This window comes from Monodon monoceros, unplaced genomic scaffold (assembly GCF_005190385.1).
Source record: "Monodon monoceros isolate NGI ecotype Baffin Bay Population unplaced genomic scaffold, NGI_Narwhal_1 Super_Scaffold_2, whole genome shotgun sequence".
NCBI classification, from domain to species: Eukaryota; Metazoa; Chordata; class Mammalia; order Artiodactyla; family Monodontidae; genus Monodon; species Monodon monoceros.
The window spans coordinates 79,592,530-79,664,618 of NW_021703776.1; positions in this window are offsets into that span (position 1 = coordinate 79,592,530).

The window sequence follows — 72,089 nt, forward strand, 5'->3', positions numbered from 1 at the left end:
GTAAAATAACTTATTAACATTTTATGTTAATTACATGGCAAAATTATACTTTGGATATATTGGCTTAAGTGAAATATGTTATTTAATTTTACTAATCCCTTTTACTTCTATATTGTGGTAATGGAAAGTTTACATTTACACACATGGCTAACATTTGTGGCTCCAGTTATATTTGTATTGGACGTTCTTGGCATTGTGACTAAGATCATCATATACATAAGTGAGATCCATACTCCAAATCTTTCCTGATAAAATTCAGTCCCTTTTTATAGACCTTATCACATAATTATAGACATATGTACATTCATCTGTCAGGGGCAAGGAGAATTCCTTTTTCAAACCAATTAAAATTTTAACAGCTGAATTTATATACCTTCTCAGAGTGAAGAAAGCACCATTAATCAGTTGGGATAGTAGGGGACAAAAGAAAGATACAGACCTTCCAGTCATGAAGTGTATATTTTAGAGGAGGAGAAAGAAATCAACATTACATAAATCAGCTGAGTTGAGTGCTATGCTACAGAGAAGTGCAGGGTTTTATGTTCTAGATATGGGGGGAACCTAACCTAGTCAGTATGTCTCTCCTGTTATCAAGTAAATCACTGTGAATACAAAACATACTACGTTTTTTAATGGCAGTAATATCATCAGAAAAGTATGTATGTTTAGCCAGTGAGTTACATTTTTAATTTAACATATCAGGTTTCATGAATTTAAAAAGCATATGAGGGATAATAAAGCAAATACATCAGACTAGTTAGTACATTTTAATTATTTTTAAAATATTTGTATAGTATGCTTATTTGGGAGAGATCTCCAGCAAGGATGTGATTTTGAGAGAACAAAATAATCTTCAGTAAGAAAGAACATTATGATTGTAAGCATTTGATTTTTAAAATAGACGCTCGATTAATATTAAATAAGTAACGTGCATCATTTGCGGCATTTGCTTTCACACAAAGTGTCTCATTTAATCATCTCAATAACTCTATACGTTATCTTTTTTCTCGCATTTTATAGATTTACGTGGAATATTTAACATATGTGATAAATATTTATTCAAAGACTGTGATTCAGTAAGATTAAGTATTTACCCGTAGTTATACAACCAGTAACTACCACCAGAGTTTACTGTGAGTGAGTCAGAAGGCTAACATGAGCAAGGAATTGGCTTTTGATAATGTTAACATCAAAAATAAGTATATGCTAAGGCAAATTATATCTCAAAGACCCGCAGACTACCAGACCTTTTGATGTTTTACTGACACCCTTCCATGGCATAATCTCAACGTATTGTCTGGGGAAAGTATCTCAGGTACAATCATTAAAACTCTAATGCTTGGGAACCTCAGCCATGCAACTAAGCTGTGCTATGTTCATGTAACAATGTGCAATTTTTAAGGCCGTACCTATATTTAGGCTATCTCTTATCTCAAGTTAAACCATAGTATCCAGTTAGTAAACAAGTTGATTCTTATTTTCACTACATGCACTTTTCTGCATCATCATTGTGATGCCCCTAAATGACTTCTTTGCATTGAGCAGATCCCCCAACTCTCAGCTGTCCCAAAGAGGCAGCCACTTATTGAAGTATGGATGCCAGAAATCAGAGTGAATTCAGCTCTTTCTCCCTGGACTCGCTTATTTTAGACCGCAGTGTGATGCGGAAAAAAGGCTGCCACTATAGTGCCTAATCGTCACACTAAAATTCTGTTTGTCCCCTGTCCCTTCAGTCTCAACCTTTGAAGTAGCACTCAGCATTGTCTACACTTCTCCTGGGTTCTTAAATAAGTGAAAACTCTTCTACTGCTCCAAGTTCTTCAGTTATATAGTGTGCCTCTTTTGCAGTATTCCTTTGGTGCTGTTGTGATTTCTCAGCGGCAAATTTTATTTTGTCGACAAGAGAAGAGTAAAATTATTTAGTGGCTTTGTCATGGTTGAAGTGTCTCGTATAGCATTTTAATACTTTGGTGCCTTTACACAATTAATGTTTTTGTTTTCTTTTTTTGAACATAATTTGGGATTAGTTAAGTAACATTATGGAGTAAAACATTATTTCAGAGAAAAATATTACGTATGCCTGATGATGTCATAAATGGTAATTCCAGTTTTACGTACCACAGCAGAACTTTTAATAGAATCTCAGCTTTATCTTGCTTGGCCTTGATTGTGAAAGTGTGAATATTTGTGGCAAGGCATTTAAACTCAAGAGATCTGATCGTAGATTGAGAGGGTTAACCCCCTAGTAATGCTGCCGTCACTCTTACCTGACTTTTACCAAGATCATCATTTCAGATTCTGAAGAGTTTTGAACTCCCTGCCTGACTGATTGCATTTGAATATAGTGACCCTGAAACTATTGTACACTAGTTAGAAACATGTTCTGTGGTTTAAATTGGCACATTGCTGTGTATTATTAACTGTCGCTCTGTTTATTATATAAATACTTCAGGTTGCTACCTTGTACAATGCTTAGATTTCTAAAGGAAGGAGTAATTTACTTTCAAGGCAGATGGCTGCCGCTATCCAAGTTAACTCCACATTCTATCTAAAAGTATCGATGTATCTTTACTTATTCCTTGAGTTCTTCTTTGACCTTGTCAGCACTTTCTTATGTAAGCATTTTGGTTAATTCTTATGTTAATTTGTATCTACAAAAGTACAGAATGTTATTCTCCCTGAAAAAAAAAATTGAAAGTGTACATGAAATTGGGAGTCCAAGGGAGGATATAAAAGGCTTGTTTCTTGGCCTCACTTCGCCCCAGCTTTGCCCTCCCACCGCATGTCATCAAGTCCATTCTCTATGTCTACCTCTTTATTCCTGCCCTGCAACTAGGTTCATCAGTTTGTTTGTTTTTTTTAGATTCCATATATATGCGTTAGCATACAGTATTTGTTTTTCTCTTTCTGACTTACTTCACTCCGTATGACAGAGTCTAGGTCCATCCACCTCACTACAAATACCTCAATTTCATTTCTTTCTATGGCTGAGTAGTATTCCATTGTATATATGTGCCACATCTTCTTTATCCATTCATCTGTCGATGGACATTTAGGTTGTTTCCATGCCCTGGCTATTGTAAATAGTGCTGCAGTGAACATTTTAGTGCACGTCTCTTTTTGAATTATGGTTCAAAACATTTCATATATGTTTTAACTTTTTGTTATAGCCTTTTCTCTTTTGCTTAAAAAAAAAACCCTTTAACATTTTTTGCAAGGCCAGTTTAATGGTGATGAACTCTTTCAGTTTTTGCTTGTCTGGGAAACTCTCTCTCTCCTCCAACTCTGAATGATAATCTGCTGGGTAGAGTATTCTAGATTGTAGTTATTTGTTTTTCTGTTTTTTTTTCCTTTCAGCACTTTAAATATATCATGCTGCTTCCTTCTAGTCTGAAACGTTTCTGCTGAAAAATCACTGAGAGCTTTATAGGGTTCCTTTGTATGTGACTCTGTTTTTCTCTTGTTGCCTTTAAAATTCTCTATCTTTAACTTTGCCATTTTAATTATGACATATCTTGGTGTGGGTTTTGGGGGGGTTTATCTTGTTTGGGACTCCCTGTGTTTCCAGGACATGGATATCTGTTTCATTCTTCAGCTTAGGGAAGGTTTCAACTGTAATTTCATCAAATACAATTTCTGCCTCTTTGTCTCTCTTCTCCTTTTGGAACCCCTATAATGTGAATGTCAGTACACTAGATATTGTCTCAGAAGTTTCTTAAACTGCCCTCATTTACCGAAAAACAAAAGAAACAGGGAAAATACTTCTGTGCTTTTCTGATGGGTGATTTCCACTCTTCTGTTTTCCAGATCACTTATGCATTCTTCAGTATCACCTAACCTGCTGTTAATTCTTTCTAGTATATTTTTCATTTCAGTTACTATGTTTTTCTGTTCTTATTGGTTCTTTTATATTTTCTAGTTCTTTGTTGAAGTTCTCACTGTGTTCCTCTATTCTTTTTCTGAGTTCAGTAAGCATTTTATTACTATTACTTTGAACTCTTTATCAGGTAAATTACTTATTTCCATTTCATTGGCCTTTATTCTGGCATTTTATCTTGTTCTTTTGCTTGGAATGTACTCCTCTGCCTTCTCATTTTGTTTAAAATTCGCTACCTTGGTGGAGCATAGGGCTAGAGTTAGAGGTGCTAGAGCCAGAGCCAGGTAGGAGTTGGGGCTTTTCCTGGGTTCATTGACAGTTGTGCCCTGATGGGGAGCCGGTCCAAGGCCCAAGGTGCTAGAGCAGGAGCCCTGAGGGACCTATGCTTCTCCCCAGGGTCATGGCAGTCTTCAGGTTGTTTGAGAGCAGGGCCAGGGCTTGAGGTGCTGGAGTGGCAAATCTGAGCTACCTCCATTTCTCCCCAGCACAGCTGTTGTCTCTGCTTTGGTCAGGGGTGTGGTTGCGTTGGGATGGGGCCAGAGGGGCTGGAAGCCACAGTTCTCATCTTCTCCCTGGCACGATAGTAGTCTCTTCCTCGGTTGGGGTTGGGCCTGGGGCTGGAGAGGCTCAGCTGCAAATCTGCTAGATGAGCTTCTCCCCAGTACACGCGATGGCAGTCTCCACCTTGGCTGGGAATGGTACGGAATCAAGAAGGACTGCAGCAGGAGCATGGTGCATACTGGGGCATACTGGGGTGGTCCTGGCAGGCTGGCCTGAGCACCAGAAAGTTTTCAATGTTCTGTACTGGGGCTGAGAGCAAGCACATCTGTCTTCCTGCTCTTCAAGAGCAGAGTCTTGGTTTTTAATAGCCCTCCAGTAAGCCTCACTGGTTTTCAAACCAGCAAAGGGGGCTCATTTCCTTGGTGCCAGACCCAAGGCTAGGGTGCCCCATATGGGGCTTGAGTTCCTCACTCCTTAGGGAGGATCCCCATGCTTGTGATATCTTCCTCCTCTTCTGGATCATCCATCAGCAGTGTGGGTCCTGACTAGATCACTTCTTCCCTCCTACCAGACTCTGTGTGGTTCTTTCTTTTTAAGCTTGGTTGTAGAAGAGCCATTCAGCTAGTCTTCAGTTCATTCTCAGGGAGAATTTCTCTATATGTAGTTCTAGTTTTGTGTGTTCTTGGGGGGAGGTGACCTCAGGGTCTTCCTAGGAGTGACCTCAGGGTCTTCCTACTCCACTCTCTTGACCTCACCTTCCCTGTGCATTTCTTTTATCAATAATTAATAAATACATTTGAATTTCTGAATACATAAGAGCTGTAACAATATAAAGATGTATACAAGCAATAGGAAAGTTTCACACTGCTTGGTCACTGTTTACTTATTGGATGGAATGTCAACAGAAATGAGAAATACGCCTTGAAAAATCTATTTTCTTATCTGATATGATACAAAAATATCACAGCATACTGAAATGTTTTTTTGAATCAAGCAATGATGAAGACAGTTTCTCTACTGACTTGTCCTTGAGACAAATATTCGTAAAATATTTCTCAACATATTTATTTACTTGTTTGAATAAAACATTATTTATTTATTTTATTTTTGGCTGTGTTGGGTCTTCATTGCTGCGTGCAGGCTTTCTCTAGTTGTGGTGAGCAAGGGCTACTCTTTGTTGAGGTGCACGGGCTGTCGGTGCATGGGCTTCAGTAGTTGTGGCACACAGGCTCAGTAGTTGTGGTGCACGGGCTCTAGAGCACAGGCTGTGGAGCTGTGGTGCACGGGCTTAGTTGCTCTATGGCATGTGGGATCTTCCTGGACCAGGGATCGAACCCATATCGCCTGCATTGGCAGGCAGATTCTTAACCACTGCGCCACCAGGGAAGTCATTGAATAAAACATTTTTAAAAGTAAATACATTTATACATATCAAATTTATAAGGTTAGTTAACCTTGTAAGTCAGTAAAGATTCTCTTCAGCTGGTAACTAGGAGGGTGTGGAAAATGAAATTCCACTGCTTAATAATTGCATAGCAGTGTGGTTTTCCCAACAGGGTGTCTCTTCTAAGTAGCACTCTACCATCTGCAACCCAGGCAATAAATTCTGAAGATAGATGTAACAGCAGCTTGAAAACAGGACTTTTCAAACTGAGAGATGTTATTATTCTTTTCAGTATTCTGGTATTTGTGTGGTAAAATAAGACTGTGTATTTATTATGCCTTAATACCCTGGGACTAATACCTTAGTCCTGATGCTTGAAATCATAATGAACTGAAAACCTGAGTTCCTGATAAAATTGCAGACCAAACTATTGTGCTAACAGGTAGCTCAGCGGTTTTAAACTTCGTCTGTTATAATAAGCTGGGGTTAAAAAACTATAGCCATGCCTGGGTTGCATCCCAGAATAATTTAATTGTAATCTTATGAAGTCATGCTAAGGCATCAGTAATTTTTAAAGCCTTACCAGTTGATTTTAATGTGCAGCCAGGCTGTAGAATCGCTGATAACAAATACTAAATGTTGACGCCTGGGCATATCATCAGAGGAAACAAGTGGGGGCAGACAGGTGGGCATGAAAGCTGAATTAGCACTAAGCCCTGCACACCTGGGAGCAATAATCAGCTGACAGCTATGGAAAAATATAGTGGTCTGTGATTTTATGTACAAAACTGTTTCATTAATGATTCTGCTTTTCTGCCCAAAGATTTAGAGCATGAAGAATGCCTAAAAGTAGTGGTTCTCATGTGCATAAGAATCACCTCTCATACAAATTATAAAAGGGGTCCCACCCTAGAGGTTCCTTGAAATTATTCTTTGGTAGGGCTCATAAATCTGCTTCTTAAAGCAGCTTATTCTGATGTAGGTGGACCACAGTTTACACTCATATAAACAGTGGTATACACAATGAAGATGCCCTAGCAGAATAAATTACATGATCTAAAAAGGAAGTGAAACAATATCAAGAAAATGAAAATGTGACACAGAGAAGACAGGAAATAAGAAACCCTGTCATTTGATCATGCCTAGTCTTTTTGTGGGGGGAAAAAAACCCAGAGTTGTCTTTACTACAGAAAAATAAAGAAGACTCAGAGGCAGTGTCAACTATAGTCAGTAAGAAGGTGAACAAGATTACATGCAACAAGAGCTACAGCACTAACATTACGTTTTGGTAATGTTTAGATGATGTGTAGGATTAGCCATATATTTAGGAAAAGTGTTTCCTGTTTGTTTATAGGTGAGGAACAATTGATTAATTCTGACTCCATGTAATTTTTAATTCAAGTCTTGCCTCAACTGAATATTTGTTCTGTCTGGTTTCTGTGTCGCTAGTGATCAAATGTGATTGCAGTTGGAATTACCTGGGGAAGTTTTGAAAAAAGACTGATACTTAGGTCTCATGTCTAGAGATATACAAGGTCAGAGCTTGGACATTGAGAAGTTTTTAGAGCCCTTCAGCTGATTATAAATATACAGCAAGTTTTGAGAATTCACTGCCATAGGTTAATACTGGCTTATTAACATTATTGTTCAACTAATTGAGAATTATATGTTAAGAATTGTTTTTAAGCATAGGAACTACTAAGTGAGTCTCAGCTTTATAATATTGTCAAAATCACTGTCATGTGGATAACCTGAATCTTTCCTAGGGAAAAAAAACTTGCTGGGATAATTTTAGATAATATGGAATTTTAGGCATACCTTGTTTTATTGTGCTTCACTTTATTCCGCTTCACAGATTTTTTTTTTTAATTGTGTCAACCCTGCATCCAGCAAGTCTATCAGTGCCATTTTTTTAAAATAAGCATTTGCTCACTTCATGTCTCTGTGTCACATTTTGGTAATTCTTTCAAACTTTTTCAGTATTTTTCTACTTGTTATGGTGATCTATGATTTGTTATCAGTGATCTTTGATGTTGCTGTTGTTATTATTTGGGGTGCCATGAACCTCACCCATATACACAGTGAACTTAATAAATGGTGTGTGTGTTCTGACTGCTCCAATTACCAGCCCTGTCTCTTTACATCTCCTCAGGCTACCCTATTCCCTAAGACATAACAATATTGAAATTAGGCCAATTAATAACCCTACAGTAGCTTCTAAGTTTCAAGTGAAAGGAAGAGTCTCACATTTCTGACTTCAGATCAAAAGCTAGAAATCACTAGTGAGGAAGGCAGTATAAAGCTGAGATAGGATGAAAGCTGGGCCTCTTGGACCAGTTAGCTTGTGAATACAAAGGAAAAGTTCTTAAAGGAAATTAAAAGTGCTACTGCAGTGAACACATGAGTGATAAGAAAGTGAAACAGCCTTATTGCTAACATAGAGAAAGTTTTAGTGGTCCAGGTAGAAGATGAAACCAGCTACAACTTTCCCTTTAGGCCACGGCAAGAGCAAGGCCCTAAGTCTCTTTAATTCTGTTAAGTCTGAGAGAGGTGCAGAGTTTGTAGAAGAAAAGTTTGAAGCCAGCAGAGCTTGGTTCATGAAGTTTAAGGAAAGATGCTAACTCCATAACATAAAAGTGCAAGGTGAGGCAGCAAGCGCTGATGCAGAAGCTGCAGCAAGTTGTCCAGAAGATCCAGCTAAGATAATCAATGAAGACGGCTACACCGAACAACAGATTTTTAGTGTAGATGAAACAGCCTTACATTGGAAGATGCCATCTCAGACTTTCATAGCTAGAGAGGAGAAGCCAATTGCTGATTTCAAAGCTCAGAGGACAGATTGACTCTCTTGTTAGGCGATAATGCAGCTGGTGCTTCAGAGTTGAAGCCACTGTTCATTTATCATTCTGAAAATCCTATGTCCCTTAAGAATTATGCTAAATCCACTCTCTATGCGATTTATAAATGGCACAACAAAGCCTGGGTGATGGCACATCTCTTTACAATATTGGTTATTGAATATTTTAAGCCCACTGTTGAAACCTACTGCTCAGAAAAAAGATATTTTTCAAATTATTACTGCTCATTGACAATGTACCTGGTCACCCAAGAGCTCTGTGAAGATGTATAATAAGATTGATGTTGCTTTCTTGCCTGTTAACACAATGTCCATTCTGCAGCCTATGGATCAAGTAGTAATTTTGACTTTCAAGTCTAATTATTTAAGAAATACATTTCATAAGGCTATAGCTGCAATAGATAGTAATCCCTCCGATGGATCTAGGCCAAGTCCATTGAAAACCTTCTGGAAATAATTCACTATTCTAGATGCCATTAAGAACATTTATGATTCATGGGAATAGGTCAAAATATCAACATTAATAAGAGCATGGAAGAAGTTAATTCCAACCCTTATGGATTGCTTGGAAGGACTCAAACCTTCAGTGGAAGAAGTAAACTGAAAATGTGATAGAAATAGCAAGAGCAGTGGAATTAGAAGTGGAGCCTGAAGGTGTGACTGAATTGCTGCAATCTCAGATAAAGCTTTAATGGATGAGGAGTTGCTTCTTATGGATGTGCTAAGAAAGTGATTTCTTGACATGGAATCTACTGCTGGTGAAGATGGCTATCAAGATTGTTGAAATGACAACAAAAGTTTTTTAATATCACATAAATTTACTTGATAAAGTAGTGGTAGGGTATGAGAGGATTACCCCAATTTTGAAAGAAGTTCTGTGGGTAATGCTATCAAACAGCATCGCATGCTGTAGAGAAATCATTTATGAAAGGAAGACTCAATCTGTGTGGCAGACTTCATTGTTGTCTTATTTTAAGAAATTTCCACAGCCACCCAACCTTCAGCAACCACCACCCTGGTCAGTCAGTAGCCGTGAACATCAAGGCAACACTCTCCACCAGCAAAAAGATTCTGACTTGCTGGAGGCTCAGAAGATGGTTAGCATTTTTAGCAATAAAGTACTTTTTAATTAGGGTATGTACATTGTTTTTTTAGACATAATGCTAGTGCACACTTAACAGACTACAGTGTAATGTAAACATAACCTCTGCACGCACTGGGAAACCAAAAAATCCGTGTGACGCTTTATTGAGATATTCGCTTCATTGTGATGGTCTGCAACCAAACCCACAGTATCTGTGAAATACGCCTGTATGGTTGGAATTTTGCACGTTTCACCTTGCTTCCCTGTTTTTCTCTGGTCAGCAAAATGAGTCTTTCTGAAGCCAATACGAGAGCATATGTTTGTTTCATTTTTCAAAAGAAATATTAATACTGGCCCACCTTGAACTTCTTTATAAGAAGTTTATAATAAAATCTTTGAAAGCCGTTTGCAGAACTAAAGTTATGTGTCAGTGATAAATAATAATCACCCTTTGTGTTTGACTCCCTCCTCATTGATCATACTGCAGGAGTATTAGGATCCTTTTACTCCAGTTCCTATTTACTTGCCAAATATTTAAATGAAAGGCATTTCTAAGGAAGGGTAACTGCACATAATTATGCTATTTCATTTTAGGGCTATGGCCATAAAAAATAATTTCGCTCCTGCAAAATGACAGAAATGATAGTCCTATTAATCTAAATAAAAAGGTAATATATTTTCTCTGGCTTTGTGATGTTTTAAAATAAAAACTAGAATGAATTTCTTTTAATCACTTTTATAAAGACTTTTAGTGTTACTTTGCACTCAACCTTTGATAGGACATGGATACTATATAATTTTAGGTTATATAGTATTTTGCCACATTTTAAAGATTGATATAATATTTTTAAAATAATGGTATGAGTTATTACAAATATCAAAAAAAATCAAAGTAAAATGCCAGTAAAATCCAACAAAAACCCAAAGTGCCTAACCTATTTATCCATTAGTAAATAAAAGCCCAGGAAAGGCAAAATTCTTAATGTGACCCTGTAAAGTAATTGACAGTTTTTAGTTATTAAAATTGTGGGTTTTGCATTTATATTCTTAATTAAAATATTTAAATGATATGCAACATGCATAAACAGTGCAAGTATGACGAGATAGTAAGCTACATTATAAACTTGTAACAAGGCAGGAGATAGCTTACTTTACCTGTGTGTCATAAGCAATAGGTTGATTATGATAGATACTTAGCATAAACCACCAAAATAACATAATAGCAACACTTCTTTCTACTCACTGAAAAAAAAAGTGTAGTAGTGTCAGAAAAAGTCTTTTAAGATACATACTTTAATAAGAAATACATTCAGTAAAGTATGATAATATTGAGAACCAAGGAATTTAAAAAGTCAAGTTTTTTTCCTTTCTTCCCTAAAATATTTCTACTAAGTTTTCAAAATTTGTTCACAGGAAACACTGCTTACAAACAGCACACATTTACTTTCTCCCTAATAAACATCTTTGATAAATATCTAGAACATCCAGGCAAAACACAGTAAAATATTGGTATTGTTAAAAAAAATCGTGTTTTTGAGTGTCCAAAGAAGCAAAATAAAATTAAAATATCACGGTACAAATCATAATTATGGCAAAGCAAATGTGTGTGTAACAGGGAAACAAAGAAGTAATACATTAAACCACAGCTAGGTTAATAGCATGTCCTACATAATTAATACACCATTTGAGAAAATAATTTAACTAAAATACAGAAAAGGAGTAAAATTATCCATTACTTTAACATATTCATTTTTAATGTCATTTAATATTTTGTAAAATGTTGCAAATATTACGCTTCTTTTTTTATGAGTCTGTGACAAATACAATTTTTGGATTACATACAGTTTATGTTTTTTCTCTCCTTTTGATCTTAGATATTTTCACTATAATACCGAGTTTTGAGTTTTGTTGCAGTCTCCACAATAAAGCTAAAAAGCTCTAAAAGGAATGTATAATACTGAGGCAGTGAGAGCGAGAGATGAGAAGAGAGAAAGGAGGAAGAGCAGTTCTGAATCTCATGAACCTCAGTGGCAAACTTCTAGGAGCTGTTTACTCTCCTTTTAAATGAATTTCTGGCTGTCTTGCACCTTGCTGGCATGGACACATCCTTACTTGTTGTCTTTTGTCAACTGTGAAAATGACTAAACTGAAAAAAACTTCTCCGGGAGACGTTATAGCGTCTGTTTCAAAGTGGACCACCCACTCCACTAGCCTCCGTTGTGCTCACAGCAGGAGTATTAGGAAGGTCCAGCAGGCTTTGATCATGGAGTTTCTAGAAGTGAAATAGCCTAGTAAATTCTTTATTTGATCTGTATAAGCAGAAAAGATTAGGTCAAGTGAACAAAAGTCTAACAGGAGTCATAAAAACAGGGTCAGAGTTGCTCAATTAGTTAAATCTGAGTCAGTTTATAGACCCAGAAGCCCTTGAGTAAAGGGAGGGCCAGATCTCCTTGAGGAAGGACTCTGTATACTGCCAGCAATTTGTACTGTTAACTTTTCTCCTTTCCTTCCCCAAAGGAACCTATAGCCTTTTACTAGGGTAACTGTGCATTGAGGAAAAGGAAATAAACAGACCTTATGGGAACTGCTGGACATTGGTTTTGAACTGACACTAATACTGGAGACCCAAGATGTCAGTGCGATATACCAGTCAGAGGAGAGGCTTCAGTCGGTCAATTAATCAGTGGAATTTTAGCTCAGGAGGTCCATCTCATCTTGGGTCCATTGTTCCTGAATGTATTGTGTCCTCAATTCCTAAATGCATAATTGGAAGAGACATATTGAGCAGCTGACAGAATTCCCACATTGGTTCCCTGAGCTGTGCTGTTTGGACTGTTATGGTGGAAAAGGCTAATCGGAAGCCCGTAGAACCATCTCTGTCTAGGAAAATAGTAAACCAAAAATAATACCATATTCCTGGAGGGCTTACAGAGATTAGTGCCATCAAAAAGGACTTGAAGGATAGAGGGGTGGTGATTTCTACCACATCCCCCTTCAGTTCACCTATTTGGTCTGTACAGAAGACAGATGGCTCTTGAAGAGTTACAGTGGATTGTCATAGACTGAACCAGGTGGTGACTTCAGTCCAGCGGCTGTAACAGATGTGTTGTAATTGAGCAAATTAACACACCCCTGATTACCTGGTATGTAGCTCTTAAGCAGGCCAATGCCCTTTTCTCCCTTCCTATCACTAAGGTCCAGCAGTTTGTTTTCAGCTGGCAAAGCCAACCATATAGCTTCACTGTCTTGTCTCGGGAGTATATCAGCTCTCCAGCTCTATGTCATAATTTAGTTTGTAGGGATCTTGATCACTTTTCCTTCCATCAGATATCATATTGGTCCATTCCACTGATGTTACTATGCTGATTGGATCTAGTGAGCAAGAAGTAGCAACTACTGCAGACTCATTGGTAAGACACTTGAAAGCTGGAGGATGGGAAATAAATCCAACAAAAATGTAAAGGGCGTTCTACCTCAGTGAAATTTCTAGGGGTCCAGTGGTATGGGGCATGCTGAGATATCTCTTCTAAGGTAAAGGATAAGTTGTTGCATCAGGCCTCTTCTACAACTGAAAAAAAGACGCAAAGCCTAGGCCTCTTTAGATTTTGGAGACAATATATATATATATATATTTTTTCCGGTATGTGGGCCTCTCACTGTTGCGGCCCCTCCCGTTGCGGAGCACAGGCTCTGGACGCGCAGGCTCGGCGGCCATGGCTCACGGGCCCAGCCGCTCCGCGGCATGTGGGATCCTCCTGGACCGGGGCACGAACCCGTGTCCCCTGCATCGGCAGGCGGACTCTCAACCACTGCGCCGCCAGGGAAGCCCCAACATATTTTTTATTTGGTGCGATACTCCAGTAAATAATGAGTGTCTCAAAAAGCTGCTAGTTTTGAGTGTAGCCCAGAGTAGGAAAAGGTTCTGAAACAAGTCCAGGCTGTTGTACAAGCTGATCTGCTGCTCGGACCACTCTGCTAGCAGCAAAGACCAATACTGAGTCCCCAGTAAAGCACCATTCACTTGAGAGATCAGCCATCTACCTGGTAGCAGGTTGATTACATTGGACAGCTTCCATCATGGAGGCGGCACTTTTTCTTACCGGAATAGATACTTACTGTGGATATGGATGTAATGTGTCTGCCCAAACTACTATCCATGGACTTACAAAATGCTTTATCCACTGTCATGGTATTCCATATAAAATTGCTTTATATATTAGAACTCCCTCCACAGCAAAAGAAGTGTGGCAGTTAGCTCATGGAATTCACTGGTCTTGCTGTGTTCCTCACCACCCTGAAGCAACTGGCTTGATAGAATAGTGGAAAAGCCTTTTGAAGACTCATTACAGTGCCAGGTAGATGGCAATAGATGATAAGTCTGGGGCAGTGCTCTCCACAAGGGCATATATTTTCTGAGTCATCATTCCATATATGTTGCTGTTTCTCACATAGCCAGTATTCACAGGTTCTGTGGTCCTGTTCCTGTGACCTTATGCTTTCCTCTCCTAGAGGTCTTACTTCCAAAGGGAGGAACACTTCCAAGGAGACACAGCAATGATTCCACTGAACTGGAAATTAAGACTGTTGCCCAGCCACTTTGGACCGCCCATTCCCTGAATCCACAGGCTTACTGTGCTGACTACCAAGGAGAAACTGGACTTGAACCCACAAATAGGCATAAGGGGGAGTACATCTGGAGTATGGGCGATCCCTTAGTGTCTCTTATGACCTATGCAGTAGGTCAATGGAAACCACAACAACCTAATCCAGATGGGACTACTAATGACCCAGACCCTTCAAGAATGAAGGTTTTGGTCACCCCACCAGGGGAAGAAACTATAAACAGCTAAGGTGCTTGCTAAAGGCAATGGGAATATAGAATGAGTAGTTGAAAAAGGTTGTTACACATACCAGCTACAATCGCATGACAAGTTACAGAAATAAGGACTGTAATTGTCATGAATATTTCTCCTTATTTTGTTACAAACATACTTGAATACATAAATGCTTATAAACTATCTTTTCTTCTTCCTACTCTGATCCTCTTATCATATAACGTAAGGTGTATTAACTTTATATCATAGTATTTAATATTGTTCATTTTACTTCATGGTATTTAAGTTATAGGCTGTCAAGAAGAAGAGTCAACATCACTCAAAATGATGTTTCCTCCTTTCTAGGAAAGAAGAGGAGGAGAAGTATGATATTAGGTGAAACTATGACCTTATTATTGCCTTTATTTAGAGGTTAATATGGGTTAAGGATTGTTGTACCACATTGACAAGGTCCAGACTTGTGATGGTTAATTATATATGTCGATTTGAGTGGGCCACAGGATGCCCAGATATCTGGATAAATATTATTTCTGAGTGTGTCTCTAAGAGAGTTTCCTGAAGAGTTTAGCATTTGAACTGGTAGATTGAGTAAAGTGGATAGCCCTCCCCAAGCCAGTCCATTGAGGGCCTGGATAGACAAAAAGGTGGAGGAAGAGAGCATTTGCACCCTCTTTCTCTCTCACCCTGCCTCGTTATATAAGCTAGAACATCAGACTTTTCCTGCACTGCTCCTGGCTCTCAGGCCTTTGAACTGTCCCACTGGCTTTCCTGGGTTTCCAGCTTGCAGAAGGCAGATCATGGAAATTCTCAGCCTCCGTATGAGCCAGTTCCTTATAATAAACCTCATTTTAGATACATATCCAATTGTTCTGTTTCCTTGGAGAACCCTGACTAATAGGGGTGTGTAAACATTCTTAACTCTTTGATCTTTGATCCTTTGAGTTATTTTCCTTATTAAACAGACCAATCCAAACACCCTGGTCCCACCAGCTCTTGACTTGAAGGAACCCCTGCCCCATGCTACTGCAGTAATATTAATTGTCTTGAAGCCAAGAATGTGCCGATTCCCACTAAGAAATGGGTGAAAAAGATATGCTGTCCTTTTCGGTTTTCAATGCATTGTCTCCTAATGCTGTATCAGACTGGTTATCAAATTCTCCCTATTTGTCTGATTTTTTGTTTGTTTGATTTTCACAAATGTGCAGTATTTTCAGATGATTTCTTTTTATAGTGTGTTTTCATGAACAGAGCATTCTGAACATCCTAATTATTTAAAAAACATTTTTGTGATAACATTTGCTTATGAAAAAAATCATCAATTTCTAAGAAAATAAAATATTCCAAAAATGGAATAAATTTACCTCTCTCATTCCAGAGAGTTTGCTGTTGGTCTGCAATTTAAAGTTGATCTCCCTTACAATGCTGGGATGCAGACTCAATAAAACTATTATAAATGATGTAACTATTTCAGGTAGTGATCTTTGAACACAAACATTGTTATTAATAGACAGGAAGCCACGGATAATTTTAAATGTGGGGTGGGTCACAGAAGACTCAGAAAAGTGGCAGTCATGAGTGCCATCAAGACTTATCTTTTTACCAGGAGGCTGATGTCATTTATTTTTCTCAGTTGTGTTTCAGTCTTCTACTGAACCGAGAAGATTTTTGTGACCTTCTCAAAACTAGTTGCTTTCATAAATCCAAATCTTATTTCAAAATTTCACTTTACTAATTCATTTCCTTCCCTTTTTCTGGCAAGTGAGCCAGATCCACAGAACTGCTAATGGAACTCTCTGGGGTCTCATAAGAATTTAGTTCAACTCCTGTAATAACAAAAGAAAAACCTGAGAAAATGCAGTTTATTGATCAAATGAAATGCAGCCCTCCCAAAAGTATATTGTAGATGCAAAAATAATTTAAGGATCAAAGTCATTCTCTTATTTTGGCAATGCTGGATGGCTAACTTTTCACCACATTTCTCAGTAAAGCATTGGAATATAAAATGGATTTTACTTAAAACAATATTTAAATAATTAAAGTGGTTGACAGGTTGGTGGATGTGTTTTCTTTATGAAGTTAGCATACAAGGAACTCTATCAATAGGGCACATGTTCTGGGCTTATTCAGTAAGATAAGGTAACTTCTCTTAGTCATCTATAATTTCTCATGTATTTTACTCTAATAACAAATAAGAATACTTTAATAGGATTGTCTAGCTGGATCATCTCTGAAGCTTGTTAGATTTAATTTTGCATATATTTTATCCTTTGGTACATTTATATAAATTCTGTCTTTTACGTAAAATTAACATTTCTGCTGATCTTGAAAATGCATATGGTAATTTCTAAATAAGTCTAAAATTCAATAAATCTGTTATTTTATTTATAATATATATTTAACAATTTGAGAATCTATCAAACTGCCAAATTCTACAAGCAATGTATGAGAGTCTGGTTGCTCCATATTATCGATACCACTTACTATTCTCTTTTTTATTTTAGCCTTCCTAGTGTGTGTGAGATGGTATCTCATTGTATTGGGTTGGCCAAAAAATCCGTTAGGATTTTTCTGTAAGATGTTCCTTTCCCTAATGATGCTTACCAACTGTTCATGTAGTTATTGACCATTTGCATATCTTCTTTGGAGAAATGTCTATTCAGAATTTGATAATTTTTCATTTGGGTTATTTGCCTTTGTATTTTTTTTTAATTTTAAATTTATTTTTGGCTGCGTTTTGCGTCTTCTTTGCTGCGTGTGGGCTCCCTCTAGTAGTGGGAGCTACTCTTCGTTGTGGTACACAGGCTTCTCATTGTGATGGCTTCTCTTGTCGCAGAGCATGGGCTCTAGGGGTGTGGGCTTCAGTAGTTGTGGCACGCAGGCTCAGTAGTTGTGGCTCACGGGCTCTAGAGCACAGGCTCAGTAGTTGTGGCACACGGGTTTAGTTGCTCTGTGGCATATGGGGTCTTCCCAGACCAGGGATCGAACCCATGTCCCCTGCACTGGCAGGTGGATTCTTAACCACTGTGCCACCAGGGAAGTCCCCTTTGTATTGTTGAGTTGTAAGAGTTTTTATATATTCTGATCATATACATGATTTGAAAATATTTTCCTCATTATGTGTATTGTCTTTCAAAAGTTCTTGATGGTGTCCTTTGAAACACATAAATTTTTACTTTTGATGAAGTCCAATTTATTTATTCTTTTGCCATTTGTACTTTTGGTGTCACATCTAAAAATCATTGTTTATTTCTCTGTTTTCTTCTAGGAATTTTATAGTTTTAGTTCTAAAATTTCAGTCTATGATCCATTTTAAGTTAGTGTTTCAATGTATACTATAAATTAGGGATCCAACTTCATTTTTTTGCATGTGAGTATTCACTTGTTGCCAGTATCATTTGTTGAAGGGACTATTATTTTCCCATTGATTTTTCTTGTTATCCTAATTAAAATTTAATTGATCATAAATGTAAAGATTTACTTCTGGATGCTCATTTCTATTCCATTGATCTATATGTCTTTCCTTTTTCATATTGTCTTTATTGTAGCTTTGTAGTATCTTTGAAATTGGGATGTAATAATGATCCAACTTTATTCCTGTTTTTCATGATTGTTTTGGCTATTCTGGATCCTTGCATTTGCATAAAATTTTATCATCAGCTTGTCAATTCCCACACACACACACAAGATGCAGCTGGGATTTTGATAGGGATTATGTTGAATCTGTAGATCAATTTGGGATTATAGCCATTTTAAGATATTAACTATTTCAGTGCATGTACATGGGATTTCTTTCCATTCATTTAGGCTTTCTTTAATTTCCTTAATTTTGGAGGAGTTCTATGTACAAATTTTGGGCTTCTTTTCTTAATGTATTGTCATATATATATATATACACTTTTTCTTATCGCCACTATTATAAATTATATTATTTTCTTAATATCTTTTGAGTGTTCATTGCTAGTGTGTAGAAATACAAGAGATATCTGTGTATGGATCTTGTATCCTGAAACTTTGATATACTTACTTATTAGATATGATAGTTTATTGCGGTTATATAGTCCGTGGTGATTTGAGAACATACTTTGTGATTATTTTTATTGAGGATTTCTTCTATGTGATATATCATTTTTCTTTTCCTGTTTCTAATAGTTTCTGTCTTAGGCTTCGAACAGTTTTACTGTGATGCATTTAAGTGTATTTCTCTTTGAGTTTTTCCTACATAGAGTGTTGAGTTTGTTAGATGTATAGATAAATGCTATTCATTAGAATTGGTAAGTTTTCAGCTATTACTTCTTCAAATATCCTTTCTGTTCCCCTTCTCTCCCTTTCTGGGAAGTCCACTGTGGTCATGATGGTACACTTGATTATATATCTCTGAGAGGCTCTTTTCATTTTTTGGGGGGGAATGGTGACACAGTTTCTATTCCTCAGACTGAGTAATGGCAACTGACCTTTCTTCAGGTTCACTGATACTTTCTTCAGCCAGCTGATATCAGCTTTTGCCACTCTAGTGAATTTTTCATTTCCATTACTTTATTTTTCCCTCTAGAATTTTCATTTGTCTTTTTATCTTTTATTGATATTCCCTACATAATTCCTATGCTTTGCTTTAATTCTTTAGATATGATTTCCTTTAGTTCTTTGAAAGTATTTGTTTTCCTGTGTATTACCCATACTTTCCTATTTCTTTGCAAGTGTAGTATTTTTTAAAATTCAAATTAATGTAATGTGGTAACACTAGAAAGAAAATTCCACCCTCTCCCAGCGTTTTTCATTATTTGTTATGTTACTGTTTGTTGTTGTTGCCGCTATTGTTTACTGACTTTCCAGTGCTAATTTTTTAAAGTCTGTATTCTTTATCATGTGTGGCCATTAAAGTCTGCTCAGTTAGCCTAGTGATCTGCTAGTGATTGGGCAGAGATTTTCTTAAATGCCTTAAACCAATAATTCTTTGAAACTTTTCCAAGACACTCTGTGTGTCTGTTGAGCACAATTTTAAGGTTTTATCAAACAATTTATAACTCTGCTTTAGATTTAACTTCCTGCTTACAGAGGCTCATGGTCAGCCTGAGGTGAGAGATTAAGTCTTCTCAGATCTCTCCTAGGCATGGGAAACTTGTAAATATGTGTGTGGCCTTTTAGATTCCCAGGGATATGTTGAAATTTTCAGAGGCTCCTATAGACATCTCATTCCCAAGTTTTTCATTTTAAGTTTTTTGGTCAACCTGTTTTTAGCCACAACTAGTATCTTCACCTCAGGAAGATGCAGTATTGAACAATTGCTGCTAATTGTTTACATGAAACATTCTGGAAATATGGGTGTTTGCTTAGTATGGGCTCTGAGTCAAATCAGAGGCAAACCCTGATTTTCCAGGAATCTGCCAGAGAGGTTAAACACTTACCATTTTTCTGGGGATGGGGCTTTGTGGGAGATCAAACATGTTCTGATCTCCTTATTGTAGTCAGACATTATTTTTATACTTTTTATGGGTTTCATGTAGATGCTGTTTGCTTTCATGGCTATGTCAGAGCTGGGGAGGAGGGGATAATAATATTTCAAGTTAAACCATCACAAAGTTTATTGGTCCTACTGAAATTATGCCATTTTTCTTGAGTAAACACTTATCTAATTGTTGCAAATTTTAGTTAATTTACAGAGTTATGAAAAAATTGATTTTGACTATTTTTTCACTTTTTTTTATAAAGGAGTAGATATTTACAGTTCTTTCCTCTGCCATTCTGGAAATACTTCCCTGTCTATTTAAATTTATATTTAAATTAAATATAATTAAAATTTCAGTTCCTGTGTCACACTACTTACTTTTAAACTACTTGATAGTCACATGGGACTGGTGGTTACCTTATTGGACAGTGAGGATATGGATCATTTTTTATTACCACAGAACTTTTTATTAGGGCTGTTGGTTGCTCATTAAGTGATTGTATAATAACCTGTCAGTCCTTTCTGAGTAGTTACTTATTATCCTGAGCTGCCAGGTCTACTAATATCTGGGTTTCTCACTTGACTGGTCAGGGCAACCACACAACTAACTTTAAGTTGTTTCTGACAAGCAACAGAGATAGAATGTAAAATCCAAAAGTTGCTTTGTAGAGTAATTTGGCTACCCTTGAGCATTCATATTATTGTGGTCTTGAAATAAAAGTCCGCTGAAATCTGATTTTAAAAGACCTTGAGTGCAAAAATTAGGAGTTCAAGCATATAATTCTTATTTGCCAGTTCATAATGTTAGGTAATCATTAGTGATAAACTATTGTGTTGTATTCAAAGAGATCTCATGCTACATTAAAGAATAGAATATTCCATGATTCATAGATGTTTTCTTCATGCATGGCAAGGGTAAGTGGTGTGATATTTGCTACTTGCTAGTTATATTCAAAGTGTGCTGTACACAGTTGGGAGAAATCACAGGGTTCTCTTAAATTTTCAAAGGCTTTTGATATTAATAATCTCATTTTATCTTCATAGCAACTTTGAAACTGGTTGTATTTTCACACTGACAGAGAGGTTAATTAGCTAGCACGTGAATGTAGAATTACATATGGGGGGAAGTTGTTTTGTAGCATATGTTTGCTAGCTTCTGGCCTTTTAAATATAAAATACAGCACATTGCATAATTTGATACATGCAGCTTAGAATAATGTTATATTTCCATGATTCTAAGTTGACATATACTCAAATATCCACCATTATTTTAATAACAATTTGTATCAAGTCCATCATTATTTAGAGGCTTATAATCCTTATTCACATCACTTGGAAGAGACATCCAGATTTCAGAAACAGTAAATACAAAAAGAATGTGAAAACATAATCTAAAATGCTAGCAATTTTCAAAGTCAAGGAGATAACTAAAAAACAAATATTCTCTTTTTCCTGATCATGATCAAAATTGTATTTTCATGTTGTGCCAGTTCAATTCTCTGGGAAGCAGATAGGAGTATTTTTAAGGAGTTCAAAACTTTTATCGGGTAGTAACACCTATGAAAGAAGGACAATTAGGCAGGAAGAGTCATGTCATTACACGGACATGATGAAGTGATTGCCAGCTCATTGGGGAGCTCTGGAGCAAGAATTACCTGTTAGAGTAGTCTTGCCTTGGGTAGAAATGACCAGGCCTTTGTGGCACCACCTTGCTCAGTCATTAGCCAGGGGCCATCCTTGGAAGAGTGTAACCTTAGCTCAAAAATGAGGCCACCTGTGAAGAAGCAAACAGCTAGAGACTGCCTGGTAGCCACACTCCTGGAAACTGGACAATGAAAGAGGATCTTGAAGGAGGACCTGAGTGATGCATCTCCATGTCTGCCATGCACATATGTCACAAAATCAGTATTTTTAAGCACACATAAATCATCATGCTGTGGAATTTTCATATTCTATATAATTATAACTATCCAAGCAATTTATCACAATATGTGCTTCTGTGATTACAGATCATAAAAATGATCATTCTCTGGCAGGGATTTTCTACAAACTCTAAATAAATAGGTGTTTATGTATTTTCAACCTGATGTTAATTATTTAAATGTTTGAATCTTTTCAACTTTGGTCAGAGAATTTAATTTATATCCAGTAGGTCATATTCCATAAGAAAAACTGGAGATAAAGTAGCAGAAATTAACATATTTCAATAAATCTAAGCCATTACTGATTGTGAGATGCAGAATTATGTGCTACTAAAGAAAATGGCCAATTAAGCAATGATGCAATCTTGTCTTGTGACATTCATTATAAGATGTAGTGAGATTTCAGAGGTGTCAAAATGTGAAAAAATATATATTACAGAATCATAGAAATGTGATTCTTTTGTTATATTTCCGTTGGTGGCTTTGTCTGGACATTCTTCTGCCTAGAAGAAGCACAATGATGTACTGGAGAGTCTGGCTTAGGTATGTTCCAGAACTGCAGACTCTTCTCCTCTTCTCCTCCTACTACACTTTCTCTTTCTCTTCTTTTCCTGCTTCTTATTTTGTGAAGTCTTGGCCACTCTAAGTCCTCTGTTATTAGTCAGCATAGGCTAATGTCTCAATAGCTTTATAAATAAAGATTCGCTTCTCAGTCACTCATAAATATCTATGGCATGAGTTGGGGCTATGTTCAACATAAGTCATTTAGTGACCCAAGGCTGATAGAGACGCTACCACCTTGTGATGGAGACATCTTAACATACGGCTTCCAGAGGCAGACGGGATTTCTCTTCTGTCTCAGCCAAGAAGACAAAACGTTACTTCAGTTTACATTTGATTATTAAAACTAGTCACGTGGCTGCACCTAACAGCAAAGGGCCTAAGAGTTATACTTTTTTATGTGTCAGTAAGGGAAGAAGAATTGGAAGAGGTGTACTTACAGTCTCTACCACAACTTGTAACATCATTATAACTCATTTCCATCTCATTATAATAATTGAATAGTGTCTTCCAGAGCCTTCATGCCTCAGAAGATATGAATAACACTGATTCCACACAGCTGGTCTCCTCTAGAAACTTGTGGCTAATTCACCCATTTGAAACACACCACTGAAGTCTGCTCTTACATTGTTATTTTGTTGATCAGTACTTTCAGTTCTTGGTACATTTCCTGTCCTTTCAAAGCTATCACACTTATAGTTTCCTCATTTAACCCAGAAAAGATAAAAACATATATATATAATTTATAAAGTATGTTTATTAATAGATATCCAGTCTCCCCCATTACATATTAAAGTTATTAAAGTAAAAAAAGAATCATTTCCCATCTTTTCACAAAATAGTTAAAATACTTTAGTCCTCTCTTACATTTTCTTATATTTTTGTCATACTCGTAACTGTTGATACTACAGTTACTGATATTGCTCCCACATCTAATTTACCCTTTCCTAATAGTCTCCTGGTTGAAACTGAATCTAGTGTACAATTATATTCTTATTTAAAAAAAAAACACTTAAATCAACCTCTTCTATGTCTCTGTCCAATCTCAACTTGCTAATTGAGGTGGTTACATTTGGTGTTGACCAAATCTGGAGTGTAATAATTACATAATTCAGGTTGATCAGTACATAATATACAACTTGGATTGTACTGTGGTATATTACAGGACACTCCCTCTAACATATTAATCCACAAATAGTTAAAAATTGGTCTTAACTCAGTGGCTGTAATGGACTTACTACCCTATCACTGATCCTGTGACCTATAAATTATGATTGTGGTGAAATATATATATATTCTGTTACATTACCAATGTTTTCTACTGTAACCATCAATTTCTAAAATATAATTTTGTACCGTTAACTCTTAATGGATAAGTGAGCAGGAAAACTGGCATGTGTTAATGTGACCTTTCTGCCATACTATTGCCTTAAACAATGGACTGAATTCTATCTTACTGCATTATCTTTTGTGGCTTGGTTGGCTGCCTTTAAAAAAAATGAGAACGGGGCTTCCCTGGTGGCGCAGTGGTTGAGAGTCCGCCTGCCAATGCAGGAGACACGGGTTCGTGCCCCGGTCCGGGAAGATCCCGCATGCCGCAGAGCGGCTGGGCATGTGAGCCATGGCCGCTGAGCCTGGGCTTCTGGAGCCACAACAGTGAGAGGCCTGCGTACCGCAAAAAAAAAAAAAAAAAAAAAAAATGAGAACGATAAATTAAAGATAGACAGGTAAGTCTCTCTGAGCTAGTAGTAAAACTCCTATAATTCCTTCAGCAAAAATACCATCAAGTTTTAACCAAAATGTGGCAAACAAATCATTTCAATTTGAGGATGAAATGGAAATTGTATATACCTCTTAACCTGTAATCACCAGTGACTAAAAGTCCAACCACTAAAGAAAACAAAAATAAAATAATAGCAATATTAAATCTTCATTCATATACACTAACAGTGTTAATATGAAAACTTTTGAAAGCAAGGGGCCTTTTTATTTGAATGCTTTGTTTTCACATATTGGTGAATTGAAACATAATGAATTATGAGGCCAGGCATATCTACATATTTTCAAATTCCAGATCCCAGAGTTGTATGTTTTAGGAAAGTTACTTAATCTCTTTTTTTCCCCTATGTTTTTATACCTTTTAACGTATAGTGTGGATAAGATCTAATTCAAACAGTTTTTGAGAAGATAATTGGGAGATGTTTTGAAAAGAACAGACACAATGGCACAAAATCAGTTTTGGAGAAATTTCCCCTACTTGCTTCTGCATCCTACACTGGGATTTGGAATTTATGCCTAAATTCATAATCCTTTAGCAACTGCATCTGTAGAACACTTTAGAGAAAGAAAAGACATGGGGTGGATCTTTGGACATATAGTAATGGAGACGAAAGTTGACACAAGTTGTCCAACACAAAGAGGAATCATGTTGAAAAAGAAGCCTTGCAAAATACAGCACCCATAAAAGGAGCCAAAAGTTGAGATCTTGTTATTTTCAGTATTTGAGCTTTGCTAATTATTACTCAGGTTTACTGGTGTGTATTAGCAATGCTGCTATATACAAATGGAATTATATATTCATACGACTGTAAAATTTTGTCAAAATATACAAACCTTTTGACCTCTTAAGCAGAAATATCCATTCACGTAATTCTTGAATTCTGCAGGTCGTCACTGAGCACTGTTGTCTCAGGTAAACAAAATAAATACTACAATGAGGTGTTAGAAGGTTGTACATTATATTTCAAAACTATCAGCCTTAGACATTGATGTCATGGGGACTCCAAAAAAATCACTTGTCATTTTCCTTAGCAATTTATTTTATTGAAAGGAGTGTTATACCATGGCCACGTGCCTATATTCTGCACATCCGTTTTATGAGCAACAGGCAAATGGCAGTACTTTTGTTTCTCTAGTTGATGTGGATGTATATGAAGTATCTCTTCAAATTTCTGCTATCCATGTATTTAGTGGGGTATAAAAAACAGATTGAGATATTAACTTGACTCATGTAAAACTTGTTCAATTGTGGTTTTTCTAAACCTGGAAATTAAGTTGAACACTTCAGAAATATTTTCATTACACCAGATGGAATAAGATAGTTTAATTATCCAGGAAAAGCTTTCATTGAAAAGCCCTCATTCTTCAGTGTCAAGTAACTGAAGTATTTGCTTATTTAGAAAAGATATTGTTTACAAAGATCTTATTTTATTGTGTTAGAAAAACATTATAGCACAGTTTTTGAGAGCACAGTTATTAATTTGGTTTGATAGGCCAGAATTCAATTCCTTATTGAATGAATTGGAGCATATTGCTTAAATTATCTATCAGTTTTCTCATCTTTAAAATGCAACTGTTAAAAGGGTGTTTTTTTGTGGGAATCAAATTATATAATTTATTTAAACTGTTTAGCACATTTCTGGAACACTTTTGGTAAGGATTTGATAAGCAATAACTATTGATGTTTTTATATTATCAAGTACTTTATATTATCATTTATTTTATATTATCCATTTAGTTTTTAACTCATTTAAAGGGCCAAAATTCTGAATTAGTGTTAAAAATGGCTTCTGTAAATGAGTGAAGGTGATGATAATCATTCTAATAAATTCTTAAATTTCATATGCCCTTCGATCTTAAATGAGACAGAATTACCTTTTCTCTTTGTTCATTTTTTTTTAAGTGATAAACTTAATTCGACATGGTAATCCATGCCTTCGTAGGACGGGATTTGAAAGGACTGTATTCATCTTTTTACATACAAAATAAGGGAAATTTCTCATTCATTTAACCTTCTATTTGTTTATAGCATTTCTGTGACCCCATAAGCTTTTATTTCATGAGAAAAAGGATTAAAAACACAACTCAAACTCCTTAGAATAATACTCAGAGGCCTGTGGCTTCCTGTTCTGCACTTCTCAAATTCAGAGTCCTCTTTGTCAAAAGAGTCTCATCCTTCCTCCTACGGCCCTGGTGTTTATTGGAAATTATCTCAGCTTTCCCTCCAAAGAGGTATCTCAGATCCCCTAGACTAGATGACTCTACCTGACAAGTCTGTCTCTATAGCATTTAGGAGACCTGGAGCAGCAATGTCACTCTGTCCACTGAATCAACTGGCACTAGAGGCAAGAAAAGATTGTGATTAGGTAGTAAAAGTAATTAATTCATCTTATGGTATTTAACCTCATGATAGAAAGGCAAGAGCTCTGGCATTCAGGGTCTATGAGTTGTCACAGTGTATTTTATGCAATAAATGATAAATAAGTTTTGTAGTTATAAGTTATCTTGAGTCCTACTTCCAGATATTGGTAAAGTGTTGTAGTTATCTAGATGAATGTAATACAGCTTTAGTGTGATGTTAATAAGTTTGGAAAACTATGTTTTTGAATGAATATGTGAAATATTAAATATTTGGAAGGCTATTAACAGGAAAATTCATGCTGTTCCATAATAGAAATGGGAAATGCATGAAAAAAAAGTACTATGAACTGTAATTTCTACACAGTAATATTACTTGTGAATATTACAAAACAGCAGTTTCCTCAGAAAGGGGTCTCTAAGTTGTCTTTATTATTTTGACAGTGTTTTATTTTGTAAGTAATGATTATTATCCTTAGAATATTAACAATTGCCCGTTGTGTAAGAATCAAAAAGAGAAAAGAGATCTCATTCTTTAAAAAAATGTAGTAGAATAATGATACTCCTCAATTTCTATTTTATTCATCTAAGATGATAAATGTTGCCTATTACAAATAAATCTATATAAGACTAAGGAAGAATGAGCTCATGGGGTCTATGGTGGTTATTCTGAGAATGAAAAAGTACCAACTATCACAATTTTATTTAAAAAAAGAGAAATATTTGCCCAGGGAAAGAACATTCAGGGGAGATTAAAAAACAAGACAAGAAATTTTGAACCCTACAGCAAAATATCTGAAAAGGCTGACATAGTTTTTCAATTATGAAATAAACTCCAAGAGCTATTTAATAATACTTATGCCTAAGGGAAATTAAAAGTAATAGAGCTGGATAGGTTTATTTAAAATTATTTATTTTATCCTGTTTACTTGTTTACAAATAGTTGCTTATTTATAGATATTAACCCTCATGGTAATTTTGAACAAATGCAAGTTTTGATCATTCCTTACATTTTGAGCACTGCTGCCTTTTTATGAATCAAAAGACAGGACACACAAGCAGACAAGAGCCAAAGAAAAAAGCCATCATGGAAGAATTTTCAAAATGCTACTACCCAAGATGGTGAAACAGGTGCAATGTAGAAATGAGTCAAAATGAAATTAGTCTAGGATGGGTATTAAAAGTTATGGGTTCCTTGAAAAATTAAAGCCCTCCTCGGAATTACAAATGCAATTAGTTACAACCGAGATCAACTGAACTAACTAAACTGTAGAAGGTTATTATTAAAGCCATGCTTCATGCTGGTAGCATGGAAGTATGTATATTGTAATTTCATAAACCAAACTTTCAAAATAGCCTTCCCCAAAAGTTTATATAAACCAAACTCCCTTTTACACTTTAATATAATTTATAATTCCCAACTCAGGTTTCACCTTCTCCATAATAACTCTGATATGGAAGTGTTACAGGGAAGAAGCATGCATTGATGTTTGTTATCAAGGGCGTCATCTAGAGATCCAATTTTTTCTCCTGAACTTTTCTCTGGACCCAGTCAAGACATCTAAGAAGGTGCCCCTTAAGGGTGGGGGAAATAGATCCTGCTTAATGTCATAACTTCAAAAACCCACATCTGTCTATTAATGATGAGTCAAATACCAAGTTTACAAAATCCTATGTAGAATATGCAGAAGGTGAAAATTTCCAGGTTGATTTATCTTACTAAAAGGTATGCCCTAAAATGAAAATGAAATGCTGAGATTCTAAGGAACAAGAGAATTCAGATTATGTAAGCCAAAACCATAATTAAATAAATATTGGGTGTGAGAAAATAATAACAATATAAAAGGCATTGAACCAAAAAAATCAAGTAGAGAAGAAATGTAGGCCAAGATAGTGAACCACATATATGTGTTTTCCATTTTATCTAGGCTGCTGGACAGTTTACCTTAATTCTGTTTATGAAGATACCTTTTTAAATCTTTCCAACAAATTGTTCTTTAAATATGGTGAAAAGTCAATTTATTCACTAATAACTACAGTGCAAAATGTGGCTTGAACATTAAAACATTTGCCAGACATAATTATTTGCTTTGGTCTCTGCAGAAGAAATATTAGGACAGTCCCACTATGAAATTAAACATATTAATGATTCCTATATAAAGACCTAATGAGCTAATACCAGATTTGTGACCAATACAAAGAAAGACCTGTGGTATCTCAGACCAGTTGTTTTTATAAACTTATTTGCCAAACTAAATGTAGATAAATTACTGGGAGAGTATGTGGCACTTGCCTAAGATATTTGAAAGCATGCCAAAGAGGAACTGTGTCTCTGTTAGTAAATTATGTAATCTGTTAGTAAATTATGTAATGTGTTAGTATGTCATGTGGCACATCTGGTGGACTGATTGCCTGTATTATTGCTATTGAAACATATTAGATTCTCTCAGAGTAATAATCTTCATTCCATGCTTAGAAACTTGCTGTTTCTATGATAAAGTACAGATTCCTCAATTGTAGGAGGTTGAGGGTGGGAGTTGAGAATTGGAGGAATATCTATTCAGGGAAGTCATCTGTGACTAGACTATCATTCTATGAGGATTGTGTTAGATAGGATTAAAGGCACAAGTAGAAAATATAGCTCTGCTTCTTGCAAAAAAAATATACATATATAATATTTTTACAACAAAGTTTAATTTAAAAATTAAGGATTCATGAATTAGAGGAACTTCCTTTTTCCAGATTTACATGGTATGGGTTCATGCAGTCAGTGTTTATTCAGCATGCCACTATGTTCTTTGCATTGTTGTAGACACAGAATATACATGTAATAAGACTTAATGTCTTACCGTTAATAACCTCTCAGGTTTTTTTTAAGTAAAGATGAAAAGAAATAATAAGAGTATGTCAGGTGCTACAATTATGATATATACAAAGTTGCTAAAGGAAGATGAAAGTGGTTGTTCATAATGTATTCTAGACAAGGAACAGCTTTATAGAAATGGTGGAATTGGGAAGAGGAAAGACATTCTCCAGATAGAATTTAAAAAGGAGAACAGGAATTAAAAGCAGAGAAAACAGTATATACAAATGATGTAAAGAGTTTAGAAAAAGTTCGTCATATCTAGTATTAGGATATAATTAAGATGGGAAGACTGTTGGGATAGAGTCTATAGGAGCCTGGAGTTCTTAAATGCCACACTATAATGTTGTTGTTGTTTTTAATGTTATCAATCAGTGATGGGCCTTTGAAAATTTTAAACGTTTGAAGTAATATGATTAGATGGGTGTTTCAGAAGGATAAATCTTGAACAGCGTAAAGTGTAGACGTGGTAGAGTCAGGGGTAGGAGTGTAGGCAGATGCGTAAAATGAAAGTGGAGAGACTGACAACTGTTTGGATGAGAAGGAAGTGAGAGGGAGGGATGAAGAGCACCTTTTTAATGACTAGCTGGATGACGATAGTGATTGTGAAGTTACAAAAATCTTATATGTGTGTTTACTGAATCCCACAGCAATAAAGATGATGTGGGATTAAAGATGATAAATTTGGTTTTTTGTAATAAGTTGACATGGAAAAATATATTAAATATTCAGGTATACATGTTAAACTGAAAGTACAACACACACATCCAATGATCAAGGACAAGTTCTGGACAGACATCATGAACTAAGTAATTTTATTGACTTACTGAAGTCATTTGAGTAAGAAGGTTCATTTAAAAATGTCTGGAGAGATGGCCAACAAACACATGAAAAGATGCTCAACATCACTAATTATTAGAGAGATTCAAATCAAAACTACAATGAGGTATCATCTCACATCGGTCAGAATGGCCATCATCAAAAAAATCTACAAACAATAAATGCTGGAGAGGATGTAAAGAAAAGCTTGAATTCCCTCACCTACAGTAAGCATTATTAGTTGCCTACCTAATAATGCTAGTATCGAAATGAAAGGATGTGCAGAGAGGAAGGAATTCCTTAAGCAATAATGAGAAAAGTCAGAAATTGTGTAGGAAAGTAGGGAGAAATGAGAGGTGCTTTGGAATCTAATGGAGAAGAGGTATGTTATGAGAATGAGATGCAAAAATTTTGGAGATTTTCGATCTGAAGCTGGGATGATAATTATTCAATGTTTCAAAATATCTACTGAAGGTATTTGTATTTATAATTTAGATTTTTTTACCACAAAATTTTCCAATGATCATACAAACCAAGATCACAATAGTCTTCAAAATCCAGTGTTTCTAAAACAACTAATAATTAAAACCATATAAAGTGTTTGTTGAAGTGTTGATCCTCAGTCTCTGGAGATTATGGTTCAGCAGTTCTCTGTAAGACTCAGGAACCTGCAGCTGTAATGCACCCACAGAATTTCAATCGATTGATCAAGTTGTGAAAACACTATACTATACCATGGAGACTTATTATTTGTTGATTGGTGATCTATAAATATTTTTGAGCACATGAAGAGCGTGAAGATGAACATAATATGAACCAATATAATAAGGTAGTATTTTTATAAAATAATATTTCTATAACTCTACATAATCTCTTACCACCCATTTGTGGTAAGCTGGCAAAAAGTAAATAGGTTGAAAATAGCCAATTCAATGTGCTTCTATACTTAAAAAGAAAAAAGAGTGGGGGAACCCATATAATGACACTGTCAAAAACTTATTTAAAATAAACACAATGCTCTTTTTAAAAAAATAATTTGTGCAATATCAGGATGCAGCTGCACCTGGAATTGTTTAGATCTTATCTATCAAAGTACGTAGAATGGAGCTGGAAAGTATACAGATATGATAAGCTAAAATCAAGAAAGGCATAGTAGAAATGAGAAGGGGATGACTCTCCAATGAGGACAGGATGAAAAGATGAGGACTCTAGTCTCTGAAATAGCAGCGCAAGAGAAATGTGGTTGAGTCCTATAATATAAAAGAATTGAGACAGGATCTCAAAACATGGAAGAGGCTAATTTATTACAATATTTACTACAACATATTACACAGCAGGTCGTAAACTCAAAAAATCACTTCCTCAGGAGAATGGTATGCATTGAAGATATAGTTACAGGAAGACATGTTTAGAAACATTTGAGGGTGAAAGACCTACAGTGTGATTTCACACTGGTAATATGGAGGACATACCTGCATTCCTACCTAAAACCAAACTGTCTACTTGTCTCAGGTCCCATTTTCTTATTCTCTCAGGTCAGGGGCAATCCAGCATTCTTCCTCCTGCATTATTTTTTTCCTATGTATATTTTATTTCCAGCAATATGTGACTATGTTATTATTTTGAATATCTTCTAAAAATTCACTTTTCTGAAAATTAACTTCCTTTACAATGTTATTTCATTTCTCTGTGTCCCTTAACAGAAAATTTCTTGAGAAAAATTTGTAATAAGGAGGGCAGAAGGAAACTTTTAGAGGTGATGTATGTATATTTATGGTATAGATTGTGGTGATGGTTTCAAGGGTATATATACTTATCTCCAAATTCATCAAGTTGTATACATTAAATATGTACAGCTTTTTGTTTGTCAATCATACTTCAATAGAGTGATTTTAAACAAGGAAAAAATAGAGTTGTCATTATTCCTCTCCTCTTATTTTCTCAATGTTTAAAATAAACATCTAAATTGAAGTATAACATACATATAGAAAACTAAATATATCATGAGTGTTCAGCCCAATGCATTTTCACAAAGTGAACATAGAATTGTAACCACTTCCCAGATTAAGAAAAGCAAAACAAAACAAAACCCTGTCTCTACCCCCAATAGCTCTGCTCTTGCACCATCCCAGTCACAACCCATCCTGCCTTTCCTTAAGGTAACTTTGTATTCCATGAATAAGTTTTTCTTTTTTTAATCATCATATACATGGGATATTGCAACAGTAGTTTTTGTTTTTCTGTTATTTAGCCATTATAGAGATGTGTGATGACATCTCATTGCAGTTTTAATTTTTATTTCCATGTGATTAATGAGGTCTAGCAACTTTTCATAATTGTGTCAAATATAATTGAATTGTATAATTGAATTATACAATTCATAATTGTATTTGAATATTTTATCTTGTGAAGTACCCAGGTACTGTATGTCTTTTACTCATTTGTAATGACAGCTTATTTCTTTTTCTTGATTTATAGGCATTTCTATATATTCTGGATACAAGTCCTTTGTTAATGATAGTATCTGTATATGTCTTCTTCAATCTGTGGCTTGTCTTTGAATGTTTTGATGTTGTCTTTGGATAGATAAAGTTCTTAAATTTAATTAGGCCCATTGACCAAATATTCATAATCCTCTTTTTAAAAATCATTATAAAGGTATTTGTCTGTGTTATCTTCTAGAATCTTTATTCCTATCTACAAAATTGATGGTTTTTCAATGCTGTATTTTTATTTTGAATAAATTTTATTCCCTAATTGCTTGTTGATAGTAAGTGGAAGTACACAGTTTTTGTATAGTTTGTTATATGTAATGACGTAAGCCTCTTGGAGGCTAAGGTTTTCATGAGCTGACGGTAATGACAGCAATATATATGTCTGTGTGAGGAAAAAGTATCTTGGAGGAGGCAAATTCCATCCACAGAGAAACCAGCTGTTGTTGCATCATTTTCTTCTCTGACTCCTCTTTTCATTGCCCATTTCTTCAGAAGTCAGTTTACTACATTGTTGTAAACGTTAAGAACAATCCTGTGTTTGGCCTATAGCAAACCCTCTTATAGACATCAACAGCAGAAAAAGCTGTTGTTATATGTGATGCTGCCACTGATTAATCTTTCTGAATAGCTAGTGCTTTCTTTTTTTCATTAACGCATAACAGAGACTCAATATCTATGCAAACTGTGCAACAAACAGTTCAGGTTGCAGTGGAACAATATTTACCAATGAAAGATCTCTAACAAAGAAGACTCCTTGATGTGTAATTCAAAGATGACTGCTGAAAATTGCCCTGTTCTGTGAGATGCATACTTAAAGTACAAACTGTGCTATTGTTTTTTAGTTAGGCATGATATTATTTCATGAATATATTTTCATGGATTTAAAGATGGCGTATAAACTGTGTAAAGTTATACATAAAATGGGAGAAAAATCTAATTTCTATGAGCAGGGAAAACAGATCATGCTATGCAGTCACTGCTGGTGGTATAGTAATAGCCTGAGAAGACCCCTGCCACTCCAGCGAGAAACAAACAGGCAGCTCTTAAAAATTGAGTGTGGATCCCCTCCAAGATGAAACACTATAATTCAGTCTCCGGTGGCCTTGACCAAAAAGGAGGCAGAACATTACAAAGGAAACCAGAAAGGAAAATAAAAGAGCCAGGAAGAATTAAAATACTTTAGAGACACACATGGAAAAAACAATACTTTATTCCTGCTTTGAAAATAAAATTCTATAACAAAATACCCTTTTATAGATGTGCAGATATAGTTTTACCAAATTGTATCAGTTGCTTTCAATCTCTTATTCTTGTTTACAATGTGTACATACTTGCCTACTATGAAGTGTAAAGTATAAGAAGGGTTATGTTTGGATATAGAGATACATTTGGGACTTTATAGAAGAAAGGCGAGAAGTTTGAGTGGAAACAATAGGAGTTTGTTAACATAGCACCATCATTGTGTACCTAGCATGTGTCTAGCTCTTAGGTCCCTCATTTAACCTTTACCCAAATCCTTTGAGTTATGTATTTCATCCTCATTCTACATATCAGGGTGTTAAGTGATATGTGAGGATCATGCACATTAGGTAACCAAAGTCAGAATCAACCCACATTGTCTGAATTCATATGTCCTTTTTCCACAATGCAAAAAAACTTTGTATTGTATGCATGTGATTTGATTACATTTACATATTAGATATTGGCCCTTTTTCCCCATTGTATTGACACACATTCCTATTCCAAGTGCTTATCATTTTATTTCCTTTTTCTCCTTACCTCAGAAGATATATATTAGTGTATAAACACAGGCCCCATAATACCAAATGATTTTAACTGATTAAAAGGAACCGATTTAAGGAGCAGGATTTGACGGAGGAAGATTATTTTTAACATGGGCATATTGTATTGATAGTGAAGTCCTAACCCATTTAGTCCTTTTATTCAGTGTACATGAAGGGTCACATGTGTAAGATGAAGAAGATTCAAGAATGAAATGTGTCCTTGAGTCACTTCTGGAAATGATACTGGCACTAAGATAAAATATTTCATAAATGAAAACAGGTATCATTTTCAGGATATGCTTTGCAGTTATAATTTTTGGGTTGACATAGAAAAGGCATGTAACATTTCCCTTTGATTGTGCTTATTTTCCTATAACTCTTGTACCCTTCTGTCAAAATGTTTTTTACTCACTTTTGCAAATCATGTCACAAAGGATGTAAAAAAATGTCCAAGATACATTATGAGTGTTGAATACTGAAAAGCATTTTCCTCCACTATTATTGTTTTCATACCAAATAATAGGGATCATAAAACTATATAAAGTAGTCACTATTAGAGAATTTTATATGAATAGAATTTTATTCCTTAATTCTAAAACTAATCACTTAACCATACAGATGTGTAGTCCTAATCCCTTACTGCGAAAAGAAGCAGTATAAGGTGCCAGTGTTGTTGCTTTAAGATTAATCTGGTAGCAATCTCACTGACCCATTGATTACTTCTCTTTAATATTTAAAAGAGAAGAGGGTGAATTTAACTGCAGTGATTGTTTGCTAAACCCTTTGATATTTTGAAAGACTGTGATCTATTATAAGGAATCATATGAGAAACAGAGATTTATTGGCTCATCTTCAATGTCCTGGATGTAATTAGTGAGTTGGGGACTGACCTCAACAGCTAGAGCAATATTTCTTTCTTTAGGGCTTCCAATCTCCTCTCTTCTGAAACATCAGCAGAAGTTATAAATTTTAGTCATTGTTTTCTGAGTGTCTGATGGATCCCTTCAAACCTGAGCCTCATTTCTCTGATGCTAGTGGAACGATTTAATAGTTAAAAAAATAAATACAAAGAGAAAAACGTGGTAAGTGTGACAGGATTAATGGGTTAGTCTAGATTCTTTTGATATATCACTAATGATAAACAATAATAGTGTTTTTCTCTCCTGATCCTTTCTGGAAATTTTTTTTACCTTATATAAAATCCCTATGCCTATATTTGTTCTTTAGTGGATAGGATGTTACATCATGAAATTCACAGATTAATACAATACTAAACCCTAACTTGCTTTTATAAATTTTTCCATTCTTTGGCATAAGAAACATTTCCCAATAGAACCAGACAGTACAAATTCTTCACAATAGGGTTCTAAGACCTGGAACCTCAGCATCTTGAGAGCATGTCAGTGTTGAATAAATGTTGTATATTACCTTGAAGACAGTGAATTATCAAGGAAGGACTGGAGTGAGGGAGTAAAATAATCTGGTTAGAGGGCTATACCACTTTCTGTAGTATAAATCCTTTCTTAAAATAGCAAAATAACAGAGACTCTCAAATTGTAGTAGCCATGTTGTTTAGTGTCCCTTATGAACATAATATAGAAACACAATTAGTTTTGCATATGGCCCACTGTTTAGACTGTATTGATCTCATCTAATCCATTTTTCATTAAGAAAAATGAAACTGAAATTCAGAGTGCCCAAGTTACCTAGCTAGTCAATGGTAGAATTTGAGCTGGAATATTTATTTTCTAAATCCTGTTCTTGTGGTATTTGGTCTATTTATTTTGTAGATTGGATATGATATAATGTGAAAAATATTAATGTGTTATAAATTAATGTAATAATTATCTGTAGTCTATAATGCATTAACATGTTTAAGGATAAAGATGGGAACAAAGTAAGACTAATTTTTTAGTAATTCATGATAAATATGGTGGCTTAAAATAGGGGAATGGCAGTGGGGGAGCAATTCTTAGGTTTAACAGTGCCCATCATATTGCATATAGATAGCAGTTATAGGGATAAAGAGAATGTATTGGTGTTCCAGTTTCTAACTTGGGCATTTGGAGCACTGCTAGCATGATTATTATAGATTTAGAATATGGGAGAAAGTTTGGTAGGAAACAGTTCATTTTGTATTTGCATCTGAGGTATGTATGTGAGTATCCAAGTACATTTGGATATCTAGATGTGAAGCTCAGGGAAAAAGATGTAGGCTTGCGATTTAAATTCACGTTTAATTGGTATATCAATTGTAATTGAATACAGAGATTGGGAGGATGAGATAATCACCATCTGAGACACATCAACTACAGTTTTCCCTTGCTATCCATGAGTGGGGAATGGTTCCAGGACTCCCCTCAGACACCAAAATCCACTCCACAGATGCTCAAGTGCTTTATGTAAAATGGCATAGTATTTGCTTATAACCTACACATATCCTCCCATATACTTTACATCATCTCTAGATAATACCTAGTACCATGTAAATGCTGTGTAGATAGTTGCCAGGTGCATGGCAAATTCAAGTTTTGCTTTTTGAAACTTTCTGGAATTTAAAAAGAAAATATTTTCAATCTGCAGTTGGTAGAGTCCACAGATGCAGAACCTGTAAATACAAAGTGCCAAATGTACAAAGTTCAGTGAGAAGCAGATATCAACAAAAAGGATCATAAGACTTAAAGGTCAAAAACTAGCAAAGAAATGAAAATGAAAAGAAAAATCTTTCAAAAGAAGGTTGTATTCTGCAGTTTGCGGCTCAGAGACTGAATAAAAGAACTGAAAATTATGCATTTGCTTAATGACAAATATATATTGGTGAATTTAATGAGAACATTTTCTGTGAAGTGGTTACAGAGAAGAAGCCAGGATGAGGTACACTGAGGTGTTAGCATGAGAACTAGAGAAATTAATGAAGAAACCTTGTTGAATATATGTGGGCATGAAAATGAATAAAGAAAGAGGGTGGTAGCAGACTGGTAATAGGGAGTTGAATGGATAGCCGTGGTAATGCATCTTGTGTACCTCCTACTACCTGGAGCATAATTGGCAAAGGACCCCAGGTTCTGAGCTTTAAAGTCCATCACAGCATTTACACACCTCCTCTAAGCTTCACCTTATCAACATGAGTGTGTCAGAAATACTAAAGTAGGCCATTCTGGAGAGGCAGGGACAGACTTGGGCTCAAGGACTCCCTGATGACTTTGTTGAATGTTTATTACATTGCACAACTTCCACCCAGCCTTCTCTCCTCTTCTTTACTAAGGATCAAACTGCATCACTGTCTGACTGGTTCTCTCAGCCTTCCCTGGCTCTTTCCCCGTTTCCTTTCACATAGTCTTTCTTCAAATAAAATCTTGGCATGCTTACTTCTTTGGGTCTGCATCTCAGAGCACCTGAAAAACATATCAAGCAAGGGATATTTTTATGGTAAGTTTCACATTCATTTGGAGGTAGAGAGACTATGTAGGGAAAAAAGAATGAGAACATAGGAAATCTCTGTCCTATGGACTGAGAGTTACAGAAAACAAAGTTGCAAGTTTTGAGAAGGTAAGGAGCTAGGGAACAAGGGGAAGTTATGTTTGAGAGAAGACACATTGCAGTCCATATGGTGAGAAACTTCTGAGGAAGAAGAGGAAGCAGAAGGTTTTACTTATTAGGCTGTGATGAAGGAGAGGAAACTCGTAGCGTTTAGACTTCCATTAGGGTTTTGTTTTTGTTTGTTTTTTTTTGGGGGGGTAAGAACATTTAACATGACAGGTACCTTCTCAACAAATTTTTAAGTACAGAATGCAGTATTGTTAAGTAATAGGCACAACGTTGTACAGCACCTCTCTAGAACTTATTCATCTTGCATAACTGAAAGTTTATGTTGTTGAAAACCAACTCCCCATTAATCCCTCCCTCCAGCCTCTGGCAACCACCATTCTACTCTCTGTTCCTGTGAGCTTTAGATACCTCATGGATAGAGACACGTAGGGTATTTGTCCTTCTGTGACTAGCTTATTTCACTTAGCAAATGCCCTCCAGATTCATCCATACTGTTGCATATGGCATTAGATTTTGAAAGAAACAGTTTCTAGCCAACTCCTAGTGGATACTGGTTTGTAATAATCACGGCACCAGTGGCCAGCTGCTTGTGATCTTGCCATTCTGGCAAAGATCCTGCTCATCAGTTTCCCTCAAGTGTAAAACAGAGGCTGCTGTGTTCAAATGCCTGGTCTAGGATCGGATAGAGTTAAAGAAATGACCACTGTAGACTCTGGCATGAGGAGGAAAGGACAGGCAGAATCTGCTGGTGGAGAGCCTCATGTTTAGGTTAAAGTGGAAATCTTACTGGTCACAAGTGCTACAAATGCAGAGCTGTGTCTGCAGTTTTATGCAATATATTAACCCATTAGCATTAACATCAACAAAATTTAATAAACAATTCAAAGTGTATAAAAGGAGGCCTTGTCTTATTTGTATGGAATTGGAAGAAAATAGCAAAATATAACTCGGATGAAAACATAGCTGAAAATCTTTCAAATAAATAATATTCATATTTTTGAGGAAATTTTAGAATTGCTTGGTCCGAATGGATACTTAGGGAATCAAAGTTTTTGTTGAAAACTCTGTTGCTGTCAGGTTGTGATGAATCAGCTGCTTTACCATTACTAGCACTAAAAGTGATCCAAGTTTAGAAAATTCAATACATAGGAACGCCTGACTTAGCCATTTTAAAACAAATATTTATGTTGCACTTTGTGGTAGGGGCTGTCAGGATGCAGCATGCATTGTGGAAACATGTGAATCAGAAGCCTACAGATCCCAGGTCTAGAATAAGGAAAATGATGAAAAGCTAAATGATGATGATAACAAAGTGTAATTTCATATTATAAAGGAGCATTTAAATCATCAACTCTGAAGTATCTCCTGGTGATAGAAAGAGTGACTGTGCTTTTGGGATGAGGGAAAAATTCAAATAAATAATTACATCCAGCTTTCTGTATGAATAATAAAGTAGGAATGTACATGAATGGGTGGGTTAATTTCAATAAAAATTTCAAAAAAAATTTCAGTAATGAAAACGAAAAGTACCCATATTCAACCCTTAATACCATAAGACATAAGTCTAATTTCTTACTAGCTCTATGTTTTTAAAGGAGGCCTTGTCTTGAGATAGCCTCATCCACCAGACGACACACAGCAGAAACAAGAAGAACTACAATTCTGCAAGCTGTGGAAGGAAAACCACATTCACAGAAAGATAGACAAAATGAAAAGGCAGAGGACTTCCTACCAGATGAAGGAACAAGATAAGACCCCAGAAAAACAGCTAAATGAAGTGGAGGTAGGCAACCTTCCAGAAAAAGAATTCAGAATGACGATAGTGAAGATGATCCAGGACCTCGGAAAAAGAAGAGGCAAAGATTGAGAAGATGCAAGAAATTAAGTTTAACAAAGACCTAGAAGAAGTAAAGAATGAACAGAGATGACCAATACAATAACTGAAACGAAAAATACACTAGAAGGAATCAATAGCAGAATAACTGAGGTAGAAAAACGGATAAGTGACCTGCAAGACAGAATGGTGGAATTCACTGCCATGGAAAAGAAGAAAGGAAAAAGAATGAAAAGAAATGAAGACAGCCTAAGAGACCTCTGGGACAACATTAAATGCAACAACATTCACATTATAGGGGTCCCAGAAGGAGAAGAGAAAGAGAAAGGCCCCGAAAAAACATTGGAATAGATTATAGTCGAAAACTTCCTTAACATGGGAAAGGAAATAGCCACCCAAGTCCAGGAAGCACAGACAGTCCCAGGCAGGATAAACCGAAGGAGAAACACGCCGTGACACATAGTAATCAAATTGACAAAAATTAAACACAAAGAAAAATTATTGAAAGCAACAAGGGAAAAACGACAAATAACATACAAGGGAACTCCCATAAGGTAAACAGCTGATTTCTCAGCAGAAACTCTGTAAGCCAGAAGGGAGTGGCACGAAATACTTAAAGTGATAAAAGGGAAGAACCTACAACCAGGATTACTCTACCCGGCAAGGATCTCATTCAGATTCGATGGAGAAATCAAAAGCTTTACAGACAAGCAAAAGCTATGAGAATTCGGCACCACCAAACCAGCTCTATGACAAATGCTAAAGGAACTTCTCTAAGTGGGAAACACAAGAGAAGAAAAGGACCTACAAAAACAGACCCATAACAATTAAGAAATTGTTAATAGGAAAATACATATCGATAATTACCTTAAACGTGAATGGATTAAATGCTCCAACCAAAAGACACAGGCTCGCTGAATGGATACAAAAACAGGACCCATCTATATGCTGTCTACAAGAGACCCACTCCAAACCTAGGGACACATACAGACTGAAAGTGAGGGAATGGAAAAGATATTCCATGCAAATGGAAATGAAAGAAAGATGGAGTAGGAATACTCACATCAGATAAAATAGATTTTAAAATAGAGAATGTTACAAGAGACAGGGAAGGACCATACATAATGATCAAGGGATCAATCCAGGAAGAAGATATAACAATTTTAAATGTATATGCACCCAAAATAGAAGCACCTCAATACATAAGGCAACTGCTAACAGCTATAAGAGGAAATTGACAGTAAAACAATAATACTGGGGGATTTTAACACCTCAGTTCCACCAACGGACAGATCATCCAGACAGAAAATTAATATGGAAACACAAGCTTTAAATGACACAATAGACCAGATGGATTAAATTGATATTTATAGGACATTCCATCCAAAACCAACAGATTATACTTTCTTCTCAAGTGCACATGGAATATTCTCCAGGATAGATCACATCTTTGGTCACAAATCAAGCCTCGGTAAATATAAGAAAATTGAAATCACATCAGTCATCTTTTCCGACCACAATGCTATGAGGTTAGAAATCAGTTATAGGAAAAAAAACATAAAAAGCACTAACACATGGAGGCTAAACGATACGTTAGTAAATAACCAAGAAATCACTGAAGAAATCAAAGAGGAAATCAAAAATTACCTAGAGACAAATTACAATGAAAACACGAGGATCCAAAAGCTATGGGGTGCAGCAAAAGCAGTTCTAAGATGGAAGTTTATAGCAATACAAGCCTACCTCAAGAAACAAGAAAAATCGCAAATACACAATCTAACATTACACCTAAAGGAGCTAGAGAAAGAAGAACACACAAAACCCAAAGTTAGGGCTTCCCTGGTGGCGCAGTGGTTGAGAGTCCACCTGCCGATGCAGGGGACACGGGTTCATGCCCCAGTCCGGGAAGATCCCACATGCCATGGAGCGGCTAGGCCCGTGAGCCATGGCTGCTGAGCCTGCGCGTCTGGAGCCTGTGCTCCACAATGGAAGAGGCACAACAATGAGAGGCCCACGTACTGCAAAACAAACAAACAAAAAAGACAATGGTTTTTAGATGTTTAAAATGGAATTATTTTAAAGGAATATTTTTTAAAATAAATGTTAATTTAAAAATACTACTATTAGTATTTTAACTAATTAATTTTAACTAATATTATATTATAATAATTAACACATTAGTGTTAATATTAGTTAAAATACTAATAACAATTATAAATTTATTCTTTAGAAATGTAAGAAAGTAACCTTTATGGTAGCCAATAAATATATTTGTTTACTTTGTAAAGTGGTAAAAAAAAAACATTAAGAATGGAGAACCTTAACATTCAACACCTTAATTCAGTTATCCCTATTTGCCCATTTAAATTTCTAGTTATTGTACAAAATCATGTAAGAGTTTGTGATCCACTAGGTAGTGCCTAAGGTTTATATCATTCAGTTAAAATGTAAAGTATTGGGCTTCCTTGGTGGCGCAGCGGCTGAGAGTCCACCTGCCGATGCAGGGGACACGGGTTCGTGCCCCGGTCCGGGAAGATCCCACATGCCGCAGAGCGGCTGGGCCCGTGAGCCATGGCCGCTGAGCCTACGCATCTGGAGCCTGTGCTCCGCAACGGGAGAGGCCACAACAGTGAGAGGCCCGTGTACAGAAAAAAAAAAAAAAAAGTATTTACATCTTACTTTGGCTATCTACTATTCCTAATTGATTATACCTTGAGAGTCATACAAGTTACATTCTAAACTGTATTTTAAAAATTGTGTACATTATTTATGAGACCAGATGCATCTTATAGAAACTTGAAAATTCATACATCTATATACAGCTCCAACTTTAGTTCAGGTAGTGTGTGATATAAATGAGGAACAGAACATAGCACGACAGTATTTCAACTTTCTGAATAAATAAGTAAATCAAAAATCTAATGTTCATGGACTTCCCTGTTGGTGCAGTGGTTAAGAATCCGCCTGTCAATGCAGGGGACACGGGTTCGATCCCTGGTCCTGGAAGATCCCACATGCCGTGGAGCAACTAAGCCCGTGTGCCACAACTACTGAGCCTGCACTCTAGGGCCGATGAGCCACAACTACTGAGCCCGTGTGCCACAACTACTGAAGCCTATGTGCCTAGAGCCCATGCTCCACAACAAGAGAAGCCACCACAATGAGAAATCCGCACACCACAACGAAAAGTAGCCCTGCTCGCCGCAACTAGAGAAAGCCCATGTGTAGCGATGAAGACCCAGTGCAGCCAAATAAATAAATAAATAAAATCAAATTATTTAAATAAATAAATTAAAATCTTAAAAAAAAATCTAATGTTCGCATATATGATATCTAATGGATATGATATCACTAATGTCCACAGTAACAAGGTAAAAACAGAGTGTACCATAATCAACAAAATTTACACCACATACTTAGGAAAATTATTGGTTGTCTTGAATTCACCATCCTCTGTTTCCAGTATCGTTGAAAGACATTAATGAATTAATCTGAAGAGCTGTAACTTGTAAACTGCACGTTGTAGGAAATTAAAAATAGACTTTCATTTTACCAGAGGTGCTAGTAGATTCCATGATATTAAAGTAACATTACAGAAATTCATTAGCTATTTTATTGTCTCTATTAAGTGCGAAGAACAATACTAAGTTTTAGGGAATGCACGAACTATACAGAAAATTATTTGTATCGAAGATGTCACAGTCTAGGGGGGAAATACATATTTTTATTATTTGAATTAAGTATGAAAGGACACAGTGTCAAATTCGTTAAAACGGATTTTTTCTTTTGGTCATAAAAAACATCTGCCTGGCTCTATGAACGGCGTTAGTGAAGAAGACAAAAGAATTGGAAAATAATTTGATTCAAGGGTTGGCCTCACCCAAAAGCATAGTCAGCTGTCAAACGCAAAATGTGTATCCTGATAAATTCAGGAAAAAATTCAGTTGTCTTTTATTTATTTATTATTTCCATTAAAAACTTACCTAGGGGCTTCCCTGGCGGCGCAGTGGTTGAGAGTCTGCCTGCCGATGCAGGGGACACGGGTTCGTGCCCCGGTCCAGGAAGATCCCACATGCCCCAGAGCGGCTGGGCCCGTGAGCCATGGCCACTGAGCCTGCGCGTTTGGAGCCTGTGCTTCGCAATGGGAGAGGCCACAACAGTGAGAGGCCTGCGTACCGCAAAAAGAAAAAAAAAAAACTTATCTAGAGTTGTAAGTGTTTCACTAAACTATGCCTAACTTCAAGAAAAATTACTTCTACTCGGAGTAATTTGAATTTCTTTTTTTCACTGCTGTCTCTGAACTGAAACATTTTAAATGCCGTGCTTTAGTTATTAGTTTTAAGGCTAGATATATATATATATTTGTGGATGCTATTACAATAAAATCCATGCAGAATAATTAACCCTTTGACACTATTTCCATTACTTATCATATTTGAGCCTTTTCCCATAAAAGCAAGAAAAAATTAAACCAAATTGATTCTTAATGGTGACAAATGACATGTTTTTTTTCCAAATTTTAATACTCAGATTTGAAAGGAAGAGGCATATGAAAGATGATGGTGTAATGAATATCTTTTGAATGTAGGGGGAAAGTACTGTTATTTGCCTTTACTGATTTAGATCAGCATCTGTATATCCTTTACTATCTCCACAGCTACATGATGGACATGGATGTATAGGTATTGTAAATGCATTTAACATTCCCAAGTACACCCATTTATTTGATTATTATAAGCATCTTGAGATCTAGGTTTGCACCCAGAAGTGCTGCTATACTTCTGACAAAACAGAATTTGCCTTTACGTTGTGAGACAGAATTTATTTGGGGTCATGTTGTTTTGTTTGGGGGTGTATATTGCTGTGTATATTGCTTTGCATATTCATTTCATTGGCTTTCCTGCTACAGCTATAATGCAGTACTGATACTAAATTTTCTGAATACAGAAGTAACCAGCTAAAAACTATATTAATTCCATTGTTAACCCGTCACCTTTTATTTTTATTATCTAATTATTCATTTATTCATTCAGCAAGAATTTTTTTAACATTTCGGTTATTTTCATTGAAGTATAGTTCATGTACAATATTATGTTAGTTTCAAGTGTACAACATAGTAATTCAGCATTTAAATACATTACAAATAAATGATCACCATGATAAGTCTAGTAAACTTCTGTTCCCATACAAAGTTATTGCATTATTATTGGCCATATTCCTTATGCTGTGCATTACATCCCTGTGATTCATTCATTTCACAACTGGAAGTTTGTTCCTCTTAATCCCATTTACCTATTTCACCCAACCCCTCCATGCACCTCCCTTCTGGCAACCAACAATTTGTTCTCTGTGTCTATGAGTCTGCTTCTGAGTGCACATGTCTTTTCAAATTAGTGTTTTCATTTTTTTCAGTTAAATACCCAGAAATGGAATTGCTGAATCATATAGCAGTTCTATTTCTAATTTTTTGAGGAACTTCCATGCTGTTTTCCATGGTGGCTGTACAAATTTACATTCTCACCACAGCACATGAAGGTTCCCTTTTCTCGACATCTTTGCCTACATTTGTTTTATTTGTTGTCTTTTTGACGATAGACATTCTAACAGGTGTGAGCTGATATATCATTGTAGTTTTGATTTGCATATCCCTGATGATTAGTGATGTTGAGCATCTTTTCATGTGTCTGTTGGCCATCTGTGTGTCTCACTTGGAAAAATGTCTACTCAGGTCCTCTGCCCATTTTTTAATAAGATTGTATGCGTTTTTTGTTTGTTTTTGTTTTTTTGATATTGTGTTGTGTAAGTTCTTTATATATTTTGGATATTAACCCTTTATCAGATGTATCATTTGGAAATATCTTCTCCCATTCGGTAGGTTGCCTTTTTGTTTTGTTGATGGTTTCTTTAGCTGTGCAAAAGCTTTTTAGTTTGATGTAGTCCCATTTGTTTGCTTTTACTTTTGTGTCCCTTGCCAGAGGAGACATATCCAGAAAAACATTGTGTAGACTGATGTCAGAGAGCATACTGCCTAAGTTTTCTTCTAAGAGTTTTATGGTTTCAGGTATTAAATTTAAGTCTTCAATCCATTCTGAGTTTATTTTTGTATATGGTGTGAAGAAGTGGTTCAGTTTCATTCTTTTGCATGTAGCTCTCTGGTTTTCTCAGCACCATTTACTGAAGAGGCTGCCTTTCCGCATTATATGTTCTTTCATCCTTTGTTATAGATCAATTGTCCACATAAGTGTGGGTTCATTTTGAGGCTATCCTCTTCTGTTCTGATGTCTGTTTTCATGCCAGCACCATACTGTTTTGATGACTGTAACTTTGTAATATAGTTTTAAATCATGGCGCATGGTACCTCTGCTTTGTTCTTCTTTCTAAAGATTGCTTTGGCTATTTGGTGTCTTTTGTGGTTCCAGACAAATTTTATTATTTGTTTTAATTCTGTGAAAACTGCCATTAGTATTTTGATAAGGATAGCATTGAATGTATAGATTGATTTGGTAGTATGGACATTTTTTTTTTTGTATGGACACTTTAACAATATTAATTCTTCCAATCCATGAGCATAGTATATTTTTCCATTTATTTGTGTCTTTCCTCAGTGTTGTATAGTTTGCAGAGTCACATCTTTCACCTCCTTGCTTAAATTTATTACTAGGTGTTCTATTTGATACAATTGTAAATAGATTACTTCCTTAATTTCTCTTTCTGTTAGTCCATTGTTAGTGTATAGCAGTAAAACAGATTTCTGTATACTACTTTTGTATACTGCAACTTTACTGAATTTATTTGTTATAATAATTTTTTTGTGTGGAGTCTTTAGAATTTTCTATATATAGTATCATGTCATCTGCAAACAGTGACAGTTTTACTTCTTCCTTTCCAATGTGGATGCCCTTTGTTTCTTTTTCTTGTCTGATTTGTGTGGCTAGGAATTTCAGTACTATACGGAATAAAAGTGACAAGAATGGGTAGCTTTGTCCTGTTCCTGATCTTAGAATAAATGCTTTCAGCTTTTCACCATTGAGTATGATGTCAGCTGTGGGTTTGTCATATATGGCCTTTATTATATTCATCTACATTCCCTCTGTATCCACTTTGTTGAGAGTTTTTATCGTAAATAGATGTTGAATTTTGTCAAGAGTTTTTGTCTCCATCTATTGAGATGATAGTCATCTGATTTTTATTCTTTGTTTTGTTAATGTCATTTATCATGTTGATCAGTTTGCTGATACTGAGCCATCCTTGCATCCCTAAATACATCCCACTTGATCATGGTCTATGATACATTTAATGTATTGTTGAATTCAGTTTGTTAATACGTTGTTGAGGTTTTTTGCATTAGGTTCATTAGGAATATCGACCTGTAATTTTCCTTTTTTGTTGTGTTTTTGTCTGGTTTTGATATTAGGGTAATGCTGGCCTCATAGAGTAAATTTGGAAGCAGTCTTAAAAGAGGATATTTTGTGTATAGCATTTAAAAATGTGTTATTAATTTCTACTGCTAGGGATTTATATATTTGTTTCATGAAGCATTTGAAATTTGTTCTTTGTCCTAAGACAAATATATCAAAGTGCACTTTTTATGATAATCCATACAGCAACTCAGATATTAAGATTAACAAAAAAAGAAACAGAAAAGAAAAGATCAAAACCCAAATGCTGAAGTTTTTCAGGAGCATTGATTAATAAATACTAGTATTATATAGCTACATGGCAATTACATATATATAGTGAAGTCCCTCCTAAAATTTAACTTTCTATAAAAGAACTGTAGAGTTGTCTAAATCACTTTCTAGGTGACCCAGTAAGCCATCTATTTGATTTCCACTTGGTTAGAAAATATGAGTTGATAGTACAGATCTTCCTCAACTTATGATGGGGTTACATCCTGGTTAACTCATTGTAAGTTGAAAATATCATTAAGTGGAAAATACATTTAATACACCTAACCTAATAACATAGTTTAGTGCAGCCTACCTTACCAGTGCTCAGACACTTATGTTAGCCTACAGTTGGTCAAAATCATCTATCAAAAGGTCTATTTTATAATAAAGTATTGAATATCTCGTTTAATTTATTGGATGCTGTACACAAAGTGAAAAACAGAATGGCCATATGGGAATAGAATTGTTGTAAGTGTATCAGTTGTTTACCCTCGTGATTGCATGGCTGACTGGGAGCTGTGGCTTGATGCTGCCCTGCATCACGAGAGAGAATTGTACCACATATTGCTAGCCCAGGAAAAGATCAAAATTCAAAATTTGAATTACACTTTCTACTGTGAAGTCAAAAAATCATAAGTGAAAACCAGGGATTGTCTTTATGTAGGAAGTGCTGTATTAGGCATATATGTGCATATATGGCAGTGAATCACTTTAATGTAGGTAGAACGAAAAAGCATTTTTAAAAGGAAGTGTGATGGAGTTAAGCAACGGATGCTATGGGAGCATAAACGATGGTTATGTGGTCCAGCTTTGGGAGTGTGAAAGGGTCAGTGAAATATCAAACTTGAAAAGGAGTTATACAAGGCAAAGAGGGCAAGTTGAGGGAAGAGATGTTTAGGCATTAGCAGAGGTAGCAGGAGTTGGGAAGGAGCTTGACTGGTGAATTTAAGCGCAGCTAGAAGCTTGGTATTTCTGGAACTTGGGTATAATACTTAGAGATGAGGTGAGAGTGAGTAAGCCAGAGAGGGAGGTGGTGACATGATCATGAAGAGCTTCCATTTAAGATTAAATTAGGATTTATATGCAAAGGTATCGTCTCATGAAATAATTTTAAGTGGAAATGAGGAAAACTACATTTTTGAATGACTATTCCAGAAGTTATGTGAAAATGTATTAATTGTGAGGGAATTTATATCACCTTTTGTCCCTTGATATCATCATGCTATTTTCTAACTATTTGTTTTATTCTCACCAAAGCCTTTACCTACTAAGTCATAATGCATAACTCCTTCCCACATCCTTTACTGGCATGGAAATGTGCTCACTTTGCATGTTTGGGTATGGAGGGTGACTCCTCCTGGTAAGGCAGATATATGCATATCCCTCCCTCCCCCTTTGTCCCATTTTCTCATTCTTTTCTGCGAAATCAAATAGAATGGTAGAATGGTATGACTCTCTTTGTATCTATTTTTACATGATTATTCAATTAAATATTGTTTGTTCCTCTATGGACAATGTTCTCATTTTTGTTCTGAGATTAAATCATTTTAAGAAACTCTTTCTACATGTGCAACAGCACCTGTACTCTGCATTCTGTATTGGAGTTCACGACAGACTGGTATCGTAAGTTGCTTTAAAATGTGACAGTGAGCTAAAGTTTTAGTCTAACATTAAATAAATCCTACATGGCTTTCCCCCTGGCCTGTGCCAGGAGTCTATATATAGAATGCGAAACAAAGAGAATCCCAGGTTCTTGCTAAAGAAATACATTTTGGAATTTAAAGAACACTGTACCAAGCTAATACGTGCAGAAAAGCAATGGGAAAAAGTCTAAAGCTCAGCTGAACAAATGTGAAGGGTAGAGGGATTGGTTGAGAACAATTGAAGAAGAAGGCAAAAAGATCTATACATGACCTAGAAAGAGCTGACCAATCTGTAACTTATCTAGGACTATAACCTATGTAACCTATCTCCAATATCTAGAAATAGAGAGTCAAAACTTCCAAATCAATAGGTTAGGCACTGCAGTGGAAGAGCCAGAAGATTCCAGCTGAAATACAACCCATCCCCTTGATGACAGGGAGCCCAGCAACAGTCATTATGTTGGAATTGGTTCAAGATATCCATCACTGTGTGGTCACATTTCTGCCTCTTCCACCAAAAGGTCCTCAAACTTTCAGTTTTTGCTATCTACAAAAAATATCTTACCCTTGCAGCAAGGAGCCTGGAGTGTATACTGTTTCAAGTTGCTTCCAGCACTGCTCTGAAATTGAGCTTTCTTTTTCAGTCTAACCAGTTGGATAAATATGTACGTGAACCCCTTTCCTGGGGCAAATGTCTCCTTGTCTTTTCTCCTTCAGATTCAAGGATTACTGAGAAAAGGAAGTCATTTTGTCTTAGATTTTTGCCCAGCGGTTCTTGTTCACAAGCTTTACTTCTGTTAACAGTTTTCTGAATTTCAACTCTTTTCTAATTATAGAGCTCTTTGAATAGGAACGGGAGAGCCCCTCCTATTCACATGCTATCAGATTCCAGTATATGTGTTAGTAATGTTAAAAAGAACTTCACCTGTGCATTCTGAAGTCTAGTAACCTGAAATAAGGTACAACAATTAATAAAAGCTAAACTGCTTTTGGAGTAAATGTTCTGTATGAATTTAAATTTAACAAAAACACACACATAAATACTAACAGAACTATCACTGCAGTAATGCTGAATTGATCATTTCCACTGTTTAACTGTATGTATTATGCATAGAAAAATGGATTTTTCTTGTTCTTTTGTATAATGTGAGCAGTAGAAGTTCTCAAAGAAGCTGAACACACACACACACACACACGCACACACACACAAATTAATAATGAATGGTCATAAGTTTGAGTTAAACCTGTAAATAACTTTACTCCAATCAAGTCCCTTTGGAACTTTGATTCATACTTGGAGATTGGTTCCAGGTTAAATACTGTAAAACATAATTTCAGAAAAACGGGTTATGTTTTTCCTTTAGAGCTTGGTTGTCTTTTCTGTGGTCACACCCCTTTGAACCATCTGATCATTTGTCTTTTAGTTTTCTCATAGTATTTCTCCCTCTTTTAAGTAAAGACAAATAAATAAACATACCTCCACAACCTTACTCTAATACAAAGGATGGCTAAACTTCTGATTTTGTTTCTTGCATGTCAAATCAATATTTTGGGTCCTGATCATTTTACATACTCTCCAGTGAGTTACTCCCACTTTCTCTTTCTGTTGTATGTTTGTGGGTGTGTGTGCTCAGTGAGGCTTAGAATTAAAGACTCTATTCTACACAATGCATCCACTCTATCAAGAGCCAAATTTTTATCATGCTTTGAACCCTCAGGGATCATTGACTTCGAAAGAATATATTATGTTGCAAAGTGGCTCCATACAGCTGTAGAGGAAAGCATAAAATTGGTCCCGAGAGACTAGTTTATTGATTCAGTGTGATGTTATTCTGCTGCATACATAAGCAGCTCTGTCTTTCTCTCCGGTGCATGAATGTTTGCGGGTGTTTTTGATCAGGCATACGTGGACAAACAATTCTGGTATCCTTTCTGTAATTGTTCTCAGGCAATAGTAGAGATGGTATTATCAAAATAAAAACTCATTACTATTTTAAGCTGAAGGCTGTTTTATGATTTTTGCTCCCTTTGAAGTACAAATAAGCGGTAAGTCAGATAAAAAGCATATCCACTGTGAATAGATGGCCAGTTCTCTAGGTGCCCTCCAAGCCAAAAGATTTCTAGCATATCAGTTTACTTGTTTAATTGTGGTAATTATCTGGGGGTCTCAGATATAAAGTAAAAATCACATTATAGAAAAATGAAAGGAAAGTGTATGATCATACACTTGTGTATGAATACCTGATCTACTTGTATATATATACAAATAGATATAAAACATTCATCCTAATGTTCTCAAAGAAATCTGAATTCCTAGATGTGGTTGCAGCTCTTTTAACCTTTCCCCTGAACAATCGAACTATGCAAAATAATTTGGGATTCGCATATTTCTGTACCCTTTTTTTTTTTTTTTTTACAGAGTGTGTTTTATGTTTAAAAGGTACTAAGCAAAAAGATGAAACAAGGTTCTGAGGTCAAGTATATTTGGGAAATTGAGGGATAAAAAATGTTAACCAAATTTATTAAGTACTTTGTGGCGCCTTCACTGCGGGACATTGTTCTGCCAAAATAGGATATAAAATGATTATCATTCCCCAAATATATTGACCATAGAACCAAAGCCACTCTGCTATCCCAGCCCAGTATCAAGTTGGCATTTTGCAGGATTATTTATACAGTATATGTTCATATTTAGTAAGGAGCATTTCATTTCGTTCGTTTAAATTTCCCTTTACACATTTTAAAAATCTTTTTGTTAATTCCTCAAAAATGAGCACCACTCTTTACTGTCAAATATACTTAGGATTTTGCATTATTTGATAGTTTGGATTTGTACCAGTGCATCAAGTTGGTGGTTTATCCAATGGGTAAAATGGAAGGTTTTCCAGCTCTAGACATTCAAATTTTTCTGGAATATTATCTATAGGCATAGGTACTGAGACTAAAAGGTGGCAGCCTTAGTTGCAAATATAAGAGCAATATTTGCTAGAAATATTGCAAGACATTGATATTTTCATTTATGCCCTTATAATTACATGTTAATGATCATTACCTATTCTTTCTTCTGTTGGCAGTATATACTGGTATCCCATTAAATATTGCTTTTAGGAGGATTTTACTATTATTTAATCATGCTGGAAATTTATAGTAAATAAAGCACTCATTTTGACACACAGTGTATGTCAAAACATACATATATAGAAAAAACACATTGCAATGAGACAAAGATAGTCTTTAGTCCCAGTTTTCTTCAGCCTTATGAACTAGGCATTTGTTGTATCGTTGTTGCTTTTTACCAGTGTTTCTATAAAGAACCCAAGAAATAATAGGATAACAGAACAAATAAAGTTCTCTTAGTGGGTCAGATACACTCATAATTAGGAGATTTCCTCCTCTAGTTTTTGAATGTATACTGCATAATTTTCTGGAATCACACAATGTGAGCAGGGAAGCACTTTTCTGGAAAAAATAATGCAATATAAAACACCGTATGAAAAATGACTTGTATAGCACTTTTCCTACCTTCTGATTCATAAGAAAAGTAGGCATTAATATTTGATGGAAAGAACAGAAGAATTCTGTTTATTACAAAATTGTATAACTAGGTGGGAAATATGAAAAATAGTTATAATCCTGAATCTAGGAGGTTTTGTAAATGGTATGGGCAGAATTCTTACTCATAATATATCCAATGTAAATATTTATCCACATTTACTAATTATGTTTCATTATTACAGTGTTTCAGATCTGTAAACTATTACATTATTTAGGTTATCACTTGAAAGAGGACTCAATAGTTTTATCAGAAAAGTAAAAGAAATAAAAACAAGCCCAATTTTACTTATCCCCTTGTATACTTCTCTGTGGCTATAAATACATAATTCCACAATGTATATAATTTCAATACATAAATAATAAAATATGTTAACAGGTGCCTTGGAACCCAAAAACTAAATAAAGATAGAGATAAAAACTGGATGTTTAGTGGCCTACAGACACAACTTAAGAATAAGAGAGATGGCTTCCAAACATGCGATGCTTTTCCTAGCTATGTGATTTTTGCTACTTTCAAAGTATATTTCTTTAGAAAATGAGCATATGCTTCAATTTTACATTTCTATTTTACATTTTCATCACAAAAATAATGGTAGTACATGAAAAGATACTTTAAAATTTGTTGGAAAAAACTTAGAGATTACAGGCAAATTACCTAAGTTAGAAATTGGTGGATTTAAATTTGAAAAAGCTCTTAGCAGAGCATGTCAAGTAGATGCTGCTGTGCTACTGTGAATTCCTGCATGTATGATTTGAAGACTAACATGAATATTTTACACTGATATCTATAGCTTGGAATTTTCTGCAAAATGATTATTATTGGTACTATCATAGTAATCCATTAGTAGTAGTAGAGGCAGAAGATGTATAATATGACCATCTTTGCCTTTATTTACCATAAAACTTCTGTGAGAACTCCTTGAAGATCAGAGATTGTCTTTCAGTATTAGGGCCCACAAATCCAAATTAAGAGATATTTAAATGACCATATTTGGAATCTTATTTTAGTTTATGACTTAGCTATGTGCATAACTCATAGTTTAAGATCTCTTTCAGCCATACATGGATCATGGCTGCAAAAGTCTACTATTACAAAACAAATTAGGCAATAAATAGCTCAAAATATAAATATTAAATGGTATATGTCCTCCCCACAGGTATCATGAACCTACTTGAAATAGAAGAATAAGTTCTTTTTTTCTTGTGTGATTTCTTAAATAGAGGACTTCAATAATACCACAGCCAATTCTATGTAATATACCTTGCAGTTATATTTCCATTTTAAGGACCAGTGCTTTTCCTTTGAAGGCCTTCACACCCCATGGAATATGCTAACAGCTATTTTTCACTGTTTTCTGCCTTGATCTGCAAATATATGTTTAAGCTGTTATTAGTTTCCATAAACTCAGATAAAATCAATTAGGATTTTGTCTTAGAAATAAAAAAAACTTTCATGTTTGACTGAAAGATGGTAACTGCAGTCTGTAGAGAATACAAACTGTACTGTTTTCCCAAAGTTCTCAAAAATATAAAAATAAGAAGGAATACTCTCTTCAGGCATATCCATATGTTCACAATAGTAGCATCAAGATAATTTGGAATAATCCTTTCTTATGAGAGAAATTTTCTTCAGTGGATTACTTTTAATAACAACCAAAATAGAGTATTTGAAATATAATTACATTAATAAAATGTCAATTTATAGAAATTATTACAAGATAATACCTGATGTATTAGTAGATGTATATTTGTAAATGATCATTTTACCTAATTCACACTGTTAAAAAAAAATCTTAAAGTAGAATCCCATAAATCTGTAATGATTATATGTTTCTTGTAAAACAAAATGAGTCAGTTTTTCTTTAGGAAAAACTGACTGAATCCAGGAGCTATAAACAACTTTATCTACTCAGTATCATACATAATATGAAGATAGCCCACTACAAAATATATATATATATAAAAGCAAAAAGAATGGGACTAGATTTGAGCAGCAGATCTCAGCCAAATGAAAACTGCATTATTTACATTTTATGCCTTCTCATTAACACGAAGAAAATATGTGGAAGCCCATCCCGCAACCTATAATATTATCTCCTTCACTGAGCTAGAACCTCCATGCAATCTCATAAAATAAAGTACATAATGTTACTAAACAAATGGACTTTTCTTTTCATGCTTCCTGTATGTGCATACCATTCCCCCATCCAGAGCTGGGGTCTATTTTTCCCCACTTGGGATGTAACTTGACTGCTCAGTATAATGGGTGAGAGTGACACCCTGGGACTTCTGAGACTTGGTTTTTAGAAGCTTTGCATCTTTCACCTAGACTTATTGGAGCACTCACTCTAGAGAAAGTAAGAGGTCCAACTACCCTGAGACCACCGTATGGTGAGAAGCACAAGCCACCTGGACAGACCCAGGATATGCCATGTGGAGAGAAAGAGAGACCACAGAGAATTGGGGCACCAGACATTTGAATGAAGAGGTCATTCTGGAATTGTGTCCTCCAGCCCCAGATGCCCAGCTGTCAGTGCCCTGGGTCAGAGATAAACCACTCAGTCAAGATCTTCCTGAATTCTGACCCACATATCATAAGCAAATCAAATAATTGTTGTGAGTCTCAAAGTCTTGAGGTAGCATGTTACCCAGAAATAATTAAATGGGACAATTTCCAATGCCATTTTCAGACGGCAGAGAACCCAGCACTATGAGCTTTTAATGCAGAAGAGAAGGGAGCATTTCCCTTTTTTTAATTTTATTTTATTTATTTGGGTTAGAGAATACATCAAGGAATCAGGTATTACTTTGACATATATTTTTATCTTGTTGCCTTGTTTTCCTGCATCATTTAGGTATAATAATCATAAAAGAGGCCCAGTGCCCTGTACTGACTCTGCTAATGTTTTCTTTATGATATGAAGGTCTTTCTTTGCCTTTTAGCTGGGCTCTGCAGGGACATTTCAATGAATTCTTAAGCTTCGTTTTTACCCTCCCTTAAAGCCAGAGTTACAAGTGTGTCTCACAGACGGCTATGCTGAGCAACCAGGCACCTGCCAGGTTGCCATGAGTCATTTCTTCAACCACAAAGCAGGTGGCTGCCCTGGAGGGGAATATGAAAGGAATCTCAGTAATCATGTCCTACTTGAGTTGCCTACACACTGCTGACTCAACTGCTGGCTCTATCCAGAAGAAAACAAGGCAGGAGATAAAATATAAACTAAAAACAAACAAACGAAAAGAAAAAAATGGAATAAAATCACTGCCAAAACAATAACCATTTTTTTTTCTCTCAAAGAAGAATGATTTTTTGGCATGCATGGTTTAAATGAAAATGCATAAAACAAATTATAAACAGAAAATCTTTACACTTTAGAGGACCTTGAATCTGGTGTTTCATCAGCAAACCTGATAGGAAAATTGCAATCACATAATCCTCAACTCCTTTCTTGTTTGCTAAATGAAATATCTAAGGCCAGAAGAGTTCTAGAAGTTCTGAATATGGTCTCAGGCCAAGAACTGAGTCAGGAATTTCCAGGCCACATAATTACCATGTGATTTGTTGCCAGCATCATTGCATAAAATTAGGAGATGTAATTTCTGAAAATACCTGAGAGCAGATACTGAGTGGAGGCATGTCATTCTCTATTTTTTAATCCCGTGGTGGATGAGCAAAGTTCCTTGCGTGGCATGTGGGTTCTTTTTAACAATCACCAGGGCCTATGAACATGTAAGTAGGCTTCTTAGACAAGATAGTAAGATGAGACACACATTCTTCTTTTAAAAAGGTGTGAAATTGTATGATTTCTGGGTAGATAATAAAAGAGAATACAGAGAAGATCAGAGAACCATGGTCCCCTAGATCACCTTACAGTAAAGGAAAAAGTACCATTTGTGTTGGTAGAGGCCATTGATAGGATTACATCCCCACCTTGAGAGTAGGGAATGTGCCTGTGTCTGTGCTTCAGACCTTCGATGTGGGAGTGAGGGAGAATAAGGAAAGGGAGTCCAGGTAAATCAGTTTGAAAGAACACCAGGACCATGAATAAAAGGCAGCATGGGTCAAAAATTTTCCACCATTGATGGTCTAAAAACAAAATGGCAGAAAGCAGCCCTGCAATAATGAAATTGTTTTAATGTTTCCATGTTATATTTATCATTTCCTGAAAAAATGGTTTTGCAGATCTGATCATGAACTCTTAATTTTCAAATTATTACATTTTTTAAATTGTATAAATTTAAGGTGTACAACTTGATATACATATACATCGTCATATAATCACCACCATCAAGCTAATTAACATGTACAGCACTTCACATGGTTAATTCTCCCCCATCTCACCACCCAGTGCTGGTGAGAACACTTAAGATCTATTCTTTTAGCAAATTTCAAATATACAGTACAGTATCATTACCTGTAGTCACCATGTTATACATTAGATCTTCCAAACTTATTCACCTTGCACAACTAAAACTTTGTACCTTTTTACTATTATCTCCCTATTTTCTCCTCCCCCAACCTCTGATAACCACCTTCTACTCTCTGCTTCTATGAGTTTGATAGTTTGCCATCACTTCTTAAACAAGATCGATCCTTACTGCTGAGATAAAAGCTTGTGTGACTATCTCCTGCCTTTCTTTACCCAGCCTTCTTCTACTCCTGTTCCTGCAAACCAGCCATACTGGCAAGCCCAACACCAGCTGATTTTCAGTCTCTTTCTGCTCAATACCTATACATACATTTACTATTCATTGCACCTAGATCACCCATTTAGTGTCCCATCACAGCTTCCTTTTGTCCGTGCCCAATATATACAACGTTACCCGTGTGAATTATTTTCTTGTTCTGTTTCAAAGCATCACCAACCCTCTCAGAATAGGTTAGCAACCGCCACACCCCAACACTCATGAGATGCTACTTTTTCTTATGATTTGTGTAAAAATCAATTTAATGTCTATTTAATCCAGCTAGATTATAACTCCCATGAGGGTAGGGCTCATGTCTGCAAGCTTAATTATTGTATCTGAAAGCCTGACACGAAGTCAGGAATAAAAACTTAATAGATATTGGTTAAATAATGAATTATAAAAATGAAAATCTTAAAATATATATTTCTAAGGCAACAACAAAAGATAAAAGGAGCCACTAAAGAAATGTTTCATTTCCATAACCAGTCTTAATTGTTTATAGCTTTAAAATACATATTTCTTTATTCTTCATTAAATATGAAGGTCATAAATAGTTTTTGCAAAACTTTAAGGAAGTACAGTCCAGTAGAACTTCTGCCATGATAGAAATAGTTTATGTTTGCACTGCTGAACCTTTGAAATGTGGCTAATGAGACTGAAAAACTTACTTTTACATTTTATTTAATTATGATTAATTTAAATTTGAATAGTCACATAAGGGTAGTGGGTACAATATTGGACAGTCCAGCTAGGCAATACAGAAGTGTGTCTAATAAGTACCCCTTATTAGTTGCCTCTCTAAAGAGTAAAGGACAGAAGTCAGAATCTGTGGAAGCATTAGCAAGGAAGAACAACAGGAAAGTGGAAAGGGTGTCCTCTCACTCTGAGAAAAAACTTTTGAGTTTTACGGTGCAAATTGTTGTATGGCCCCTTCATAGGGGCTAGTTCCTCTTCTCCTGTATCTTTGGTAGGTAGGGTGAATAAGCAACTTATTTTCAGTTATTATTATAGCAAGTATTAGATTTTGGTAGAATTTCATCAGGGTTTCTGCATATAATTACTAATAATTTCATTTAAATTATATTGGGGTATTCAAATGTGTATATTTAAATTCTTGGCTGTGCATTAGTTTTCTCACATTGTGGGCCAGCTCCATCCCACATACTGTACTGCTAGATTCCCTCATTGCGGGGGCAAATGTCTGAACATAACGCCCTGCACTTCTGTGTATATTTTAAAACTTTGTCAACATACCATTGATTAGGGACAATTGTACCTCTGCATTAGGGCTTATTAAAATTCAACACAGGACATGTTTGCTCATGTAAAAATGTAGAAATAATATCCATCTACCGAGCCTGAATGCCATGCTCAATTAAATGCCAAGCACAATCCCAGTGCATCTGCTGGGTGCATGTTCTGGTCACAGCCTAATAGTCAATTGTGCAATGACAAATAAATGCATAACATATCATGTTAAGATAATTCTGTGTTTTTACAAAGTCTTAGCTGTTTTGAATTTTGAGCCTCTGTGCTTGAATCTTTATTTTTATCATGGAAAGTAAGCAGTTGCTTTGATATTGTTAGTGATCTAACTTGAAACAAAAATGTCTTCTTATTCTTTCAAGACTCTTTATCAGTTTAATTGAAGAGTGCAAGCCAGAGCCATTAAAAATGCGACTTCTTAGCCTTGTGAATCAGAATTTTCTCCATGGTTTACAAACCATAAAAGGTCAATCAGTTATATTACTTTTTCCGTCATATGCAAGCCTGGATCTACATTTTTGTGTAATAGCCAACGAATCTAATTTCTCTTGACAAACTCTTTAGTGTATAAATGTTGTGCCTTTAAATTTATAAACCAGATTTTTTCCAATAAAATATCACTTTAAATGTATAAACTGTATTTATTTCAACAAAATATCACTTTTATATTTAGGAATTCCAATTTGTAGTGGGTATGAATGAGCTTTCCCCTCCAGACTGGGATAGAAAATATTTGCAAATCACATGTCTGATAAAAGATGAGTATCCAAAATATACAAAGAAATCCTTCAACTCAATAAGAAGATGACAAGCAGCCCAACTGAAAAATGGGCAAAGTATTTTCTTACTCATTTGACCAGACCTCCACTGTTATGATAAAGAAGTTATCGTAAAAAAGCCAGATGATGGCTTTTTTACGATAAAAGTGTTGGCAACATGTAGAGAAAATTGAACCTTTATACACTCCTGGTGGGAATGTAAAATGGAACAGCTGCTTTGGAAAAGACTGTGGCAGCTTCTTAAAAAGTTAAGTATAGACGTAATTCCATTCTTACGTCCACAAGAAATCAAAACATTTGTTTACACGAAGTCTTCTATGCAAGCATTGATACCATCATTATTCAGAAGAGCTGAAAACTGGAAACAATCCAAAAAATCTATCAACTGGTGACTAGATAAACAAAATGTGGTATATCTATACAACGAAACACAATTCTGAAATAAAAAGAACACATTATTGATAAATATTACAACACGAATGAACCTCAAAAACTTTATGCTAAATGAAAGAAGCCAGGCACAAAAGACTATGTACTTTATGGTTCCATTTGTATAAAATATCTAGAAACGGTGGATCCATAGATTAGTGCCTAAAGCTGAGGTAGGAATGGAGATTGACTACAAATGAGTACAAAGGAACTTTTTGAGTGATGGAATGGGTCTACAACTATCAATATATTGAGGCAATGGTTGAACCTGTAAATTTTCTTAAAAATATTGAATTGTGCACTTAAAATGGATGTGTGTGTGTGTGAAGTAGTGTGTGAATTACAGCAAAAAAAAATCTGATTAAAACAAAAACTAACATTCATTTCTCAGTGGTTCTTTAGATAAGCAATGCTCGAGTCTTTTAACAGGATTGCTGATACCAAGACCAGTTACAGTTTTCGGACTTTCTTATTTCATGTTTTTATATTTATGTGAAATTGCGTGTGCTATTTTTTAAAAAGCTTGGAAACTAAATTAATTATAGTGTCTTTCTCAGTCTACGTTTCTCAACCTATTAACACTCATCTGTACTCAAGTGATGTATTTTTGAAAAGTGGAAATATTTTTGTTTTTGAAAAATTAAGTAAATCATTTGGAAAACCTTCTCTAAAGGATTTTCTATGTCTGTGACTTAACTGACACTCAAAATTAGTTTTTGTTTTGTTTTGTTTTTAGTGGATTAAATCATCCAGACAAACTGCCTGTTTCCTTCAAGTCATAAAAAGTGAAAAATTTTAGTGTAAATTATAGGTGTATTTTTAAAATAAAATGAATAGACCTTGTATTGTCCTAGAATTCTCCAAGTCGAGAGTATATGAATTGGTCTTGATTATCTAACTGTAGCAACATCAAATCATTAACTCTGCTTAGCTCTCCCTTCCAGGCTTTTGGTGGCAATGAGGTCATCTCATGTGTGCTTACAAATGATGTCCTCTTGCCTACCTACACGCTTCCTTCCTTGCTTCTCCCCGTGATGGCCACACAGGTCTTTGGTCATGATGCTGCTTAACCTGCTTTTCTTACTTAAGCTCCTTGACCTGGAGCTATGCTGTTGTTTTACACAGTCTCTAAAATTAATCCTACGTTACTATTATGATGCCAGAAATATTCTGCTGATCTGTTTTCCATTAATGAGCCTGCTGAAATAAGGGAGCTACCTTCCATTTCTTTTACCCAGTTTTACTAGGTCACAGAGCAGTCTTACCTTCCTTGTTTGTTGTTTTATCAGATGTTCAGTATTTAAAATACCCAACCCAAAGATAGCAGGCCATACAGCTAACCCTCAGCATGTTGTTCTCAATATCATACCTTCCCTCTGTTAGTGATTTTTTTCCTGAATAACAAACTACCCATACTCTCAGAGACTAACAATTAAAAAAAATGTCTTGCTCATGGATCCAGTAGGCAGGTGGAGTGACTTTGCTTCAGGCTTTCAGTTTTGTTCAGGTCTGCTTTGTGTGTCTTTATGATTCTGGGTCCATTCGTTACTGTGGAACATGCTTCTAATTGATGATCATAAGAAAGCAGGAGGGAAAAACAAACCAGGAAAGCATTTTTAAAATGTCTCCCTGCCTCTGGTAAACTGGCCAAAGCCAACTCAGTGGGGTGGATATATATTTTCCATCCAGATGGGGAGATAATACGTATTTCCAGGACTGAAAAGTTTGGATATATTACAGGGCGTAATAATTGGAACAGCAATCCAATCTGTCACAAATCCCTTCAGTGAGAATCTTTTTGCTCAGAACCAAGTGTGTGTATCTTGACCTTCCTCCTCCTTTTCTTAGAAGAGTTTCTACCTATGAAAATACTCCCCTGTCAGGCCTGTTCCATCAATTAGCTTTTGCTGCTTCTTGTTTTATACATAGTCACAGAAATCTCAGTACCATGCAACAATAAACATGTATTTCTAGCTCACATGTTGCACTTGGCTAGGACAGCTCTCCTTTAGGTTGATGGGCTGTGGGACACCAAAGCTGTCCCTCTATAATATTTCATTCTTGAATCAAGATGGGGGGTGTTGTCTATCCTCAGTGTATTTTTCTCATGGCAAAGGCAGGTGCACAGAAAAGCAACCAAACTGCATAAGCAATACCGGCCTCTGCCCGTGGTACACCTGCTAACATCTCATTGGCAAAGCATCACATAACCAAACCTATGTGAAGGGGAGGGGAAGTACACCCTCTGCCCCATAAGGCCACAGTGGGCCATCTTCGTCATGAGTCATTTCCCTCCCACATTCCGTGAGGCTATGTCACTGACCTTTGATTTAATGGGCTATCACTTTATCTAAAAACACTGGTATTTCTGGACTACAGATTCCCTCTATATTCCCCTTAAACTGGTGAGTTCTTTTCTGTGCTCTTCCTTTTGTTGTGCCTTTCATGACAGCTAGCTCATGCTTTCAAACCTCTGCATCAAAACTTTCTTGCCCAGTGCAGCAAGTTCATAAGGTACATTGTCTGATACGTACTTTTACCAGGTGTTTTATGACTACAGAATATAGGTTATAATTTTTGCAGCCTCTGGTAAAAGTTTTCTTGCCAAAATCCAATGGACATATTTTAGTGTTTTGTTATGACACAACCTCTATCCACAGACTAAAATCAGTATCAGTCAAGATTTGGTGAGGAAAATAGAAGCCACTCTACATACTCTGAATTAAAACAAAGCTTAGTACAGAATTAAGTTGAAAGAGCCAGAGGTCAGAGAGGCTGCAGTGCGGGTCAGAGGATTTGACACTGAAACACTTGGGAGGTGGTTCTCACAAGCTTGCCAGGCAGTGGCTATAATCTTTGTCTACCTATAAGTCTAACCACAGCCCCTTCTAGAGAACAATAGTTTCTGCTTTTCATCTGCCTTGCAAATCTTCACGAACTCTTCTTTCAGGCAAAGAAATCAGAAAATAAAGAGGATTCTGGGAAACATAATGATCAGCCTTAAAATATGGTGGAGCTGAGTTGACAACAGAAAATCCAGCATGGTCATCTTTTCACAAATGGGTTAGCTGAGGTTGAACAGTTGAGTTCCTGACTCTTGAGATCCCTGTGCACACTGAATTAAGTCAAAATGCTTTTAAATGTACATCAAGGATTAGAACATCAACCTGGAATGAAATGGACTTTCAGTGGAAGAAATTGTGAGACACATACACACACATTTTAAAGAGACTGTTTTCTCTCTTGAGAAGAGTTTAACTGAAGCCATTGCATAAATTGCCTAATATGGATATATGAGCCCAATCTTTTAATAACGTGAAAAAGTCAACTATATGACCACTAATGTACCAAAAATATCTTTGAATGGGTTTATTTCCTGTTCTATCTCCATCTCATTTTTTTCATTTTATTCTGACCACTTCCATATGCTGTGTTTTCTTTATGTATATGATCGATACACATATATAATATTTAAGAACAAATGTAAAAGCATCTGTTATTTGGGACAAGTGTACCATTAATCACCACAAAGCATATTTATAAGGCTGGAGATATTTCCTGATGAGAAAAGTTTGATGATTAAATTCCTATAGAAAAAAATGTACTTCTGCAGAGTTAATATTAGTAGTCTTGAAAATCATAAATGGTAGATTGGGATACAAGAGTAAAAATGGAAAATTAGGGACTTAATGAGTATCCTCTATACTTCATGCTTCTTAGTGACAAAGAAAAATGATTATAGAAATTAAATGTTGATTTACAGTGTGGGATAGGAGAAAGAGTTTCAAACTAAAAATCGGGCTATGTGAATTTTTTTCCCCACTAAACTTGTGATTTGGACCAGTTGATTAACCTAAGACTTGTTTTCCTGAATTACAATAAAAAATTGAGATGGAATTACCTCTCAGGTAATTGTCAGTTCCAAGTTCTATGATTTTGAAACATTGAATATATTTTAAACATATAATTTAAGTTTAGAAGAGTGAAAAGTAATTCAAATATTTGTATACATTTTTACTACTGCCTGAAAACTATCCCAAAACTTAGAGAATTAAAACAACAAACAAACAAACATTCATTACCTCTGTCTGTCCTGGGGGTCAGCAGGGCAGTTCTTCAGGTCTGGGCTGGCTGGTCTGCAGTCAGACGGTCTAGGATGGTCTCCGTTGCTTGTCTGGTAGTGAAAGGCTTGTTGCTTTAGGGGGCAAGCTGGCTCAGGTGAGATGATTTCGTTCTACTACAGATGCCTTCTTGTTCTCCTGTAAGTCAGCCCAGCCTTCTTCGTGTGGCAGTCACAGGGTTCAGACATCAGCAAGAGAGGCAAGTTCAAAAGAGTGCTCTTCAAGCCTCTGCATCAAGCTTATGCTTGTATCAAATTTGCTGATGTCCCATTGGCCAAGGCATATCACACAGTCAGGCTGAGTTCAAGAGGTGGAGGAATTGGATTCGAAGGAGTGGCCAAATCACATTGTAAACAGAATATGAATGCATGAATAGGAAGAATTTGTGACCAATTTTGCGATCTTCCATTCATCCTAATCTCCAGCCCTGAGCTACACGATTTCTTAAATAATTCATGCAATCCCCCCAATTTTAGTTTGTTTGTATATTTCTATACCTCTGAAATTTCCTCTTGTATTTATAAATGCGTGTAGTTCCTACCACCTTTAGAGCATGGAGTAACAACAACTTCCGGTTTTTTATTGCCATGAGTAGAGAGGATAAAAGGATAAGGCAATGCCTGGATTTTGCAGGTGTTAAGAGGCGTCACAAGAGAAGACCTACTCTAAAGGATAATGTAAGGATACTAGATCCACAGAGCCGATGAGGGTATCTTGAGGCAAATGATGGGCACAGAAAAAGAATGTGCAAAAGTAAGCTATTTTCTGCAAAATTTTATCTACAAATACTCTTGTCTTTTACAACACAGTTGAGGAATGAGACTGAACACCCCCATCAGGAGCTGTTTCTGTCAGAATTTTAAGGCACAGAAGTTATGAGTTTTGGAAAGATAAGATGTGCTTTCATATGTATTAAAACTTGTTAAAAAGAAAACACGTAATGATAGGGTTATTATGAATATATAGGATTCTGTAAAGGGCAGATAGCTATACTACATGATTCTTCTTAATCTAAAACTAATAAGGTCATGAAATACGACCCAGATTTTAACAAGCAGAGTCATTATATCTGTTCTTGCAAAGACTGTTCGTTTGTTTATATACCTGAATGTGTGAACCCATGAAGCTAGAAAAACAATAAGATCTTTCGGCTTCCTACAATACTAGTTAATGTTTGTTATAAATGATATTATTAAAAGAGTGTATAAATCCTGTTTATTTTTAAATGTTTATATCATACAAACATGAAAACTTTGCAGATTAGCCTCAGGATAGTTTTTAATGTTTACTTTGCTTGGACAATTTAAAATGATCTTCAAAGGCACTCTGAGTTGTAATTTTCTACACCGCATGAAATGTAATAGAACTTTCTTTGGCTTTAGAGCTAGTTAAGCACATCATTTAGGCTACTGATTAAATATGCCAGATATATTTGTTATAAACCTGAAGTTTTGAATCCAGATCACATAAATAATGTCACATTCATTCAAGAATAAAAAAGTATACTTTCCGTCATATGGGATATATAACATTTTATAACATTATATAAATATTGGATATAAAAAATGGAGAAGGATGTCAGGGAGTGCCTGCAATAAAACTATATATGCTTAAGTGTTTGGATACCTTTGTATATGTGATTTCTTGTATGACTTCTAAATATTTGAAAGCCATATAGTGGAAAGAAGAAGAGCTTTGTACCAGTAAGCTACAAGTGAATGACAGCTCCACTACATAAAAGACGCCTGATCTTAGTCAAGTTACAACTACACTAAATGTAATTGTCCATATATTATATGCAGGCTGTAATAATACCAACAATTCAAAAAGTTGTTTTCTGAAATAACTTAATGCATGTTAAAGCTCTTTAAGATCATATACAAATACTTAAATAATTTTTGCTATATGTCTAATTTTTAAATGTCCATAATAATATTCAATAATAATTATAAGTATCATTTATTATATACTTTTGGCCAAACACTGAGCCAAGCCTTTAAAAAATTGTTACTTTTAATCCTCATCTTGGCCCTATGAAGTAGTTTTTACTGCAGCCATTTTATAGTTGAAGGAACAGAAACAATGATCAGTTGTAGAACTAGGATTTTATTTCAAACTTTGGCACTTTCACATCTGTACTTTTCACCATTTCCAATGTCTAGCCTTAGGGAAAATGGGTAAATAAAATTTTAGAACACTCTAATGTATATCCTTTTTAAAAAGTAATGCGTACATGAAAGGATGCTCAACATCACTAGTCATTAGAGAAATGCAAATCAGAACTACAATGAGGTATCACCTCACACCAGTCAGAATGGCCATCATCAAAAAATCTACAACAATAAATGCTGGAGAGGGTGTGCAGAAAAGGGAACCCTCTTGCACTGTTGGTGGGAATGTAAACTGATACAGCCACTATGGAGAACAGTATGGAGGTTCCTTAAAAAACCAAAAATAGAACTACCATACGACCCAGCAATCCCACTACTGGGCACATACCCTGAGAAAACCATAATTCAAAAGGCATCATATACCATAATGTTCATTGCAGCACTGTTTACGATAGCCAAGACATGGAAGCAACCTAAGTGTCCATCGACAGATGAATGGATAAAGAAGATGTGGCACATATATACAATGGAATATTACTCAGCCATAAAAAGAAACGAAATTGAGTTATTTGTAGTGAGGTGGATGGACCTAGAGTCTGTCATACAGAGTAAAGTAAGTCAGAAAGAGGAAAACAAATACTGTATGCTAACACATATATATGGAAACTTAAAAACAGAATGGTTATGAAGAACGTAGGGGCAGGACAGGAATACAGATGCAGACATAGAGAATGGAATTGAGGACACAGGAAGGGGGAAGGGTAAGCTGGGACGAAGTGAGAGAGTGACATGGACATATATACACTACCAAATGTAAGATAGATAGCTAGTGGGAAGCAGCCGCATAGCACAGGGAGATCAGCTTGGTGCTTTGTGTCCACCTAGAGGGGTGGGATAGGGAGGGTGGGTGGGAGACACAGAGGGAGGGGATATGGGGATATATGTATACGTATAGCTGATGCACTTTGTTAATACAGCAGCAACTAACGCAGCAATGTAAAGCGCTTATACTCCAATAAGGATATTTAAAAAAAAAGTAATGCGTAAATTGCATTAGAATCTTACAGTTTTTCAGATATCTTAAATATTCTTCTTTAAATATATTTAAACCTGAAATTCCCAAATTAATTAATTAAATTACACTTTTAGTGCATCCACTTCTGCATGCCATGTGTGTGTGTGCATGCCTGTGTGTCTTGCTTCAGGGGCAGGCACCTGTGTCAGAATTGTACTCAAACTCCTTGGTTGAAGTTCTAATTATAAAATTCAGGTATTTATATTTCCAAGTTATTTGATTCTAGCCCAGTATCCCCCTTGATATATGCATGTGTCTTTAATTACTGCCCAGTACAACCTATAAACCTTTGCCCAACTTTGCATTTGGAGATCATTCCTATGAGACTATAACTAAAAATGCTCTTTCTTTAAGATGGATGCTTCAGATTGGTCAAGATATCATGTAATGTGTCTTTCTCCCATAAATCAGAACTTTTTGATAAACCCATTTTGATACCAAAGATGATTTTGCTGCAGCTCCTTCAGGATTTTAGTGCCAGCAGTTTTATACTAAAACATCACTGTTTCATCTATCATTTGGGTTTCTGACCTTTGTCAGTAATGCCTTTTAAGTAGCCGTCTTGATACGGTTGGATGAGAGAGGGCAGTTAGTAGCATATTTGGAGGATTGCAGTTGGAAAGTAGTCCGTGGAGCTTGATCAAAGCTGATGGGTAGAGATTGACATGCAGACTTCAGAAGATACAATTAAGTTGTTTTTGGCAACATCAGAACACTCTGAATAGGTTTAACACTTCTTTCACATCTACTTTGTCACTTAAAAAAGGAAAGTATTTTGATTCTACTATTATTTATCTTTTCCTCTCTTGCTAAATTATTATAGATTTATAGTCTTACTATACGATAGAGGAAATTTAAATATTCTTTTGGAAAATTTTTTGCCTCTTCTTTCATTACATTATTTCTAGTTTATAAGTTTTAGAACCTATTTGATAATTTTGTGATAAATGGGATTATGCTGTATTTATAAATTAAAGAAGAACCAGCATCTTTATAATATGGAATATTACCATCCTGGTTTTATATTTCTTATACATTTCATATTTGGTGTATTTTATGTAATATCTAGTGAGTTTTGGCAATTTTAATTAGGATTTAAATTATAATTAGTATGATAACAATTAATGAACATTTCTGTTGTAAGTGATATCTACTGCATGTTGAAGTTTATGTTCACTCACTTTGCTGTATTTATCTTGTTTCTTTTTCTTCATTTAACACTTCAGGATTTTTTATATAGGCAATCATATATCATGCAAATGATTACATGTTTTTGTTTTTTCTCTTCTTCACCATTATTTATACCTTCATGTTTTTTTTCCATTTCTTATTACTTAACTAGACTTTCTAGTGCAGTGTTGAATAATGGTGCAGTAGTAAGACTCTGTGACATAGTTGACTTGATGGGAAGTGCTTCTAGTATTAATTATTAATTACTATAGAATTCCAGTAATTTATCAAGTTGTATATGTGTGTGTGTGTGTGTGTGTTTATGTGTAGGTATGTGTATCTGCTAATTGCTTCCGTTCCTTTTTAGGAATTTGATATGTTGTAAAGAATACTTTTATATTTCTTCTGTGCATTCTGACTATTCAGATTTGTCTTTTTGATTTTAATTTTTAAAACAAATAATATATAAACCATTTATTACGTATAGTTTTTTAATTATTGCAAAGAATGATAAATAAAATTACCTTAGAACCGTTTAATTCTATATAGAGATGAACCATTTCTGATGCTGTTTTATCTTTTCATTTCTTGGAGATTTTCCAAGCTAGTCTATTTTATCAGCCTTTTAAAGGAATCCCTTTTAAATTTTGTCTATTAACTTTAATTTTAAAAAGTTATTTTTTATTTCAAATGCTTTCTTTTCATTAAATGTTTTCTTTTAGTGTGTTTTTTTAATCTTTTCTGAAATGGGTCATACATTCATTTATTTCCAGTATTTCTTATTTTTTAATAAATTTATCTATAGCAAACATTTTTGCTTTGAGCTTTTCTCTGCTTTAAACTGAAGGACTTAAAATTACCATTTATTCTGGTCATGTTTTCGTTGGCCAGAAATTTAGTAAGGGCTCAGCTGAAGGGTCGCCTTTTAAAATAGCTTCTGTAAGGGCTTGCCTGGTGGTGCAGTGGTTAAGAATCTGCCTGCCAATGAAGGGGACATGGGTTCAAGCCCTGGTTCAGGAAGATTCCACATGCCGTGGAGCAACAAAGCCTGTGTGCCACAGCTACTGAGCCTGCACTCTAGGGCCTGCAAAAAAAATGAAAATAATAAAATAAATTCAAAATACTGACAGCACTTAAATAAAATAGCTTCTGTACTTCATATAACTGACAACTTAGTGTCTCTCTCTTTTCATTTGGCATCTTACCCCTCAGATCTCTTCACGTGTTTGGGTTTCTACCATCTTGGTAGCCTTAGGTAGTGAGTCTTCTCATATGGAGCTTGGCCTCCCCAACAGAGAAGGTTCCAAGTGATGGGAAGTAAAAATTCCAAGCTGGCACAGTTTCACTTCTTCAGTGTTCTATTAGTCAGATGACTAAGATTTGTAAACTCCACCTCTTGGGAGAATGTCAGAGCATTTGTGCCTCTTTTTAATTCACTACAACCTCTTCAGATTCATATCGTAGCCCTTTATTTTGTATTTGTGAGTGATTTATAATTTCAGGACTCTCTCTTTTTTTTTCAACCCACAAGTTATCTGAAACAGTATTCTTCTCTCTTTCTTTCTTTTACTTAATGTTCTAAGTGGGAGCTTTTGAGATAGCACTCAGATATATTTTCTAGTCTTAACTCTTTTGGACAAAATAGGGCCAACATAAATGTTAACTGTTCATGGAGATGTTCTTTGTGACCTAGTATATACTTTTAATACTTCTAAAGGAACTTGCTTTATTGAATTATTCAAATTCTTTGTTTTTTCTTATTTCTATTTTAGCTATATATTTTAAATTCTTCGATTATGATGTGAAATGTGTCTGATTTACTTTATATTTATTACAGCTCATGCCTTATATGTACTGAAGCTAAGTTATTAGGTGTATAAAGATGTTTGATGTTTATTCATACCTTTCATTTTTTATTTTAAAGCAATATTTTTATAATGTAATATATTGTTAATAAATCGGTTTTATCTAATAATACTAAGATATATGCACCATATTTATCCTTTTCTTATATTCTCTCTTAAGATATCTAAATTTTCTGTTTCTAAAGAATTTAAACTCCCATGTAGATGACAATAGACCTTCAAATTGGTTTTGAAATGTGAACACTGGTTTGATCAAAATTAAATATTCAGATGATGAAAATAACATGCTTCAATACATATTTAATTTAAAATGCCCTTATAGTTTTCTTTCATTTTCATGTGTAACCATTTTCATATTTTTAATCAAAACTGAAGATTATTTTCAAATTTGAGTTGAATTTTCTTTAGCCTCACCCCAATGATGAAGTATAGAAATGATTAAAACAAATGTCATTTATACATTTATTTTAAAACATCTATCACAGCAGAAAGTCTAAATTTTAAAGTGGCATAAAGGTAAGGCATCCACTACAAAAAAAGAAAAAGATCTGTGTTCATTAGAAGCATGTTTTCTTGAATATACTCTTTTTAATTGGAGAAATATTAATTCATTGAGATTAGTGGAAAGTAGGAGCAAATTGTCAGAATTCTTAAAATAAGGGTATTGTTATAGCTTCAAGATGACTTAACTATTAAAATATGTATATACTGCTTGTAAACAGTCTTCCTGCATTAAATATGTTTAATATCGCTTCTGCTTACATGCATACATAATTAAACACAGACACACACACACTATGTAGATTACTAAAGAAAGTAACTAGAGGAGATTGGCTCAAGATGGCAGAGTAGAAGGATGTGTGCTCACTCCCTCTTGCAAGAGCACCAGAATCACAACTGACTGCTGAACAGTCATCAACAGGAAGACACTGGAACTCACCCAAAAAGATACCCCACATCCAGGGACTTCCCTGGTGGCGCAGTGGTTGAGAGTCCGCCTGTTGATGCAGGGGACATGGGTTTGTGCCCCAGTCTGGGAAGATCCCACATGCCGCTGAGTGGCTAGGCCTGTGAGCCATGGCCACTGAGCCTGTGCGTCCGGAGCCTGTGCTCTGCAACGGGAGAGCCCACAGCAGTAAGAGGCCCACATACCGCAAAAAAAAAAAAAAAAAAAAAGATACCCCACATCCAAAGACAAAGGAGAAGCTGCAGTGGGATGGTAGGAGGGGCGCAATCACAATAAAATCAAATCCCAGAACTGCTGGGTGGGTGACTCACAAACTGGAGAACAATTATACCATAGAGGTCCACCCACTGGAGTGAAGGTTCTGAGCCCCGCATCAGGCTTCCCAACCTGGGGGTCTGGCAACGGGAGGAGGAATTCCTAGAGAATGAGACTGAAGGCTAGCAGGATTTGATTGCAGTACTTTGACAGGACTGGGGGAAACAGAGACTCCACTCTTGGAGGGCACAGACAAAGTAGTGTGCCCATCAGGACCCAGGGCAAGGAGCAGTTACCCCATAGGAGACTGAACCAGACCTACCTGCTAGTGTTGGAAGGTCTCCTACAGACGTGGGGGGTGACAGTGGCTCACCACGGGGACAAGGACACTGGTAGCAGAAGTTCTGGGAAGTACTCCTTGGTGTGAGCCCTCCCAGAGTCTGCCATTAGCCCCACCAAAGAACTGGGTAGGCTCCAGTGCTGGGTCGCCTCAGGCCAAACAGCCAACAGGGAGGGAACCCAGCCCCACCCATCAGCAGACAAGCAGAT